Raw genomic sequence first — 68,242 nt, 5'->3', positions numbered from 1 at the left:
GTCCATTTCATCGTAAAACAATAATAAATATTTATTTATTTAACATGCAGGTCAAAACTTTTGAGTTGATTTAACAAATTTAATTATTTATCGTTTGTTGAACAAGGCATTTGATATTTCCTTTTAAAAATGTATTGTATATAAAGAGAGGAGGTAAAAAGAGTAGTACATCCCGATTTTCTTCTTCTAATCAGAACCAAGACCAGCACTCAGGGTAAGTAGCTTCAATATACTAGTAAATCATAAAAAAAAAAACGATTGAATGCTATGCATTTTTCATATATAATGAAATTGGATACACGGTACCAAATTTTTAAATAAAAGCCCAGTTGGTGTATTGTTTAGATGAGTTGCTTTCTTATAAAAAATCATTTCCTCAAATCTAAAACGAGAAACTTTTGATGGCAATGGCGTTCAGATAAAAATGAATACCTTCGTAATTAATTGAATGCATAAATCTCATCTTCAAAATTCCTTTCTTTTTCACTATTTTCTGTCATCATTTTCCGCAGTAAAGAACTTCACAACACCTCTTTGTTCAATAATATGATATTTTTATTACTTTCCTATTGGGTGAGGTTTTCAGAATCGTATGCATTTGCTTTGCAACGAAAGTATTTCATATGACAGTTTAACAGTTTTCCTTATTTATTACAATTTTAGATAAAGAAGAGTTCAAGTTTGATTATGAGCCTAATGTTACTTTTGTTGACTAGAATCGTTGTCGGCCATGGAATATTTCAATTGGTTCGATTTTTTTACTGTACATTCCAAATAGCATTTTTTTTATTCCCAGGGTATCAATTTAGTACCTAACCTTCGCGTTTTTGTTTATGTTTTTCAACAATCGTTTGTCTTTTTACTTATGATATCTGTATCTTTTTTTTTTTAAAAGATGTCCAGTTACTCATTAGCATATTGACCACTAGTTCTTTTGGATTTTTCTCCGTTGCTGGTTTTTTATTCTCGTTGGCTTACGCGCATACCTGCTGTGTTTACGTATTTGACTTTTCAACAAAAACTAAGAATACAAAACAAAATAACATATCATATCATATTATATTCCCCAAAAAAATGTCAAATTCATGAAACCTCGTAGAATTGTGAATGTTAAGTTGTTTTTATAAAAGTAATGATATAATTATACTAAAACAATTTTAAATCAATTCGTTAAAATCTATACAAACTTCTAGGTAAAATGCAATGGAAATCGGTCCAACATCTTGTAAAATAATTTGTATACCTGTTAATTTGTAGATAAAAATGAATCGCCTTCAATGTATGTCTATGGTAATGGCCGTTATGGTTGTTGCTTCTAATGCCAATGGATATGGCAGACGTGGAGGCTGGGGTGGTGGAGCAGGTGGTATTAGTGGCAGTATCGGAGGTGGTATTAGTGGCAGCATCGGAGGTAAGCAGACGATATAACATAACCATTATATGGTTACTGTGCATACACTTTTGGAATACTAGTACTAGTATGGAGAAAATTACATCGCTGCATCGACGTATTATATGATGTCAATATAATACTTCCATGATCCGAGGAACTCGACATCGACGTATTATATGATGTCTATATAGTACTTCCATGATCCGAGGAACTCGACATTGCATCTAATATTCTACATGGGACAATATTTACATTGCAAATATGCCTATGCCAGGCGACAAACTACAAACGTTGTAATCAACCGCCTCGATGGTCTCGTGGTAGGCGTGCTTCTCTTGATTTTTAATCGCTGTCGGCCAAACAAACAAGTAAAAAACCCAGTATATTGAATAGTCGAACAAAGAGAAAAAGATTGACCGGCTCGGAATTCGAATAAGATATTTGGACAGGGTCGTTACGATATTTCGACACCCGGATATATCGTCATCCAATAAGTCCGAACAACCATTATAAATAGTTCCACATATTGTTTTTCTCTGTTTTTGCTGACAAAAATCTGGCCCGTTGAATTTTCGATTCAAAATGCTGGTATAGTAAAAAGTATTATGAAAGTATTAAAAGTATTATTAAAAATAGTAGATATATTTATGGGACTTTAAGGGGGAATACTAGTCTACTGAATGTATAATACAACTGCGTTTTATAGCTTGTGAAACGAAAGTATAGGTTGGTTGCACGAATAACAAGCTTTAAAAATAAAATCTACACAAAACAAACGCACATGTGCAAAAGAACAAAGAAGAAAAACGAAAAGAAAAAAAGCAATACCTAACAAACACACACACAGTCGATAAATAACTTTAAAAAACCGGGTTGTCATTTATATACAGCTTTACTGACTAAAATATCACGTGGTGAAAACGTCTACTAGTATCTAAGGATAATTGAAAACGCAAAATGTCAAGCAAACAAAGATCTTTTATTTTCTTCGTTAACATTACAGGGGGTGGCCTAGGCGGCGGTCTTGGTGGGTTTGGCGGAGGACTAGGCGGTGGCGGATTTGGCGGTGGACTAGGAGGAGGATTCGGAGGTGGATTAGGCGGATTAGGTGGAGGTTTAGGTGGTGGATTAGGAAGCAGTGCATCCCTCAGTGCCAGTCTTGCTGCTCGTCTAGCCCTTTCAAGTGGTGGTCGTGGTGGTGGATTTAGCGGCGGTCTCGGTGGTGGATTCCGTGGAGGTCTTGGAGGTGGATTCGGAGGAAGAATCGGCGGAGGAGTTGGTGTTGATGCTGGATTTGGCAAAAGGAGTAAGTGGATTTTTGGCATAATACATCATTTTGCTTTTTCGGATTTGAAAGAAGTATAAGTCGTTGGCTGTTTATCTGTGAACTTTCAAATATTTATTCCTATTGGATTACCAATATGTAAATCTTCTAAAAATTATATGAAATTGAAGTTGAAGCTATTTGAAATATCCTACTAGTATTCCGGAAAGTTTGTTACTCGTCGATAGTATGTAACTTATTAATAACCAGTCTCCGTACTATACCGAAACCAGAGTTCTAAATTTCAAGTAAACTGTATCTTAACAAATGGAGAGAGAAGACACATTTTGCTACTTTTTTATCATGAAAAACGGATTGTATTATATGTTCAAAATGTCAATGCATGCTTTGCAAATAACATATCAACTTTCTATAGTGGACAATATATAAAATTTTCTACAGTGGACAATTAATAATGGTTTACTGTTGTTTTTCTTTCTCAGGATACAGAAGAAGTGCAAGTAAGTTTATCTTTAAAATATATATATTCCTCGTCCGACTGATATAAATAATCTCATGAAAATAACAACTCTCCCACTAGAATTCCATGACTTATGTTGTATCCCAGCAGGTTTTAACTTAACACTCGGGCTTCAGACATGTGCGTGACTTCCCTGTTATCTCTTATTTTCCAACAATTTCCAAATAAACTTTCGTTTTTTATATTAAAATTTACATCTTGTGTCTTCTTTTTTTCATACAGAAACCAAGGACGGCCAAACATGAAGAAGGAAAAAAAACATATCGCGTTATAACATTCTAAAGGAGTAGGTCCAGTAAGACCCCTTTTTGGCCCCAAAATATAGCAGTTTTACAAAATTGTTAAAATGTAAACTTTTAGTCAGTTATTGGATAGTAGAAAGGTTCTGCTACATAAATATGGGCTCTTTTTGACAATACAATGCACATATATTGAGAACTAGCACCATTAATTCAAGCTAAATTACTGAAATCTTCACAATTCCAGCATTTTAGTTAAATTTTAGACGGTTTCCGTGTCAAACGAAAGTGGCCGCATTCGTGTTCATCCAAAATATTGAAATGGAAGTTGTATTTGATGATAATACATAACATATATAAAGATTGAGGATGAACACGGATGCGGCCACTTTCGTTTTTGACAAAAACCATCTGAAAAGTGACATTTTTTCGCATATTTGGTAGATTTCTCATATTTGAGCCTGAATCGGATCGTTCTTAATGACTAAATAGGTTAAAATCTTTCACATAAATTAATTGCATCATGTGAAATAGACACTTCAGTGTTTAAAAAGTGGTCAAAATCTTTCGCCAGATGAAACTGAAATTTGAAGCCAAAATCGGTCCTTACCGGACCTACTCCTTTATAAAAGACAGATGTTTATAAATAAAGCAATAGCAGTCTGTAAAATCGCTCACGAAATCAAATTCTATCTATTGTAATGTTACATTTAGTCTTTTAAGTAACCCTTTGTATTGATGACATAAAGCAAATTGGTGTGATTTTTATATTAATCTTTTTCTTTCTTTTTTTAGGCTTCAACTACAACTACTAAACCACTGTGGTGTTTAGTTATATGTGTGATGTTTCGGTGTGTGTTGTCCCTGTCTCCGTATATTTTGAAACAGTTCCAAAATAAATTATTTTGTTCTGAAATTGTCTTCTTGTTTTATTAGTGAAATAAAATTCACATTCAGAGTATTACTGATTATCACTGAATCCAAATTACACTGAACAGACAAAACTACATATCGTTATATCAACCCATATTTTGGACTATTATTTAGATGGTAGTCTCAATCCATATTTATATTCCCGTATATGTAGCCCTTCTGGTCTCTCTTATCTGCGTGGATGGTAGTTCACCCTTTGTAAGTGTCAATCACTATGGGATTAAATTAGGTTTGGTAATATTTGTACACTTAAAAGATATAATAAATACCTGTACAGCAACATCATAAACAAAGAAACTTGAAAAATACTCTAAAGAACAGATTGAGTATTTTTAGCTTGCCTTCGGTGACAGCCACCAATATTAGAGAGTGGGACGGTACGAATGCACAGCAAAAGATTGGGTATTTTGAGTTTGCTGTCAGATTTAGCGACCAATATTAGAGAGGACAGAGTTAATTCATAAAAAAGATTGACTATTTTGTGGTAGCCTTTAGTTACAGTAGCAGATATTAGAGAGTATGACAGTATGATTTCATAACAAAATAATGAGTTTTTCGTGATTGTCTTCAGTTATTATAGTCAAAGATATTAGGTAATAGGAAAGTATGATTACATAACAAAACATTGAGTATTTTGAGCTTGCCTTCAGTTACAGCCACATATATATGAGAGTAGGACATAATACATTCATATCAACTTATTAAATGTTAAATTTGAGGTCGTTTCAAAGTATACAGTTACCAATATTAGAGAATAGGAAAGTATGATTTCATAACAAAACATTGAGTATTTTGAGCTTGCCTTCAGTTACAGCCACATATATATGAGAGTAGGACATAATACATTCATATCAACTTATTGAATGCTAAACTTGAGGTCGCTTCAAATTATACAGTTACCAATATTAGAGAATAGGACAGTATGATTTCATAACAAAAGATTGAGTATTATGTGGTTGCCTTCAGTTACAGCCACATATATATGAGAGTAGGACATAATACATTCATATCAACTTATTGAATACTAAACTTGAGGTCGCTTCAAATTATACAGTTACCAATATTAGAGAATAGGACAGTATAATTTCTTAACAAAAGATTGAGTATTATGTGGTTGCCTTCAGTTACAGCCACATATATATGAGAGTAGGACATAATACATTCATATCAACTTAATAAATGATAAACTTGAGGTCGCTTCAAAGTATACAGTTACCAATATTAGAGAATAGGACAGTATGATTTCATAACAAAAGATTGAGTATTATGTGGTTGCCTTCAGTTACAGCCACATATATATGAGAGTAGGACATAATACATTCATATCAACTTAATAAATGATAAACTTGAGGTCGCTTCAAAGTATACAGTTACCAATATTAGAGAATAGGACAGTATGATTTCATAACAAAAGATTGAGTATTATGTGGTTGCCTTCAGTTACAGCCACATATATATGAGAGTAGGACATAATACATTCATATCAACTTATTAAATGATAAACTTGAGGTCGCTTCAAAGTATACAGTTACCAATATTAGAGAATAGGACAGTATAATTTCATAACAAAAGATTGAGTATTATGTGGTTGCCTTCAGTTACAGCCACATGAATTAGAGAGTAGGACAGAATACATTCATATCAACTTAATAAATGATAAACTTGAGGTCGCTTCAAAGTATGTGTACAGTTATCAATATTAGAGAATAGGACAGTTTTATAACAAAAAATTGAGTATTATGTGGTTGTCTTCAGTTTCAGCTACATATATTAGAGAGTAGGACAGAATTAATTCTGAACAACCTATTGAATGCTAAATTTGAGGTTTACTTCAAGTACAGCTAACAATATTTGAGAATAGGACTATGATTACAAAAGGGTTTAGTACTTAATCTGAGTTGCCTTCAGTAACAGTCACCGAGTAGATAGTATGACTATTGTTTGCGATTTTGAACTTCCTGTTAGTTGCAGCCACCAATATTAGAAAGATCCTAGTATATACGATTTACAAGCGATTAAATACTATGAACTTCCTGTATGAGAGTATGACAGTATGAATTCATATCAAAAGATAAGAGTATTTTGAGATCGCTTCAGTTACAGCCATAACTATTTGAGAGAACAGTGAATTCATAGCAAAAGCTTGAATGTTGAACTTGAGGTTACTTTCAAGAACATCTTTTTTGTGGTTGCCCTCAGTAACAGTCACCAATATTAGATAAAGTATGAACGATTGCATAACAAAATGTAATAGCATTTTGAGTTTGCCTTCAGTTACAGTCACAAATATTAGAAAGAACATAATGATTACATAACCGCAGAATCATTATGTTGAGTTTGCATCCTGTTACAGCCACATATATTAGAGAGTAGGCCTATATGATTTCATAATAAATGGGGAATGTGTCCATAGGGACACAGACGATGCCCCTCCTAGAATATAACGCTATAAAGGGACATAACTCAAGAACTGTAAAAGTGATGCTTCCAAAAATTGAGCTTATACTGAGTTTTGTATTAAAAAGCATTATATCAATATTTCATTATATTTAGTTAAGACAAACTCAAGTAAGAGAACTGAAACGAAAAATTATTTTTTTCATTTGTAAAGGGGCATAACCCTAGAACGATAATCAAAGTCCTTGTAAGCACTGAATTGTAAAGATTGCTTCAATTTATCAGTAGGAAGTAAAATTGGATATTGCATTGAATAAAGCATTGGTTGTAGTTGATTCAACTACCATTCTGGACAAAGGAAGATAACTCCAGTTTTCAAAGAAGACTCATTTTTAGAAATGAAGGGGAAATTGCTTTAATTTATCAGTGGGAGGAAAAATATAACATAGCATTGTAAAAAGCTTTTGATTGTAGTTGATTCCACTATAATCATGGACACAGGAAGATACCATAAATTTAAAAAATTACCCGATTGATATTTTAAGAAAAAAATGAAAATTTAGCATTTTTTCCATTTGTGAAGAGCATCACTCTAGAACAGTAAAAGTGACGGCACTAAAATTCAAAATTGATCTGTATATTGTGGTAATAAGCATTGTGTATAAGTTTCATAACATTTGGTTGAGGCAAACTTAAGTTAGAGAATGGAAACCAAAATTGGGACGTACTTACGTACGTACGAACAAGGTTAAAACTTAATGCCCCCTCGGTTATGGTGGGTCATAATAAAAGCTTGGATATTTTGGCTTGCCTAACATTACAGCCACAGCTATTAAGAGTAGTTACAACTGATTGATTGCTTAATTTGAGGTTACCTACATGTTCAGCTACCGATATTAGAGAGTTGGAATATAAGATTTCATAATAAAAGATTGATTATTTTGAGCTTATCTTCAGTAACTGTGACCGTCTTTGGATATAGCATTGTTTATTATTGTTTTGTTTTAAAAGTATCATAAACTGTTATCACAGACATATGTCTCGCCTTTTTGTTATGTTGATTATGCAAATGTTGAAATCAAAATAGCAATACTTTAACATCTTACATAAGTTATGAAAATATTCAAGTCAATGAACCATGACTCAGTTACATGGCTAAACAATAGCCATGTACATGAAATGTGCCAATGCTTATACAACTGCATGCCAAATACCATCATAACCATTGACTTATTATAAGTCGTTCCCAAATCTAAATACAAACATTTAACAAGTAAACTATAGAAAAGTTTCAAAATCAATAAGAGGGCGTGTGGCTATATTATCTCCATGGAAACGATACTTGCAAATGCCAATAAATTTGCATACCAAATATCATTGACTTAACATTAGCAGTTCATCCTAAACTGATCTAATCACAAACTAATATATTTAAACTAAGATAAGTTTCAGTCATTAGACTGTCACTGAGGGGCGAGGCCAAATATTCTCCATGGAAATGAGATGTGCCAATGCTTATACAACTGAATACCAATTAACATTGGCCTAGCACTAATTGTTGCCCTTGAATTGACCTAATCACAAACAAATACATAAGAACTCAGAATTTTTTTCAAAGTCAATGGACCATGACTAAGGGGCGGAGCCAAATGATCTCCATGGAAATAAGATATAGACTCTACCAATGCTTACACAACTACATACCAAATATCATTGACCAACCACTTGTGGTTCCCCATAAATCTGACCTAATCACGAACTAATACATGTAAAATAAGCAAAAGTTTCGAAGTCATTAGACCATGACTGAGGGGGTTGGGCCATATAATCTCCATGGAAATGAGATGTGCCAATGATGATACAACTGCATACCAAATATGATTGACCTACCACTTGTGGTTCACCATAAACTAGACCTAATCACAAACTAATACATTCGCCTACGCCGGAAACAGCATACCTATGTCTCGCTATTTGACTCCGTGAAGGTGAGACAAAATAATCTTTTAAATTAGATTTGAAATAAACATCTTGTATAATCATGCTAATAACTGAGGTATGAGGAATTTGTTGCACTGACAAGATCTGCAACCTTCAGGGTATTTCTTGTATAATTGATATACTTTTTCCATGTAATTTCATCTCGTTTTTTCATACATATTGTCTGTCAACTCTGAAGTTGTGAGAGTGAAGCACACAGATGGTAGGTGCCCTAGACTCCAATCCTAATCAGCTAGGATTGTCAGTTTTTCTACTGAAGCTCATGGTTCTCTCTTGGAACTCTGACTACCTCAACCAATGATAATCTGTTAACACAGAGATATGTCTGGTCTATTTGATATTTTGATAATGCAAATGTTGAAATTAAAATAGCATTACTTTAATACAAGTATGTAAGTTTTGCAAATATTTTAAGCCAATGAACCATGATTGAAAGTACAGGGCCAAACAATCTCCACGCAAATGATATGTGCCAATACTAATACTATGTCTCATTCAAAATCATACCACATCTTCTTTTTTTTAATATATAATACAGCTGTATACCAAATACCACTGAAATCTCATAGGTCAATCCCTTTAAACCAATCTAAACACAAACATTAACTTGTAAACTATGTAAAAAGTCAATGAACCATAATTAGGGTGTGGGGTTATAAAATCTATTTGGAAATATCAGACCTACCACTAGTGGTTCCCTTATAAACTGAACTAATTACAAACTTATACAAGCAATCTTAGCAAAATTTCAAAGTCAATATACCATGACTGAGGGAACCATGCCAAATAATCTCCATGGTAATAAGATGTGACAATGTTAATACAACTGCATACCAGATATCATTGACCTACCACTAGTGGTTCATCATAAACTAGAAATAATCACAACACTAATACATTGTTGACGCTGTAGACATTGGAAACAGCATACCTATGTCTCGCTATTTTACTCTGTCAAGGCGAAACAAAAACTGACAATCAGGGAATGGCACAATAGTGCTGAAGTGGAGTTAAACACTTATCAATCTAATAAAAGTCAAACATTTCCTTTCTGTGTATACAGATGCTATAATAAAAACAGAACCTGAAATAATGTTAAGCATAATAATAAACAAAACAATTGACAATGTTATGAATTAGTTTTAATTAAGGAATGATATTGACATTTCTTTCTGAACAATAATAATAATAATAAATACAAAATTATATCACAGATATCTATATAAACATCTAAAGAAACAACATGTCTGATAAACAAGGACACACAAATGTCAACAATCTGATGTGGACAGAAATAAACACAGAAGGTAAAGAACACACAATTATATCACCGATTATAAAAACACAACATTTTAGCAACCAACCTCTATATAATATTTAACATTTTGTAGTCATTTATTTTGTACAAATCATCATATTCAATTATTTCACCTTCACAATATATTTACGGAGGGTACAGTCTGAGGTCAATATAGGTTTTTATGGATTTTATTAACTTTATCATAACCACATCATTAAAAGTTACAAAAGTTTTGTTATGTTTTAATAAAATTCTAATGTTTTTCAATCGAGATGGGATTCCAAAGTTACGATTCTTGTTTCTGTAATTTATAAGAATTTCAACAATTTTATCAATATTGTAAAGTTAATCTATTAACCAATGTAGTTACAAAACTCACATGTGGTATGAAATGCCATGTAACATCGCCATAAACAGTACAAATACTTTATATTCAAAGCATCATTATTGAAGATTTCTTGGTAAATAATGAAATCAAGTTTGCATGATAATAACCTATTAATTTGGTTGGCAATAAACAATATCTAAATTTATTGGTGGACAATTATTTTCAAACATTTAAAATACTTTGCCATCTCTAAGCAAATTTAGACTCTCTAAAATTGATACATACTTGAAAAAAAATATGTCACTAAAAATTTTTGAAATAAATATATCATTTTTAAATCCTTACATGAATGTGTGCCTTTTACACAACAAAACTTAATAAAACTAAAAATGAATATCAGTAAACCTCCTGAAAACTTTTATAAACCTTTAATGTGTATTTAAGGTTATTTTGATAAGAACATACTTTATAGTACTCTCAAATAGCACATGAGTTATCTCAATGTACTGCCAGTCCATAAAACTATAGTGTGGTATCATTATTATCATACACCTTATCACTATTTGTCCGCCATTACTGGACATCACAAAGGTTCCAGTAAAATTTTGACATCATAATTCAAAATATTTGAAGCCAAAACTGGAAAGTGATTTGTTTTATGATGTCAATAGTTCAAGCAGAACAGATTCTCAGGTCAACAGGCACAGATTTCCAAATGGCTATAAGGTGTATATGGATACCAACTTTTGTGTCGATTTCGTTAGTAAAGGTGAAAACAAACAAATAAACTTCAAGCATAACAGCCACTTCTATTATTTTCAACAATGACATAAAAAAAATTATTAAAAATTAAATGATAGCACTCTGATTAAACACTATTATTTTACATAGTAATGATATATAAGTTTAAAACTTATATTCAATCAAATATTTTTTTTAAAAGTCTAAATGGGGAAGGAAAATACATCGTTTTTAAGTGCGAAGTGAAGCAGTCCTATATTTTTCTTTTGTCCAAATAAATTAACTCTTTGTATATGTTTATGATATGTGATAAGAAAAAGATAAATCCTTTAATATCATGGTTAAGTGACCACATAACCAGCAATAATGAGAATAAATAACAAATAATTAACAAAGCAGGTGAGTTTATATACCAAAACCTTTCTGTAACCTGAGAAATAACTGTCTATAATATTCTATGTCCTGAATATTTTACAGAAGCTGAAAAGGAATAAAATACTTTATGAACTAATACAAATTGTTAACCTCTTTTAAGAACCTGTGAACAACTTTTCAGCATTATACAACCAGATTTGAGAATCTTATAAAATACTATCGAGTCTTTATACCCAATATTATTATGTGGTTATCATGGGGAAAAGTCTTCGATAAGTAATAACCAATTATCAAGGTTCAAAGTTAAATTTCTTGAAAACAATTTTTCACTCCAAATACATGAAATTTGGTATCCAGAAAAATGAGTGAAAAATCTGCAGTAATTGTTTTTTTTTTAGCTTTTCATTATTGTAAATAGGTGTCAAATTTTAAGTGATAATAATTTTTCATGTTTAAAGATGAAATAATATATCCTAATAAGTTGTAATAAAAATATTTCGTGATTAAATGCAGTCATATTGCTTGACAGCTTAAGAAAAAGATTGATATTCATATAAATACAATATCACTTCAATCCAAAACATAAAGTATTTCAGTTAAGTACAAAATTCAACTTGAACCAACACATAATAAGAGCTCTGTTTAAAAATCTTTATAATATACTTCACATCACTGGTTATAATGTTTCTAATCTACAACAGAATTATATAAGGGACATTTCAAAAGTTTACTTAGTTTAACCAGGGGATGTCTCAAAATGTAAAAAGAGCCTCCCACTCTTCACTTGAGATGGAAAGATAATGAAATTTTGTCACATAATGAAATTTCCTGCAAATATAAAACGATTTGTTCAATGTGTACTTTAACTATCTGTACCTTAAGTAAGAAGGAATGAATGGACATTTGGTAAATGAGGACTAAGTAGGGATTAATTTCAACTCCTAACATTGCCTTGGTGTCCCCCCCTTTTTTTTCTAGATCAGCAACTGTAAAATCACATACTTTATGTTCTAAGGCTTAATAAAGTAAATACAAATATGTTTAAAAAAAGCTACTGTTAAGATGAGTTTTCGTTTTTTGTTTTTGTTTATCATTAATCACAATTACTTTTGAAAAGTACTAAATCGAGATAAAATCATTTGTTACTCTTGATTTTATGCTGCACTTAATCTTTCAGTTTCTCTTAATAGTAATTGTATCCCTCCCAATTAAAACTTAATAAGCAATAAATCGAAAAGATTCATTCCCAGGCTGTAAGAACTTTCTGATCTGAGGTAGTATATATTATGGACATAAATAAACAAAACTGATACACTAACATATACTTTAACTATTCTAAAAATAACACAATTCTCACAATCCATATACATATCATGCAGATGAGCGTGTCTTAATAGAGGAGATGGTTGCTCCATTTTTCTGTATTCTTTGTTTATTTTGCCCTATATTCTCTATCCTTCATATTTTAACACCACAGTTTGATCTTTTCTGAGGGGGGTTTGGAGGCCTCCTGATTCGAAATACCGGGCTTAAAAACATGAAATCCGGAGGTCCCAAATTCAAAGAAATTTAAATCCAGACATCCCGAAATTTGAAAAAAGAATTCCCAGATCCCGAAAGGATCAATTCCAAAATCCTCAGCTTAAAAACACCTGATACCAGAGTCCTGCTAAAGGTCCTCCCCCCCCCCCCTATTTTCTGTAAGTTTTATTTTGAATGGAGTAGAATTTTGTTTTGTTTTGTACACCCAATTCAGACATAAGCAGTAGTTTTATGGTTTTATATATTAAAATGCAAATAGCATTATGGAATGAAGTTAATTTTAGCAGTTATATAGAAATGAGCTCACACTTTTTTCAGCTTTAAGTAAACATTGATAGCACTAACATTAGAATTAACCTGAATCCAAATTAAACAGCATGGATGCATTACAGGAAATATTTTTATATCATATCTACACAAAAAATGGCAAATAAGCCATATTTTCATTTGATAAACAGAGATGTGAGTGATATGTTTTATGATCTATGGATAAAAGGTAATGTGGGATATTTGGCACACTTAAGTTCAAGGTACTGCTTACTAAAAAGTAAATTCATAATTTTTGGATTTTTCCAGGCTTATCTCCCTTAGTATTATATAACTTTACTAATTAAATTCAGTTTAATGATTTTTCATCATTGAATATACCAGGTACTGTGATATGTGTTGGAGATCTTAAATGCTAATTTAAAAAGAAATTTCTATTCAGAGTCTAGATGATGCCATGAGAAAAATCATCAAAAATAGTAGTGACCACTTCAAAATATTTATCAATTATCAACATTCAAAACATTTTCATTGCTTCTATGTCAGTAACAAAATCTATTTATATCTTCCAAAGTATAAATACATAAAAAGGGGTCAGAGGGCAGTTAAATCTAATTTGATGGGTAATGCATATTTTGAGTACTGTAAATTAAGAAATTATTGCTAGGTTTTTATTACTGCGAATAATGCGATTGTGAAAGTATCACAATAAAAAAAACTTGCATTTTGTTATCTGTATAGAAATTTTCCTGAAAGCGCATAATTAATCTCGTACTTTTGTTAATTCTTCAAAAATTGCATTAGCAAATACAAGCAATAATTTCTAAATCTAAATAGCCTAAAGAATAAAAGAATTATAAAATGCAATTTGTGAATGGTGGGATAAAGTATGAGATGCCCTTTGACCTCCTTTTGACCACATTTCTAGAACAACAGTAATTAATACATTAATAATTAGACTAGATTGTCTTTCTTTTCAACTGATAACAAGTGTCTATAATTATTTACTACTAAGTCATGGTAATAAACTGTATCATGCTCTAACAATAACATTTTCTTATAAAGACAAAAACAACCTTAAAACATCATTCAGTGTCAATAACATACAATGTAGTACAAAAGAAACTCTGTTATTCTTAGTTTATCTGAAGGTCTCAAGAGTTTTACAATACATATGGTTCAGAAAATAGTCAAAACTAATTGGATTAGAAAATAATTAGTACAAACTGGATAAGAAAATAATTAGTACAAATTGGGATTTAAAAGTACTAACATACTAACAAAATATTTTTTATAGGTACTGTGAATTTATTTTTCAATGCACTAATTTTTTGTTGAATGAGAAACGCTTGTCTTTTTGTCGATCTTTGATTTTTTGTTTTAAAAAATCTGCATTTTAAACTATAGGTGTTATGTATTTTGTTCAACACTTAAATTTGTGGATAAAGTTTACTAAGGAAATCAAAGAAATAGCACCGACACAAATAAAAGAAGTCTACAGCATTCTTATATTGTTTAAAACTTGACCCCGGTAAAGAGCGGATTATCACTAATCTAAACTTACTTTGACTGTGATTTGCAAAATGTTCGAAGTCCATCAGGGTTTGAAAACTGGTTAGAAAAAGACAGGGGTTCAATTACATGCTGTTTCAAGTTTCAAGATTGAGGGTTAAATTTCATACAACATATTACTCTTTTATGATTTCAAAAAATGTAGCAGAGATAAGAATTTATCCAAATTCCTAATTTTATAGTGAAATAGACAACAGAGAAATTATAGCTCTGTAACAAATTTATTTATTGTTTTATGCCAATGACTACTAATAACTTAAGGCACTATCATACTTAAAAGAATTCAGCTCTATGGAATTTCTCAAGCTTCAGTTTAGATCAGCAGTTTATCTTTCAAAGCCTTAATGTCAGCTGCATAATTTTTACCGGGAAACATTCAAGGCATTTTATTTCCGAAGCAGGTTATACTTAAAAATCTAACTGTGCAAAATTAAACAAGTCTATATATTAGCACACAAAATATAAGAGAAAAGTATGAAATGAAAACCATGTGCACAGAGATTTTTTAACATGAAGCAAAAAATGAAGATGTATATTTATTATGTTAAAGTTATACAGTGTTTAAAGTAGGTAGACCTAGGTGAAAGGAAATAACTCTTAAAATCATCAGAACGTTTGTGTCAACCATTTTCGTAAATATATTCTAAGCTTTAGGTTACATAGATTATTTCCAATCTGTTTCAGGTAAATGCTTAAAATATATTGATGAAATTCAACTTTTACAAACGCATAACTGATGTAAAGAGTATTTCCCTGAACCAAGGTCTATCCCCTTTAATGTTCTTGGTGTTCAACTTTACAACAAAGCTAGAATTTGTAAAATTTCAAACTCAGAAACTTAAAGAAATAAATTGAACCCCCAATGGTTGAGCAGAAGTTAAAAAAAAGTTTCAAAAAGTTGTTTGGAATGAACTTAAAGGTTTCCAATTTGTTCCATTATTGTATAACACAAGCTTTCTTAAAATCCGATTCGAATTCATCTTCAATCTCTGACAAGTCTGGTTCTTTTCCTTCCAAATCTGGCATAAATTTACTGAAGTCTACGTTTTGTTGTTCGTAAAATAATATATAAGCAGAATTGGTGTCCACTTGGTCATTAGATATCTCCTGTAAAATAGAAATTGAGAAATTAATAAGTGTTATAATACTGTGGATTCATTTATTTTTTTAGTAGGTACCAATTCTTGTAGAATGTGGAAAATTTGCCTTTAAGTGGATATCTAATTTCATTATATTTGCTAAGTTTACATACATTCTTTTTGAAAAATTCTTATTCATTGAACTTTTGAATTTAATTTAGTTGTTCCCCTTTACCCATGAAATCCACAAATATAATATATTTCCAATACAATTCTCACCTTACAACTACTGTCATTGTACAAATACCATTTGTGGTTTGGATTTTTAGCATAGCAAACATAATGTCCTCCACCAAGAATTCCTGTGTGACACTGTAATATAAAATAAAAACATAGTCATGATTATTTTTCATATCGCTGTAAACATGTGAGTTAAATTTTTATCCCATCATTGTGAACCTTGAAATAATGCCTGGGAGGAACAAATTGACAATTTCAATCATATTGACTTTTATTAGGTGTGGTTGTAAACCGTTTACTGTGGGTTTGGTTATTTCCATGGATTATTTGTGGGTCTTACCTTTCTGATAAATTTTGCATGTATTGTATGTCATCATTATACATATATCAAAATAGGGTGGTATTCATTATAATTTCATATCTAAGTTCTATACTTCAACTATATGACTTACTGACATAGAGTTGAGGTGGTATCGTACATCTGTGTAATCTAATTCATCTATATTTAGTTTATATTACTTACTGACATAGAGTTGAGGTGGTATCGTACATCTGTGTAATCTAATTCATCTATATTTAGTTTATATTACTTACTGACATAGAGTTGAGGTGGTATCGTACATCTGTGTAATCTAATTCATCTATATTTAGTTTATATTACTTACTGACATAGAGTTGAGGTGGTATCGTACATCTGTGTAATCTAATTCATCTATATTTAGTTTATATTACTTACTGACATAGAGTTGAGGTGGTATCGTACATCTGTGTAATCTAATTCATCTATATTTAGTTTATATTACTTACTGACATAGAGTTGAGGTGGTATCGTACATCTGTGTAATCTAATTCATCTATATTTAGTTTATATTACTTACTGACATAGAGTTGAGGTGGTATCGTACATCTGTGTAATCTAATTCATCTATATTTAGTTTATATTACTTACTGACATAGAGTAGAGGTGGTATCGTACATCTGTGTAATCTAATTCATCTATATTTAGTTTATATTACTTACTGACATAGAGTTGAGGTGGTATCGTACATCTGTGTAATCTAATTCATCTATATTTAGTTTATATTACTTACTGACATAGAGTTGAGGTGGTATCGTACATCTGTGTAATCTAATTCATCTATATTTAGTTTATATTACTTACTGACATAGAGTTGAGGTGGTATCGTACATCTGTGTAATCTAATTCATCTATATTTAGTTTATATTACTTACTGACATAGAGTTGAGGTGGTATCGTACATCTGTATAATCTAATTCATCTATATTTCGGTTGTTGTTACAACTTTTGCAGTCATCTGTGCTTATTTGTTTCTCTAAAAAACACCATAAAGACTAATCATTAACAAATCATTTAAACAATTTTTTAAGTATTCATAATATCATGAACTTAGATCATACTCTGAAGAAAAAAAACACATTGAAAATGCAATGGTCTGAGGGCAAATAAGTGCAAATTCATTAATGTTTACAATGTCTATCAGTATCAGCTACCATATAATAAATACTCCCATTCATTATTTTAGTAGTGATTTACTTGCATATAACTTTCACAATGGCATTATTTAGATTTCACATTGCAAAATTTTATTTTGGCATACATTTTTTAAAGTTCACATCATTAAGAAACTATGAATTTCAAGTTAAACCTTCTGCAAATTCAGGATAAACCAAAACGTGTAGCTGTTAAGGAACTGAACAATAAAGGATGGACAGATTGGAAAACAAAATGCCTGTCCCAAGTCAGTAACATGACAGTTGTTTTCCATTCTTTGATGTATATATGAGTTTTTGCTGTCTGTTAAGGGATTTTCCTTTTTGAATTTTCCTTGGATTTCAGTATCTTTTTAGCAATCATATGTATATGCTGATATTGTATTTCAAACACCTACCTGAATCTGATTTGTCTTTATCACACAAGGTTGGAATATTACCATTTGGCACAATAGAATCACTAGTTTGTAAAGTGTCTTTTGATTGGTTACAATTTGCATCATAAATGTTTTTATGTTTTTCACACGATCTGGGCACAACATATCTTGATGGATCAAATTCCTCATATGGAAAATTAACAATTTTATGTGACTTCACCCATCGACCATTCAAGAACTGGAATCTTTTTAAATTAATAATCTGAAATAAAATTGATAATAAATGTCATTTATAGGGGAAAAATTTATGCCAAAAAAAAAAAGTCAGAAGAAAAAAATCTTTAAACTTAAAGAGGCACTTGCTGTCAAATTCATGTTCTTTGATTTTAATCAAGTTCTCATATTTGATTTATAACAATGTAAAAAAATTATCCAAACTATTAAAAGTCTAAAATGAACAATAAACAGGGCATGAAAATGCATAAATTCGTTTCAAGTGTATTTTAGTTTAGACACCATCTAATTAACCATCGAGTTGACCTCTAAAGTCATCTGATGACCATATAAGTGATATAAACATAAATATAGATATAAATAGATTAAGCTAACTCTTGCTGTTGGATTTTTCAAGGTCTATATAATTTTATTCATGTATTATAGATAAAAATTAAATGTTTATCATTGTTTTTACCTTATATCATGTATATGAATGATTTTATTTGGAATGAATCAGTCAAATAATTTACCATTGTTTCATTTTCAATTTTAACATTCTTTTCCTTTAAATAATTTTACACATACAATTCACGTGTTATCCATCTCAAGTTAACGGATAAATTAAAGTTCACATGAATACGGATTCAACGAGGTTGAATTATTCACTTGCAAGTTAATAATTCATAATCAATGGGTTTTTTTTAGCTTATTTTGACAAAATTGAACCATACTGGCTGCTAAAAGTGAATTAGTATTTCACTATTTGCATTTCAGTAATGATGGAGCCAAAAAAATAATAATTATATAAGATTTTTTATATATCTTGTAGCTAATGTCCCTATAAATGTATCTGGTCTCTTATAAAATTCTGTAAATTACATTTACTAAGTACAGGAATTCAAAATATTTTGTATCAATAACTTCACCTTTTTACTTATAAAACTTGCATTTTTGAAGGCAACAAAACAACTGAAAACTTATCACATCATCAGAGCAGTATAGGTATTTTTGTTTTATTTAAAATTTAATTATATCATAAGGATTTTATTGAAACTAACACCACAAGCACAGATGTATCAAACAGGAAAAATCAAAATGAACATTCCTTGTATAACTTTACTCTCAAACATAAAATCTGTTCTAAATAAGGTAAATACAGGTTTAATATTAAGTAAGTTTCCAATGAAACAAGTTTGTAATAGAGATACATGTAAATTTGTTTGATTTTCACAAGAAATATGCAGTTTAAAATTTCATGGGAAAGACAGACAGAAGTTAAACAGTATTCCTCCACCTCCCTCCTTCTAAAATGTAGAATTACTAGTCTAACTCAAACACTCTATGCCATTTACTTCACAACAAATAGTTTCTAACATGACTTAATTTAAGTTAATTAGATAAAAACTTACCAGTATTGGTGGTAGCCTCCATATGTCCAGTTTTTTAGAGGCCAGACAATGTTTTTTACATTTTGAGCAATAGTACAGTTCATCCTCTCCTAACTCCTCCTCTTTAGTGAAGGCCTGTAGACAGGTATCCAGGTTAATTGGTTCCTTCTGTTTCCGCCGACTATCTTCTACACTTTCATGTTCTTCACACAACTGAAAAATACAATATGAATAAATTCCCTTTGTTAAATATGTTTTAAAATTGAAGACTAAAAAGTCTTTCTATAAATATGGAGTTCAAAGTTTGACATAAAAATTTGTTTCATATTTTTACAAAAAAAACTTCCCACACGGAATTAAATCAAAGCGCTGTAAGCACTGAAGGCAGTTAACCAAAAACCAAGGCAACCGTAATTATGAAAACTGTGGCAATGTTGCCTCAACATTAAACATTCATATATAGTACATTCATGTTTATCTAATGATTTATTTATTAAGGCAAATAATTTATATGTTATCATGGTTTCAAAAGCAATGCATATATCAATGTATATAACATGGAACTAAGTTGAAAAACTTGTGTCTAATCCATTTGTTTTGAACAATAAAATATGTTTAAACTAATGTATATTTTTTATGGTAAGTCTGCAGTGGTGGAAGTTCCCAATGATTGCAGTTGTTCTACTTGGTAGTTAACCTTGGTTTTATTTGACTGCTAGAAGTTCAATTTGACGTAGTATGAACATGTAATAGTATGAATGGACTGGTTTCCCTGGAAAGAAAACTGAGTGTGTGTTCTATAGAACAAAAGTTATGAGACACGAATCAGACAAATGTTCACTACAACAGGGATCAAAGATGAGGTCTGACTGACTTGCCCATAGTAAATGTAAATGATTTGCTATTTTGTCCCATACAAATGAATATATAATTTAGGGGTAGGGATCTCAACGGTTTTCAAGTTCTCAAACAGGTAGGGGTAGGCAGAGGATTTAGGGGGCAGGGGGCCCGCCCCCCCTTTTGGGGAAAAAATTTGGTTGCTTATATAGGTAATCACTGAAGCATGACTGGAGCGGGCCCCTCTTAGGTCAGTCAGTGGGCCCCACTTATGAATATTTCTGGATCCGCCACTGGGGGTAGGGTGACCCTAGGGACTTCCCCTACATTTCATTTTATTTGTTATATTGTCCCATACATGAATATATATGGTTTAGGGGTGGGGATCTCATTGGTTTCCAAGTTCTCAAACAGGAAGGGTAGGGTGACCCAAGGCACTCCCCCTATATTTCATTTAATTAGTTATATTGATCCATACATGAATATATATTGTTTTGGTGTGGGGATCTCGACCGTTTCCAAGTTCTCAAACAGAAGGGTTTGGATAACCACAGGGACTTCCCTTATATTTCATTTGATTTGTTATATTGTCCCATACATGAGTATATATGGTTTAGGGGTATGGATCTTGACCATTTCCAAGTTCTCAAACAGGAGCGTGAACAGTGACCTCAGGGACTCCCCCTATCTTTCATCTGATTTGTTATATTGTTATACATGAATATATATGGTTTAGGGATGGGGATCTCGACCATTTTTAAATTCTAAAACAGGAGGGGTGGGGTGACCCCTAGCGACTCTTCCTATATTTCATTTGATTTTTCATATTGTCACAAACACTGATGAATATATATGGTTAAGGGGTGTGGATCTCGACCGTTTCCAAGTTCTCAAACAGGGAGGGTGGGGTAACTCCAGGGACTCCCCCTATATTTCATTTTTTGTTTATTATATTTTCCTATACTTGAATATATGCAGGGGTGGATTTAGACGGGGGAGGGTTGCGGGCTTGCACCCCCCCCCCCCCCCCCCTTAAATTTGCAAAGCATGGGTTGTTTCTCAGCTTAATAAAGAAAATTCCGATAATTTTACCTCAATTTTTTTTTAGCCTCGCTCTGCTCAGCAAAAATTTAAGTTTGCACCCCTCCTAACCTAAAATCCTGGATCTGCCCCACATATGGTTTAGGGGTAGGGAGCTCGACCGTTTCCACAGTGGCGGATCCAGGGGGGTTCCGGGGGTTGGAACCCCTCCCTTTTTTTGGCCGATCAATGCATTTGAATGGGAGCATATAGTTGGAACCACCCCCCCTTTACTCTGGGTTGGGAACCCCCCCTTTTTAAAATGGCTGGATCCGCCATTGTTCCAAATTATCAAACAGGAGGGGGTAGAGTGGCCTAAAGAATGCCATCATATGATTTACTTACATTAAGGTATATATAATATAGTTGCATTATTTGTGAAACTAAAGAATGAAACTTTCAGCTACCTTAATTGACCCTTCAAAATTGAGAAAAAAACAAATAGCCCCTCGAAATTGCAGTAATATATTTACACTTTAAAAGCATCTCACATGCATTATCATGATTTATCATTTATAAAGAAAAGGAGTAAGTTCGGTAAGGGCCATATTTGGCCCCAATTATAAAGTTCATAGTTACAAGACAATACATGTTTTAAGTTGCCTGAAAGTCATGTGAGAAAAATAAACAGAACTGTTTTTGTCAAAGTTTAATTCTAACACGTTGATTTTTACATCCCAAACAGGTCAAGATAAGGGATTTTGGTGAAATTTGACAAAATCAGCTGCATTTCAACCAAATTAAGGACCAGGAAACAAAGAGCGCAGTTGTCGACAAACTTAATATGCAAACAAGATATGTAAAATGTCTTCACAAACATTATTTCAAAAGATTTTTGTTGTCGATGTATGCGCTCTATGTTTCCTGTCCAATAATCTATGAAAAATTTCCCATTTTTATTGATTTTTTGGTGAAAAATCAATATGAGTACAACTTGTGACGTCATAATGAAACGCAGAATCGTAAAATTTTCATCAAAATGGTGTATTTCCTATCTAGTCACTGTCTTAGCTATAATTTATTGTGATATTGGTCAATAAATCCGAATTTGAAATTTACGCAAAAAAAGGGGGCCATTTTAGGATCTTACCGAACATACTCCTTTAGACTGTGACCATGAACATGTATATTGTTAGATATACTGTTCCCAGCTGTCACGTTGTATTGGATTTTTAAATTAAAATTTATCAAAAAGTAATTTTTAGTTTTTGAATAAAATATGTTTCTGCTGTTTCTTTCTTTTACATATATCTTTTGGTTTACAATACTAGTGTTTATATTCATTTACCATGCATAGATGTATTTTTTCACCTGCTTGGATTTATTTTGTAAATGATCGTCAAACCCGGAATTACCCTTATCCGCTTCCGGAATCGGATCCGATTTTGTAAAATTTTGTCTTCACGGCCGCCATTGTTATGTGTTTACAATGTTGTTTTTGTCAATCAGATACGATTTTACTCGAATTTATACAATATTTGTCGGTAATTTTCTGTATAAAGCTAGCGGTTGAACAAAATAAACATCACCGTCATGAATAATAATGATAAAAATAAGTTTTTAGCTCGTTTAATTGGAGACTTTGGTGAACATGGTGAAAAGGTTTGCAAAGTAATTTCTTATTTTCTTTCAAATGTAAGGCGACTACGTCGGACGTAGCTAGAAACCAACTATCCTAGTCGAAATTCCGCTTGCAAAAGTGGAAGGTCTCGGACCACTGCTAATTTGCACACCTGCCTCCAAATTGAAAAGCTACGAAAATTTCTTTTTCTAAATTGAAATTGCCGCCAACAGCATGAACAGTTGAATTATATAATAGACTACTGACGTAGTTGTACTACGTATTGATGACAAACAATATTCCTACGACTTTTGTCATTTAGGAAATCTAATTAAACTGCTTGTCTTAAGAAATTTTCGGCGATTAAATAAATATTTCATACAATTGTTCTTTGACATCTTAGCTAAAAGCACAAGTCATAATGAACTACACAAGGATTTTTAATAAGCACTACTTCCTATGTGTAACTTTAAAACTTTTGGATAAATCGACGATCATTTAAGGTTTTTCTGGTCATTTTTTTTGTAATCCAGAATAAAAAGTATTAAAAAAGTGTTCAATTAGTTATATATAACATAGTAACAAGCTAGATAATAACAATGGCCAGTATTTCAGGATTTATTGGGTAGAACACAAATCTAGGGTGCTCGCATAATGCAGCTTAACTGCATAAAAACAACTTGTTTCCACTTACAATACCTACCAAAAGAAATAATAGGTTTATTGTTAAATGGAAGGCAAACACGTATTAAGCGGTTTAAAATTGTCTATGAATAATGATAAAAATAGTGAATTATTGACATATCTTGTTAACTTACCCGTTCTAGAGATGTCTGATACCTGAGATGTAATGCTGTAGGATCCCAGTCAATAGCAATGAAAGACGAACCAAAGTTAAAACTGTCACCGTTACAGCTTAACTTGCATCCTCGACAGAACCTTCAAAACAAAAAATAAGTCTATTAATAGCTATAAAAAAAAAATAAGGTTAAAACCCACAAAATGTAAGTCTATTACAGTGACTTGACTGTTAGTGGTGCTCTCCACTAATTGCAATTCATTCAAAATTTTGACCAAATTGCAATTTGTTTTATAAAATCAAATTGTTCAACTGGTCAGAAATTTGAACCAACTGCTGTAGAAAACCACAGCCAAGTCATGAAAGTGCAAGGTGATAAAATAAAACATACTTACAATCCTATAAGACTTTAACTCCACTTAAATGATGTTGTGACACAATTAGTTTATCAGTTTGTATAGTTATATTATATTCATTTCCATGCTGAAGGGGAACTGTTTATTTTGAATTGCTATTAAATTGTCCAAACTAAGCTTTCATATAGTTTTTCTTTCTAAAAGTATTCTATATTTATAAGAATCAGACATTATGTGAATTAAAACATTTCATATTCAGTAAAATATGTGTAAAATTGCAATATATGTTTGTAGGAAGTTTCCATGGGGGAGATAATAACTTTTCTTTCAAAAAGTCTTTATTCAAAAGAATAATATTTTAGGTTACCTCCCCTGAAAACTTATTAATAGCATATTGTTATTTCACACATATTTTACTGAATATATGATGTTTTATTTAAAATGATATCTGATTCTTATAAATATAGAATACTTTTAGAAAGAAAAACTATATGAAAGCTTAGTTTGGACAATTTATAGCAATTCAAAATAAACAGTTCCTCTTCAGCATGGAAATGACTATAATATAACTATACAAACTGATAAACTAATTTTGACACAACATCATTAAAGTGGAGTTAAAAGTCATATAGGATTGTAAGTATATTATATTTTATCACCTTGCACTTTCACATTTTGACTGAACAATTTGTTCAATATTCTGACCAGTTGAACAATTTGGTTTAATAAAACAAATTGCAATTTGGTCAAAATTTTGAATGAGTTGCAATTGGTGGAGAGCAACACTAACAGTCAAGTCACTGTAATAGCTGCTGTGATCTTGACCTTCAACTTATTGAACCAAAATGCCAAAAAAAATAGATTGTCTACAAGTAACAAATGTCCAAAACTATCGACACTTTGTTAAAGAATTGATGTATAATCTGAAAACTAAACACTTGCACATAATTTCAGTTTAAAAATTGACCTTGACCTTTGACCAATTAAACAAAATTAATACACATTTTTGACACCTCATGGCACTAAAAGATTAAGAAATATCTAGTTAATTATATCACTATAAAAGATATTGTCCAGAAACAAAATCAAGTAAAATATTTAGCCTATTTATAGATGCTGCTGATCTTGACTTTTGAACTTCTGATTAAAAAAAACAGGGGTCATGTCCTTTTTTTGTTGACCTGGTGACCTTTCTTGTACACATTTCACGTACCTGTGCCAAGGACACCATGCACATGATAAGCCATCTTTTTGTACAACTTTTAATGTAAAGGGATACTCATAACCAAGACTATCATCACTGAAACAAACAAAATAGATTAATAATATAGAGAAAACATACAGTTTATACATAACTTAAATATGACAAACATCTTGTTTTAAATATGATTCATACTCATAACCACACATATTGTATATGGATAATTTCTGAACAGTTTTATTTTATGATCAAAATTACACCTATCATAAAATACTACTTATGTAGACCACAATCAGAAAAAACGTGGAAGGATGAGGTCTCAAAAAACTAGTTTAAACCTGCCCCATTTTCATGTGCTGTCCCAAGTCAGGAACCTTTTCAGTCTTGTTCTATGTCATATTGCAATGTTTTAATTTATTCATAGAGCAGGGTGTTTATTTTCTGTTAAATTTATTCATAACTTTTATAGACCGATACACATTTAGACCTAAACATATTGAACAATAAATGGAGAATGTGTCCATGGGACACAATGATGCCCCACTTATATATAAAGGGGAATAACTCTCAAATAGTAAAATTGACTCCGGCAAAATTCGAACTAGATCTGTGTTTTGCCGTAATAAGCATTGTGTATTCGTTTTTAAGAGACTAAGGTTCATATTAAGCCTCACTCACCAATCTTGTGCATGGTTTGTAGTTTTGGCTTCTGAGGGAGGTAGAGGGCTGACAAGTCTGGAGACCTGGGTCCACACAAACTGGTATACACACTGATTGGTTGTGGTATCCACACAAGGTAGAATGATTGGTGTACCAAATAAACATGGCCTGGTCTTTTGTACAGATAGAAAATACACATCCATCAATGTCTGAAAAGTAAGAAAAAATATTGCCATTAGTTTGGTTTTCTAATGTGAAGTAAATTTTAAGCTAATTCTTGACCTTTGGCAAAAATGTGAAATCTAACTGTTCTTAATTTTTAATCAGTAATAGAGCAAGATTTCACATGGAATAATGTGTTTATCAATAACAGAAAATAGTAATATGTGAACAATGACAAAATGATAAAAACACAGTAGCAATTTTATTATAACAATATAAAATATCCCCGATATGCTCTAGTTACTCTACCAAGGTAGTAAGGCCATATAAAACCAAATTGTTTTATCCTAGTCATTTTAGGGCCCTTTATAGCTTGTTGTCTTGAAGGCCATACTTTGACATATAATTGTTTACTTTTAATACATTGTTACTTGGATGGAGAGTTGTTTCATTGGCACTCATACCACATCTTCTTATCTATATAAACATCATACCATTTTCCGATGGACTGCAATAACAAAACCATTGAAGACATCGCCCACAGATTTTGACATAGAATCAGGACTAGCTAGGCTGCCCATGGTTGTCAGATCACTAGGATTTCTGGAATGTGTTGGAGTACTACTGTTAGAACTGGAACCATTGTCTGAGGACTTCTGACCATTCTCTATACTACCATTCTCTTGAGGAATTTTTCCTGTTTATGAAAAAAAAATTAGATTATTTAAATAAAGATCACAAACAATAATATTTAAATACAATTGAAACATTTTGTGAAAAGGATATGTAAAATCATTTCCAATTCATAAGCTACCACAATTTCAAAGACTTACTACTGTACTGTAAATTCGTATTAGTCTTGTATGTTTTTTTATTTTTGTTTATTCATATATATGATTTGGAGTTTAGTGTACTACTAGCAGTACTCATTTTGTTTAGAGGCTTGTTGAAACCCGCCTCTATGTGGGGTATTTTATCACTGTGATGAAGACCCATGGTGGCTTTGTTTTATGTCCTTGATAGGGTTGTAGTCTCTTTGACACATTTCCAATTTCCATTCTAAATTTTATTTCATTTCTTCTTGCTGTAAGATTTAAAATGTATAGCAATGTCCAAAAAGGAAGCTACAGGTTAAATGATTTTATCAAATAAGATGAAGTGTTAGGATTGCAAACGAGAAACAATCCACCAGAGACCAAATGAAGTAGATATACGCAACTATAGGGTCACCCTACAGCCTTCTGAAATAAGCAAAACCAATACAGCTTACTAAGCTATGATAAAAGGCCTTACCATGGCAATATATAAAGCAATTCAAATAGGAAAACCAATCAATGAGTAATTATGAGTTCATTATGTACAAAACAACAAACAAAAAACATATATAATATACAGCAACAAGCAACAACCCCTGGTTCCTGACCTGGGACAGGCACATATAGTAACGTTAAAACATTTTTGTTGATCCCTTTCTCCTGAGTATAGACATACACTTACTTGCTGCTAGTCCTCTCTGTATATCACTTAGGCCTAAACTTCCCTTGGACCCTTTTTCTTCCTCCAATGACAGTGGTTTGATGTCTTCAGGGGGAGGTAACTCATATGCATATAAAGTTCCACCAAGTAAAGTCCGTACCTTCTGGCCATCCTGAGGTAATGTCTGAAATAAAATTAATTAAGTCTTTAATAGGCAACAGAAGAATCATCAGGACAACTGTAATCTTGTTCAACCTGTAAACTTTGTAAATAGACCAATAATGAGGGGCAAAACATGTTGCATGAAAATAACCCTTTACCACCCTCATTAACGTGGGTTTGGCATATAAAATAATTTCCATTAAAAGGTTTTGATGCCATTTGATGTGTTTCAATGCAACTTTTAGCACAGATTTTGAGCTTTTTTTGTTGAGAGCAGTTTTTATTAGTGGACAAAGCCAGAGTGCACTGAGAAAACAACCTAGGAACAATAGGTAAACTGACAACCCTAGTCAATTAAGATTGGAATCGAGTGCACACACAAAAGCGGGGTTCAAACTCACAATCTCAGTGTTGACTGGCTAGTGATTACAGTAATAACTTCTCAAACCACTCTGTCACCGAGGCCAATATATGAAAAGGAAAATGTGCTACAGGAAATACATTTGAATACCAATTATCACTGAATTACCATAAGTGGTAAACCAGACCTAATCACAAACTTAAACATTTGTTGGCCTGGCTGACTGATCAAGAAACAGCATACTGTGGAGCCATTTATTTGTTTGACACAGCATTTTTTTTTCAATTTTCAAGATAAAGGATAAGTTGATTTTCATGAATCAAAGGGCAACAGATGAAGTATTGAAATTTTTTTTAACTTACAGTATCAGATCTTGTTAACCAAGAGTTGAATAATTAAAAAATAATGGAAATTTTTTCAAACCATAGAAGTGCTCAAACACTATTATAGTGAACTTCAGGTCATTCAACTTTGATAAAAATAAATTCAGGATTAAATTTATCAGTATTATCAATAAATTTGAAGAGGCTTGTTTAAAACACACAGGTATGTACCATTACACAATGTATACACTTACCATGCTTACAGATGGTTATTGATAAAAATCTAATAAGTAAACAATTAACAACAACAACAACATACATATACATATTGACATCAGACAGAGAAAAAGAAATGGCAGGCAGTAATGACTGACAGAAAATTACAAGAAAATCACTTAAAATTCAGGATACAGGTAACCAAGATATTCATTTCAAAATCCCCCCCTTTTTTTTATTCAAGAAAATCAAATGGTCATCCCCATTGCAGAAAGATCCCTGCACCTGAATTCAGTCATGGTGTGATAAAAATATATAAGTTTACTGAGTATTATTATTTGTGACATACTTATTTTCAAGGTACCCCAACAAAGAAAATTAGTCCTAGACAAGATACATATTTCAAACTTTTAAAAGGCAACAAATTCAAATCCTTACAATTTTTTTCTTTTTTTTCACACAAATCTATAAAGTGATATTCAGGAACTACATAACTTCCACAGTATTTTTAAAACTGAATTTTCATCATTTGTTAGAAAAGTATCTAAACATGCTAAATGTTCTGTTAGAAAATATATTTTCTTTCATATTTCTACTGAATGTCAAAATGTTCATATATTCTATTGAATGTACTAGACCTTCATAAGATATAATTACTTAATTCAAACTAAAATAATTCCACTAACTCTAAATGTTATCAGAGTCTTAATATTGCCTGCAACATTCGAAATGAAAGGCCACAGACTTGGAAAAATCACATTAGCTGATCATGAACAGCTTTCCAGGGGCCTTTTCTGTAACATATTGTTATATTTACCAAGGTGTCATTCCTAATACACAATTGTGGAAACTTTATTTATTCTTGTACAAATACGTCAGATTTAAGAACAGCAAGAAGACAACATAGATTTAAGCGCCATTAAATAGACTTATTCTTCATCATGATATCAGTATTAAAGACTTAATGGCATGTTTAGTGAAAGTCAGCTGTCAGAAGCTGTAGATTACAGTTGTTATTGGGTAATCCACAGTTCCACAATACCATATGGTTTCTGAAGTGTTTATAATATCTATGTAAATATCAGGAGCGATATGTCATATAAAAACAAATTGTAGAGTCTGTTACCATTTTCATGATTTTGTTGGTTCTACATGAGGAAAAAATGGATAACTGTGAAATTATAAGATTTTCAGGTAAATATGTTTAGAATTAAGTGTTGAAATTGCAATATTTTTCTTTATTTTATGTTCATTTACAATAACTTGTAATATTAATGAATTGATTTTTTTTTAAATTTAATTTTCAAATCAAAACATTTTGATAATAAACTGGACACCTATTTTTCAAATAAAATATACCATTCATTGAATAAAATTTCAAGACATTAAATCTGACATTCAGTTGTAATACATTGGTGTTTTCTATACACCGTCTAAAAACAAAACACAAGGCTATAATGCAGTGAATTTAAAAATGATATATATATTTTTATGAACCTACTTTCATTTATGATGGCATATTGAAATTGACAAAATAAAGTTTGGTTTCCTTTATATATCACTTTAAATAATTCTTGTTTAATTTAGATCTAAATATATCTGTAATATTGACCATACATTGTAACTATTTTTAATTTTTTTTTTATTAATATTACCTTTTATTTTTGTTTTTGGTGATCCCCTCATGTATACTTAACTAAATACAGAATTAAAAATGTTCAGTTCACTTAGTAAGAAGCTTTTCCTAGCAATATGATGATGGAACCTGCTTGGGATATACAGCCCTTGCACTGTTAGTAAAGCTGTCCTTGCAATAAAGCAACTTTAAGTGATTTAATTTGAAATTTTTCATAAACTTGACAAGTAATTAAAATAGTATTTATTTTTTCTTACACAGATACTGAAAAACACATTCTCCAATTCAAGCTATCTAGGAGAATTGTGAAAGACAGTTATACAGAAAGAAATTAAGTAGAAATAGTTCCATTAATTAAGGACCATCTTTAGAAATGACAACAAAGAGTTAAATTTTTAGTGGAAAAGAACCAAGTATGAAGTTTGTGTCAAAACAATTTGCTTTCTTCAGTTTGTGAAACTGGACGTCAAATTTGAATCGTACACCAATTCATCATCAACTTCATCTATATAACAGCTACACCATGAATGGGACAAATATGACTTTCCCAATGAACTGGACGAGTCCTAAACCAAATCAAACCCACCATCACCACCATTCATATCATTACTTTGGGATGGACGAGAACTCTTGTGAGACATTGGACTGCATCATGGTCAAGAGATATCGCCATGACAACTACAATGAACTGTTCAATATGTCACTGATGCTTGGCTTTATCAGTTTTATCGGAGCAATCGGCAATATAATCGTAATAATGGTTTTTATCAGGAACCGAATCAAGAAAAGTTCTACGTATTTCATGTTGACCCTTGCCATTATAGATTTCATGGTCTGTACGATAGTCATACCTGGCATTGTCGCCAGAGAATGGATGATGAAATACTATTACGATGGTTTGTGTAAAGTCATTGAGTTTATGCGATCTCTTATGATTCCAGTGTCAGCGCTGATCCTGATTGCGATAGCATTCGATAGATTCTTTCTGATTTGCATGAGTACTAAGGAAATCATGACCCCCTTTGTGACAAAAATGGTCATATTAGTGATTATGCTACTCGGAATGGGTTTAGGGGTACCACCTTTACTTTTCATAAGTGTTTACGTCCCTGAAGATGATGGTACCTATTATAACTGGGAGTACTGTGTGAAAACAGAACAATTTATTGGTATAAACGGTCAGTATCATTACTGGTATTTTGTCACAACTTTATTTGGAACCATGATTGTTATTATTTTTATTCTGTATCTTCTCATTTTAAAGAAGGTCATTCAGCGCTCTAGAATGTGGATAAACCGAAGACCAAAAATTTTCCCTGAAAGGCGAAACACTGCAGGAACACTGCATGGGAAAATACATATTGAATCGACCATGAGTAACCATAGAACATCAGTAACAAAGATATTACATATTTCAACTATCTCATCAATATCAGAGCAATCTGAAAATCAACCATCAACTTCAGGAATCAACAGCAATCAACCACCAACCTCTGGAATCAACAACAATCAACCAACAACCTCAGGAGCCAACAGCAAAAATATTCAACCACTACCTTCAGAAACTAGTACCAAAACTCTCACAACCCGTAACTCCAAACAGCAAATGGACGTTAAATCTAGCAGTCCTAATATCAAAACTTTGTCAGACATACGTAAAAGATCCGTCCATGTTAAAACCACACAAGTTCTTTTCATCGTAACTCTTGTTTACATATTCTCGTTCCTGCCAACTTTTCTGGAGACCAATGAAGTCCTTGAAAGCAACAAATACCTGACCTACATCTATTTTGTAAACAACGCTGCTAATCCTATCATCTATTCATTCATGAATGCCAGGTTCCGTGAAGAGGCTAGAAGACTGTATTGCAAATGTATGAAAACTTAAACTTTGTATTGAAATGTGTACATACTGTATAACATGTATAAGTAATCTGTTAAAAGTGAATCTTACTATCATTTCATAATGTAGGCTATTTCAATAAAACTTTCAACCCCTCATATTATACTTGTTATAGAGTATTTTCATTCGCCAAAACAATTTGGACATGGATAGTTTACAGTTTATTTTTTTCTTTATGAAGATATTCTTAACCACATAAAATTAAGATGTGGTATGATAGCCAATGAAACTGACACTATCCACAAGAGTCAAAATGAAATAGAAGTTAACAACTAGAGGTCACCGTACAGCCTTCAACAAATCATACCTGTCAACTTTGAAAATCTTCATGAAGGTTTTAGTGTGCGACAACAATTTCCAAGGTTACAATTTTTTGCTGCATTTTTGGGAATGCTGTTTTGTGGTCTATATAAAGTGTCATATTTGTATGATGAGCTTACAAGCCTTTTTCTTCTGTTTATTCCCATGAGTCTAGTTATTATATAGTAAATGAACATGTAGCTAGATTACCAGGATTTATTTTCTTGTGTAAGAATAATAAATGATTGTCATGATTGTTGACTTTTCCAATTCAAAATTATGCACAAAAAAAGACATTGGTCCTTGTGAAAAATAAAGAATCGTCAATTGTAATTTAAATGATTTGGTAATTTGATTTAATACAAAAATGACAACTGTTGTGTATGATATGTTACAGCATTGAGTGTAATGTCAAAATTAGTGAATAAACTACTATTTATTATCTATATGGTTAAGTACTGCATTATAGAATTTTGCCAATCAGCCATGCTTTTATTCTTAAGCTATGTAAGAACCTCCTTGCAGATGAAAACTCACCTCTTTTATTAAAACTTTTACAATTCTGACTAATACACAGAGGCATACAATGCATGTCCCAATAATCATGAGAGAAAAAGTAATGGAAATGGTTTTGAGATTCTTATAACGACATGGACAATCATAATACTGTGGATTCAGTTATTGTCTTGGATACCAATTTTCATGGATTGAGGAAAACTTGCATATTCGTGGATTTAATTTTGTTGGTTTTGGCAAATTCTTCATACATTCCTTTAGAAAATTGGTAATTCGTTGAAAATTTAAATTCATAGTTCCTCTGTACTCACAAAATCCATGAAAATTAGTATCCAAGGAATGTTAATGCATCCACAGTATATCTTCATATGTTTACACTACAGAATCGAAACACCCAATTTATTTATTTAGGAGAAAAAAAAACTGGCAACCAAAAATTTTTTAAGTCTACCCTTCCACACACACACTCAACACATATACTTATAATTAAGTACATTTTGAATTTTACGATGTCAGTCACTGATGCTAAGCTTTATCTATCACTAACAGGACTGACCATCTAAACAAGAAAACAACAGACAATATGCTATGAATCTAATATCAATACAAAACTAGAATGGGATTTGACACCAATATTTCTATTTGCTTTGTGTCAAATGTCAGATGCTTTACAAACAAACATGAAAGTCACGTTTTGGAAAATCGTGATTTGATTTGGAAATGACCTAATTGTAACATACATCTATTCCAATGGGTCATCAGATAATAAAATCTTAAATTTGCAAGAGTGGAATACCAACAAATCTACATTTCCATTTTAAAGCCTTTTATTGATTCTTTTTTTTCAATTATTCAATGTGTAAATTGATTAAAAAGAGGCATGATAAAATAGGGTATGAATAAATTCACAGCCCTTAGGAAATATGTGAAATTATACAAACAATAGTGTAACAACCATGACATTCAATTAAGTATAAAATTAATTGATTGGTTAATTGTGCTTAGCACCACTGTTAAAACATTTGGCTAGGTATTATCACATGATTATGGCAGTCAGGTTTTACTGGTGGAGGAAGTTGGAATGCCAGGAGAAAACCACCAACCTCAGGCTGAGGCAAGAAGTGGCCCTTATCATACCTTGTCCTTTATCATCTTTATCATGTTACTTAATGATCCAGTTTCAGGCTGCATCTACTCAATCAAGAAAATATTTCAGTGAATGATGTGTATAATTTATTTGAGTCTTTAAGTGTTGGACACATACATTGGTATGTTACTTTAAAATTAAAGACAAGAACCATTTTAAACCAATGCTGTGGATTCCTTTATTTTCCTGGGCAACATTTGTTTTGATGGAACAAAAACTGTATTTTTGTGGTTATATGATTTTGGTTTTGCCATAGTTAGTATATAACCCTATAGATCATTTGTACTTTTGTAGAAAATTTAAATTAGTGATTATACTAACAAAATGCATTGAAATTTGATATTTCACATCAGTGTAACCCAAAGTCTGCCTGACTGACAAAATGTCGGACAAAACTTCCTTTCAGACAGACAGAAATATTTAGATTTTTTATAGAAGTAAAGGTCAAATTTCTTTTTCCAATCAAACAAACTCAAAAACAGTTTTACACAAAGTGCCCCATATAAATTCACATCTCTTCCATAAATATTTCTAATAAAATTCACTTACAGAATACCTAGTTTCATGTACACTTATCCCAAACATGGCCTAAATTGCCTATCCACTCCATGTAACCTGATTTAAATTATATTGCTTTATTTTTGTTGGTACAAATCATTTGGATTTTGAGGATAAATGATATTTATTTTTTTATATTTAATTTTGTACTTTTTCAACATTGAAATTCCTGGTTCACCTTTACCCACCAAATCCTCAAACATTATAATGAATGCACAATATATGTGTAATATATTAATCTATATCAATATTAGGGTAGTAAGGCAGAGTTTATGTGTTGATGACACCAACACCACACCAAGTTTATGTGAACATAGCCAGAACTACAAATGATGATAACATATCTTCAAAAGTATTAAACAAGAGTGGACACACTGAAATGTCTTGCTTACTTTACTGATTATTAATGATTTTATTTTGAAATTTTGAAATAATGGTTTTACTACAAGTATCTAATAAACTCAACATTATCAACAAGTATAACTGTGAGTTATAGCTCACGTAATGATATCCCCACTTCAAGTATTCAGCAAACAGAAAATTGAAGAAGCATGAATCTGAAAACATATAACATATTAAAACATGCTAACATGATAACAAATTTCAGGAAGCTGCTAATTAAATAGGAAGTTGATAAGCAATGAATCTAAAACTGTGTCTAAAAGTGACCATGAAAATGATCCCCGCCAGACAGACAAGTGTAGTTCAAATAATCACTTGCACCAAATATAGTTGAACTTTTGTTCATACTATCTAAAAACCACACTTAACCAGGAAAATCTTCACTCTGACCAATGAAACATGAAAATGAGGTCAAGGTCAGATAATCTCTACCAAAGAGACATGTATGATAAGGTTTGACTTACTTTGACTATGGGGCCATTGACTTCCACAAATAAAATCTGGTTACTAGGGATGCTTGTTAGGTTTTCTAATTCCTTCTTCAGTGCTCTGTACTTCTCGTCCATGTTGAGACGTAATCCATACTTCACTGGTACAGAACCATCTAATCTTATCACTGGAAACAAAAACAAAAACTTCCTGAAAATCATGTCATCCTGTTGAAGGATTGCTTTATGTGTTTTACTCTTAGCAATAAGACACATGGTCTAGATAAATAAAGGGGGAGGGGGTTCTGGTTTAATTTTTGCAGGTGAAATCAATTAAACTTCAATTTAGCAAATGTTTTGACTTCTATGTTCAATAAGTTTTATTTTATTTCTGATTTTATCTTTCCCGTTTTTATTCCATTTTTTACAAGCCTTTAACCAGATGTCTCTTCTCATTAGCTTTGTAATATGGATTTGACAATTATAAAGTTGAAGTTGAAATAAGAAGACCAACAGTTACACCTACTTTTTACAGTTTAGATAAGATAACTCACTGCAACAAAATAAGGAATATATTTTTTTTTACATGCATTGTATTATTGAGTTGAACACCACACATCTTTTAATTCATTTTTATTTATTGCTTTAGTTAAAAGAATTTTTCCAGCATTGATTTTGAATACAATGAAGAGTTTCCAAATTTCAGAAAGCTCTGAGTTGTAGTTCCAATAAATATTTCATTGGACAGATACATGGACAAACAAACAGCTAAACTAATTACCCCCACAACCCTTTTTTATTTCCTTTCTTTCTTTTCAGAGCAGGGGTTTTACTAATAAAATCTATACATACCAGTTAATTCAAGGTGTATACAACTATCCATTGGTAATGGTAAGGATAAATAATTAAAGGGGTCAAATCGTACACTAGTATGACCACATTCTTGGCACTTGACCTGTGACTTCAGCTGACCATGGAACAAATCAACAATAATTGACTGGTTTCTTAGGAGATGATTTTCCCATGCCTGGAATTTAAAAGTACTATATGTATATATGTTGATCAGATATAGATAGATGTAAGAAGATTAGCATATAGTGGCAAGTTTTTTTTATGTATATTTGCAAATGAGTACAAATTTACAAAAAAAACAATTTACTGAAAATGAGTTTGCCTGAGAGCATGGAGAGAAGGATTTGACATTTTTTTTTAATTAATCTTTTAATTACAGACTCATTGACAGCACATATAGTCTGATATTTCCCTCTAAAGTATAAGAATGTTATTGACAACCTCTCATCTTAAAAAACATTTAACATACCATAAAGGGGAGAGGAATGTTTTAAACCTTTTTAGTGAACTAATTTTTATAGCGATTATTTCTGGGTTTTTTCAAAAGAGCCATTTAAGGGAAGATAACTCTTTTACAAAAAAAAATTACACTGGACTGATAGCAAATTTTTAAATTTTTACTTGTAGCAAAAAAATAAGTTCGGTGACACCCTTTTTTCTTTTTATTTTCTTGAAACATATTACAAAACCTATCTTTTCACAATTTATTTCAAAATTATATCTCATAGATTTTTTTTATGCACACAAATGTGTTTTTCCATGAACAATCTAACCAAATTTAGGCAATTTTCAATGACTCATAGCTTGAAAAATAGCAAATTGACCCGTATCATTTTTTTATTTTTGAAAATAGCATAGTAAAATCTTCATTTTGGCTAAGTATAAGAAAATTCTGTCTCAAAAAATATATACTTATGATCTACCTAAAATGAACAAGTTTGTTCAACAGATGCACAGTAAAGATATTATAGTTACACAGTCATTGCTGAAAGCAGTTATCTCATGGCTCATGATGAAAAAAATCTAGATGCAGAGTGAAAATGTTTTAAAAAAAATTGACATCAGGTTGATTGCAACTTAACTTTTGATGATAAAAAGGTATAAATAATCTAAAATGTCTCCTACCTCTTCAGCAACCACATCATCAGGTCGACCATCACTATCCTTTAGCTCTACATACGGTTTGTCATGGACTCTGAAAATACACAATTATAAACCAGTCATATTTTTCTTTAAAGTTTCCCAACAGTTTTGCTCATGACTTACCATTTGCATTTTCAAGTTAACGAGTGCAAAATTTAATGGTTTACCAGGTTTAGTGATTTGATCAATAACTTCAATCTGTTATGCAACAGAAAAAATAGGCAAGACAGACAAGACAGACCAATAAGCATAATGCACTCCTACTATTGCAAGTGGGACTAAAAATATTCAAAAGTGGCATGTTGTTCCCAGATTTTCATCATAGAAAAAAATAAATCACAAATATACTTAAACACCAAAGAAAATTCAAAATGGAGAGCCCATAATCAAAGAAATGGATAACAACTGTCATATTCTTGACTTGGTACAGGCATTTTCTTATGTAGATATTTATTATTACAGAGGCTCTATGTACATAATTATTATAGACCTTACATATAACTTTTACTGTCTCTTATTTTATGGTTCTGTGAATGAAGTGTATGGGATTTGATTAATCAAAAGTCCAATTTAACCTTTTAAGTATGAAGTTGAATTATCCAAAATGACATTTTATCTGTCACTGAATAATTTTCTGATGCCTGTACTTTTAGATTATGACATCAAATGTTTTAAATATGATGAAATATTTTGCAGGAACTTGTGCAGTTGTAAGTATGTATGAACAGTTTATAATTGTGTAGGTTCATTAATAAAATATATTGCAATATCTGTTTACATCAGACTGTCAATCAAAAACATTGAAAGGAGAGCAAAAATTATTCTACGGACACTTAATTAGGGCAGTAAATATTCTAGGGTCACTTAATTAAAGCAATAAATATTCCAATGACACTTTATTAAAGCAATAACAATTCTAAGCTCTAAATTCTAAAAAATTAAATATTTTATTACCTATTCAGATCTTCGTGAAGGCCATCTAAAAGAAAACTAAGTAATTCTTGGGAGTCATGCTGCTGAAATCCATTAAATCTAGGAGCATACTTTCCTATAGTCCACTGAAAAGAGATAACATAAAAATTCCAATTTGCACATGTTGCAAACTCTCAATAATAAATGTTAGCAATAATTTCTAAATTCACAGGATGAAAGTAATATAAATATTGATGCTGCTTTGTACAACCTGACAAAATTTTACCTGCAGTGCTAGTTCACAAGGTAACAACAGTTCGCAGGAAGACTCGTCACCTTCATTAACACATTATGACTCCCTGCCAACCAGTCTTGGCTCTTACTCCTTAATGCTTAGGGGAGAAGTAGAAAATAACAATTTTAAGTCTTTGGTTTGACTAAATTGGGTTACAACCCACAACAACTTGCACTTAAAGGCAAACACACTTCCACGAGACAACAGAGGAGGTGGTTTCCATTGCCACGAGACAACAGAGGAGGTGGTTTCCATTGCCACGAGACAACAGAGGAGGTGGTTTCCATATAAACACACTTCCACGAGACAACAGAGGAGGTGGTTTCCACACAAACACACTTCCACGAGACAACAGAGGAGGTGGTTTCCACACAAACACACTTCCACGAGACAACAGGGGAGGTGGTTTCCATACAAGGACACACTTCCACGAGACAACAGAGGAGGTGGTTACCATACAAGGACACACTTCCACCAGACAACAGAGGAGGTGGTTTCCATACAAGGACACACTTCCACGAGACAACAGAGGAGGTGGTTTCCACACAAACACACTTCCACGAGACAACAGAGGAGGTGGTTTCCACACAAACACACTTCCACGAGACAACAGAGGAGGTGGTTTCCATACAAGGACACACTTCCACGAGACAACAGAGGAGGTGGTTTCCATACAAGGACACAAACCAAGATCTGTAGTACTTACCCTTAATCTAAGAGGGGCTAAAGTTCTTGATGTTCCACTCCATAAATCTTTGACTAGTTCTCCATATCTCTGAGCAATATGGCCTCTCATGCCTAAAGGATTGGATCTTAAAACAAAAGGTTATATATTCATATTATTAAAATTAGTACAAATAGCATATTCCTATTTCCCTTTTATAATATCAATTTTTAAAATGAACAGAATTATTTTTCATCTTCCACTTTAAGAAATAATCATTCTAAAGTTTTTTAGAAAAATTAAATTCACATACTAATATTCTTTCAATAAATATATTAATCAATTAACTTCTACTCAATTTCATCTTACTCACATTCAGGTTTTTTTTTTTCTTCTTTTGTTTTTTTTGGAATACTGCATAAGTATTATGGTCTTTGGGATTGTAGACTTTACATTGATTACCAATTATTGCAAGTATATGTTAATCTGATTAAATAACTGTATGTCCTGTCAGAGTGAAAAGGTTTATTTTTAACAGCTTTCACAAGTTGCCAATCCAGGGTCTACTGGAAAAGCGCGGGAAATGTTCCAAATGGTAAAAAGCATACTTTATCTGCACCCATCCCCCTGAATCAACCACTGCAGTTTCAAAAAGTTTCTCTGCATTTTGTATATACTGACCTATTTAATTCAAATCTATACAGTCCTCCAATGAAATATTGAGTAAGTGGCCATGTGTTAGACACACACTGTACTGCAGCGTTCATAAAACATGTATTACCAAGATTGTTTAATCCTGTAGCACCTTTGTGTGTTTGACCTGAATTATAATTATCATAATAATAAATTGATTGATTGTTGGTTGCTTAAATTCGAGTCTCAAATATCTAATGCATGTTCCAGAAAATCATAATAATCGTTGTTATAAATTTAATGAAAACCATATCATATATTACTTATTTGGTACATTTTTGTTGGAGATTATAAAAAAAACCAATTTATATATTGTATTGCATTTAAAACTTTGGTCTGACTTATTTTTCAAAGGTATCAACACAAAATTTTCCATTCATTTTATGTTTTTCTGACTAACTTTAACCTACAAATTCTTTTTTGATATATACTTATTCTTCCAAACATTTTATTGGAAGCAATACCTATGCAGAGTAGGGACTGATTAAAGTTCAACAATTTATAAGAATCAGACAGTGTTAAAGAGCAAACATAACAGCATTTTCAATCTCATTTCCACATAAAAAAAAATCAGCTGTGTTGAGAAATACCAATATAAAAATGTTTAAAATTAGAATTAAAAACTTGTGATTAATATTGTATTGCTTTTTCTAAATAACAGATATAGCTTTCTCTCTTTCTAGATATAAGAAAATGGAGTATGAGTGCCAATGAGACAACTATCCATCCAAGTTACAATTTATAAAAGTAAACCATTACTGCCCATCTATTGTTTATACCTACCTGAACCTGCCTCCTTCCTGAGAGTTTTATTTTTAGCCAACTGAGACATTTCTTCTGGCCATGTCAAATCCTTATTCCGTACTGTAAAAATAAAGTGTAATAAATCGTTCCATTGTTCCATTCATACAAAATGATGGTTTAGTTACATTAATAAATTAAATAAAAGTCTTGTGGTTTCCCTAGCTAGACAATAAGTTGTTGAATGGAGTTTAACTTCAGCTTCAAAACATTTGAAAACTTCAGTGTTAGTTATATATTATGTAGAACAAACTTGTGGGGGAAAGACAATATTCTTCAACAATAAATTGTCAGGTTAAAATAGATTAAGAAAAATAGTCACTTTCTTTTTAAATTATCACATTGAAAAAAAATCAATAACAATTCTTTATAAATTATATGCATCTGAATAGCGTTTCTTGATTTACCTTAATCAGTAAAGTTCAAAGTTGTCCTTCTCAATAAAGAAATTCTTTGGATTAAAAAAGATGTTGAATTCAAGTTTATATATCCTCATTTGATAAAATAATATGAATAAATTGAACTTACTTTCAATAAGCATTTGTTGATTTTCTTCAACACTGCAATCTTCTAAAGTCTGATTTTCATCCTCTAGTAATGTCATACACTGTTAAAAAATATAATTATAAATATTTGTATAGTAGCGAATTTCGTCCTATTGCCATTTTGATATATATATCGAGGGAGGAATGAATTCCTGAAGTTCTCGCATGTACTCTTATCTCAGGCTTTAATAGGGTCATCAAAATTTAGAAGTATTGCCAATCATGAAACAAGAAGTAACACTCTGATAGATCTTAAATAAAAAATAACCTGGAAATTTCACAATTATGAAAGTTTAAGAAAAATATTATCATTCATGATTTCGTTACATATTGCTCAGACTTTCAGAACAGGAGCTGTAAATGAGTAATGAAAATTATTTATGGACAAGTCATTGAAGTTTACAGCCAACTCCATCAATGAGAATATTGCATGTTAAATCTTGAATGTTATTTGAAGCAATGAACACTTTTAAAATCTGTTGTACTTACATCTTCTTTAGAACCTATTTTCCATAGTCTGGTGTCTTCTCTGGAAAATCTGAGCTTAGTACAAAGGAATTCATAGATCTGTTGTACTGTGTGTTGCCGACTGAATGTGGCTGTGTACGCAACATAACGTCTTGGTGTCTGTGTATTGCTAGCAACCATGTTTGACATTGCTGTAAAAAAAAAACATTGAAAAGGTTAATTCTTTTTTTTTTAAGTACGAAAAAACATGCGGAAAACTGAATATTTTAGTGAGTTCTCGAAGTCAGCACAAAATTAAATATTAAAAACTGTTTTGCTGGACTGACGGATGGAAAGACAGACAGAGTGTAAATCTTAAGTCCCCTTCAACTTCATTAGTAGGGGGACTAAAAAAATACCCTTGTACCACAATAACTGCATTAAATGCAAAGGGAATTTTCAGTAACTACCATATTAGACATTATTGAAAATAAGCTTGATTTTCAACTCAATGACACTAAAATCAAATACTGGAATCAGAACATCTGTTTTTTTTTTTCTATCGTGGGATATTTCAGAGTAAGTGTGACCATATGACCTTCAACTTTTAAAACATTCTCAAAATAAAGATTTTTTTCCTTATGGGCATAATTCAATAAAGGTCCAGCATTATACAACAAAAATCCCATTTTAAGACTAGGTTTCTAAATGAAAAAAAATCATTTAACATCAAATTATGCATAACAAGCTGTAATGAATATAAAAAGCAGTTCTATTCAATCAAATTTCAAGTGTTAATTTTTTTTTCTTGCAGCCTGTAAATTCTTTCAATTATTTTAAAAGCATGTAAATCTAAGGGCAAGGCATTTGAAACAGACAAGTGACAACCGCTCTAGGTAAAACAAGGGTTTTTAAGTGACCAGTTGTAGCACAATTAGCTGACAACTATTTTAGTTCGGGTATGCTGTGAATGTGCTATTAGATATATATATATTTGATGTGAAATGTAGTTTGCGAATTTAATTTTTTTTATTATATATATACATGTATATGGAATACTTTGTGCTCATTATAAATGTGAAAACTTGATTTCCAAAAAAAATATGAAAAGTTTATCTAATGTGTGTTTTGAATTTGTAAGTCTGATCATAAAAATAAAGAGCAATAGATTAACAAGTTATCTTGACTCTAACATTTTCTAGACGGGTGTAATTTATCTAACAAAGAGATGGTAAAACATTAACTGTGTTAAGCCTTCCAAAATGCTGAAATAAGACACTTAATTAAGCTTAAAGCATCCATATGAAGCAAAAACAAGCAGACTAAATATCTTAACCTAGCATTGTTTAAGAAGTTAAATATCTTACACAGAGCCATTCCACCAATACCTGACATCATTCCTGTAAAAGTTGTCATGGGAACTGGTCTATTGGTTACAAACTGGTGCCTTAACAACTTGACAGTAATAGGATACAGTTCTAGTTCTGGTTGTCCATCGTTTGTAGATGAAGATATCACCTTAAATATATGAAGGCTTTCCATTGTTTCTCATTAAAAATATTCTAAACATCTTTTGTTGTCAGACAAATATATGAAAAAATATTATCATAGGTTATAAATGTCTTGATATCTCAAATATTTTTATCCTAAATTCCACAATAACTAGCGCAGTTTAATAAAAATAATGTAAGGGTAAACTTATTACTCTTTTCTAGTCTTAATAGATTTTTATTCTTCACTGTATTATAGAAACAAATTGCTTCAGGTTATGTCAAGGCTTTAAAAAGGTCCAGTTAAAGTAATTCAACTGTCATTCAAAACAAATTCTATTTTATTGCGATGATTTTGTCTCTGCATATGTCTGTTATTTTAATGGTTGACTTTAGAAGTTACAGATTAAACTGAATATTATCTAATGAGTAAACATATAAGTTATGTAAGAAATTGATGAACACAACCTTTCAGAAAGTGAAAATAATTGGTGTACTAATGCTTCATGTTTTTCATGAGTTTTCAATGACTTACAGTTCTTGGGAGTGCTGTGTTGGCCCCATACCAGGTAGACAGAGCTCTCCATATAGCCTCAGGAACTATCTCAAAATCTTTCCCTCTGACCAACATTATATCTCTCTTTAATCTACCACCTTCATTTGTTAATGAGATCACCTACAAATTATAAAATATAAAAAAATATCAAGAAGGCAAATACTTTGTTTACTTTCCAAGACATCTGTTTACTAAATGATAAATATGAGTGAAATAAGAGAATAAATCTGTTTGTCTTACCTGCAAAATTATAGATATAAATTATCATAATATTCTATATTAAACATTGAGTTTCGCTCAGTTGAGGGCAAATACATTCTTACATACTTTAGATTAACTAGAAACCAACATAGGACTATTGTCTACTGCAGCAGGTTTTAAAGGGGGAGAATTATTGTTATTGGACTACATTATACTTACTTTAGATTGACTAGATACCAACAAAGGACTATTGTCTACTGCAGCAGGTTTTAAAGGGAGAGAATTATTCATCTGAAGAGTTTTCTTCCTGAACTTAGGCGATGGGCTTGGACTGCGGTTCACTAAAGTCTGGTCTGGCGTATTAAGGCATGTTTTCAGAGGACTTGCACAGTTCTGTGTTTTGATTGCACTGTTTGAGTGGTTATGTGTTAGACTAGCTCCACTGTAGGACTGAGACATGTTGTAACTAGATGTCTTGGCGTTGACCATGATAACGCTGTCGTCCTCCCACGGTACGGCTTTCCCAGGATGTTTATTTTTAGTTATTCTATGTTGTGTTTCCTCATTGATAACTTTGTCATTTATAGATACTGCACCATTGATGTCTCCATTCATTTCTGTCACATTCTACAAAATAAAATCATTCTTTTATTCTTTGATTGATTGATTAACACTACAGTGTAATTTGCCTAATCCGACACACTGAAAGACCAGAAAAAAATGTCAGATTAAGCAGGGTGTAGGAATACTCAGGTTTTTTCTGCAAGGATAGTATAAAAAAAGAAGATGTGGTATGATTGCCAATGAGACAACTATCCACAAAAGACCAAAATGACACAGACATTAACAACTATAGGTCACCGTACGGCCTTCAACAATGAGCAAAGCCCATACCGCATAGTCAGCTATAAAAGGCCCCGATAAGACAATGTAAAACAATTCAAACGAGAAAACTAACGGCCTTATTTATGTAAAAAAATGAACGAAAAACAAATATGTAACACATAAACACACAGCATATTTTAGACCATGAAAATGTGTTGCTTAAAGCAGGATGTTGGAATACTCAGCTGTCAGATTACACAGGTTACACTGTACTTTTAGCACAGATGAACAGACATCCATATGCAGGCAAACAAATTGAAGACAGACAAACTGACAGAAAAGGTAATTACAACATAAAATCCTCTATGACAGCAAGGATATAACAAAGGTACATGTATTTGTTCTATCAAGTTTTGATTCTTTTTTCAACCTTAGAAAAATATTTACCAAACAGACCAAAAATTGCTGGACACCTTTGTTCTACTTTGGATTCATTATTATTCGTTGGATACCAATTTTTCTGGTTTTTATGGGTAGAGGTGAACCACAAATTAAAATATTCAAGGTTTTACAAATTTTCTATCAGATTGTATGCTGACTATGGAAAAAAATCAAAATCACTTAACCATGAAAAGGCAAGTTTTCAGCATTTCCCAAATTGGTATCCATGAAAATAAATGAATCCACAATATACAAGAAGACTCAAAGATACATGAGTTTTGAGTGTAACCATGTCTTTATACATGTAGCTGATAACATACCTTTGACCTAAAATCTATGCTTAACTTAGAATATATGAAAGAAAGCTTTAAACCTACATAACTCCACGACATTATCTGAGGGTCATGGAAACAGAAATTGATGAAATCATGAATAGTAAATATTTAACACAATGACATTCTCAGGTTATGATTCATTGAATATTGCTTCCTTAACACCCTTTCAGTGTATGATCTTACCTTAAAACTGACATATTCATTCCAACAGTTCCACCATTGCATAGAAATAAGATACCAAATCTGTCCTACTTGGAATGATTTCCTCGACTCTCTACTTAACCACTGGCTGTCAAATTAAATATAAATGTTACTTTTTGAGCTTTCACTTCGTAGAAAAATGTTGTACTTTCCAATAACTAGAGGCTCTAAAGAGCCTGTGTCGCTCACCTTGGTCTATGTGCATATTAAACAAAGGACACAAATGGATTCATGACAAAATTGTATTTTGGTGATGATGTGTTTGAAGTTCTTACTTTACTGAACATTCTTGCTTCTTACAATTATATCTATAATGAACTTTGCCCATTAGTAACAGAGAAAAATATTTGGTAAAAATTTACATAAATTTACCAAATTAATGAAAATTGTTAAAAATTGACTATAAAGGGCAATAACTCCTTAAGGGGTCAATTGACCATTTAGGTCATGTGGACTTATTTGTAGATCTTACTTTGATGAACATTATCGCTGTTTACAGTTTATCGCTATCTATAATAGTATTCAAGATAATAACCAAAAACAGCAAAATTTCTTTAAAAATTACCAATTGGAGGGCAGCAACCCAACAACCGGTTGTCCAATTCATTTGAATATTTCAGGGCAGATATATATTGACTTGCTTAACAATTTAACTCCTTGTCAGATTTCCTCTAAATGATTTGGTTTCAGAGTTATAAGCAAAAAACTACATTTTACCCTTATGTTCTATTTTTAGCCGTGGTGGCCATCTTGGTTGGATGGCCAGGTCACGCCACACATTTTTCAAACAAGGTACCTCAAAGATGATTGTGATTAAGTTTGAATTAATTTGGCCCAGTAGTTTCAGAGGAGAAGATTTTTGTAAAAGATAACTAAGATTTACGAAAAATGGTTAAAAATTGACTATAAAGGGCAATAACTCCTAAAGCGGTCAACTGACCATTTCGGTCATGTTGACTTATTTGTAAATCTTACTTTGATGAACATTATTGCTGTTTACAGTTTATCTCTATCTATAATAATATTCAAGATAATAACCAAAAACAGCAAAATTTCCTCAAAATGACCAATTCAGGGGCAGCAACCCAACAACGGGTTGACCGATTCATCTGAAAATTTCAGGGCAGATAGATCTTGACCTGATAAACATATTTACCCCATGTCAGATTTCCTCTAAATGCTTTGGTTTTTGAGTTATAAGCCAAAAACTGCATTTTACCCCTATGTTCTATTTTTAGCCGTGGCGGCCATCTTGGTTAGTTGACTGGGTCACGCCACACATTTTTTAAACTAGATACCCCAAAGATGATTGTGGCCAACTTTGGATTAATTTGGCCCATTAGTTTCAGAGGAGAAGATTTTTGTAAAAGATTACTTAGATTTATGAAAAATGGTTAAAAATTGACTATAAAGGGCAATAACTCCTTAAGGGGTCAACTGACCATTTCGGTCATGTTGACTTATTTGTAAATCTAACTTTGCTGAACATTATTGCTGTTTACAGTTTATCTCTATCTATAATAATATTCAAGATAATAACCAAAAACGGCAAAATTTCCTCAAAATTACCAATTCAGGGTCAGCAACCCAACAACAGGTTGACCGATTCATCTGAAAATTTCAGGGCAGATAGATCTTGACCTGATAAACATTTTTACCCCACATCAGATTTCCTCTAAATGCTTTGGTTTTTGAGTTATAAGCCAAAAACTGCATTTTACCCCTATGTTCTATTTTTAGCCGTGGCGGCCATCTTAGTTGATTGACCGGGTCACGCCACACATTTTTTAAACTAGATACCCCAAAGATGATTGTGGCCAAGTTTGGATTAGTTTGGCCCAGTAGTTTCAGAGGAGAAGATTTTTGTAAAAGATTACTTGGATTTATGAAAAATGGTTAAAAATTGACTATAAAGGGCAATAACTCCTAAAGGGGTCAACTGACCATTTCGGTCATGTTGACTTATTTGTAAATTTAACTTTGCCGAACATTATTGCTGTTTACAGTTTATCTCTATCTATAATAATATTCAAGATAATAACCAAAAACAGCAAAATTTCCTCAAAATGACCAATTCAGGGGCAGCAACCCAACAACCGGTTGACCGATTCATCTGAAAATTTCAGGGCAGATAGATCTTGACCTGATAAACATATTTACCCCATGTCAGATTTCCTCTAAATGCTTTGGTTTTTGAGTTATAAGCCAAAAACTGCATTTTACCCTTATGTTCTATTTTTAGCCGTGGCGGCCATCTTGGTTGGTTGACCAGGTCACGCCACACATTTTTTAAACTAGATACCCCAATGATGATTGTGGCCAAGTTTGGTTCAATTTGTCCCAGTAGTTTCAGAGGAGAAGATTTTTGTAAAAGTTAACGACGACGGACGACGGACGACGACGGACGACGCCGGACGCCGGACGCAAAGTGATGGGAAAAGCTCACTTGGCCCTTCGGGCCAGGTGAGCTAAAAATGTAAACAGGCAATAACAATTAAAATAAACATTATTTTGACATTGACTTTGAAACAACAGTTCTCCCCTGTAGACGTTTAAATATGTATATATAACATTTCAACTGTTGAAAATTGATAATTAATGAATACAAAATAAAGCAAAACTTTATCTCAACTTTCTATGTTCATTCTTTGAGATGTCAAACTTCACATTTTTTGTGATATTACAATTAAACAAGAGGCTCTCAAGAGCCTGAATCGCTCACCTTAATTCTTTTGGTTAAATCTGTCATCAATGATTATTTTGGCTTTTCAATTTATTTAAATGTTTTTTGGATCGTCCTATTTTCTTCAAAAGCCAAAAAAAATAATCATTTTCTCCAATAGATGTTCTATTTTAGCCATAGGAGCTATGTTTCTTGACATACAAGGAAATAAAATATAAAATTTATACTAGATACTCTGAAACTCATTTAGCCTAAGTTTGGCTGAAATTGATACAGCAGTTTCAAAGGAGAAGATTTTTTAAAGTAAGTCAACATACTGAACAAATTGTGAAAAAAGTCTTTAAAGGGCAATAACTCCTTAAGGGGTCAATTGACAATTTTGGTCAAATTGACTTAATTGAAGATCTTACTTTGCTGAACATTATTGCTGTTTACAGTTTATTTCTATCTATAATTATATTCAAGATAATAAACAAAAACAGCAAAATTTCCTTAAAATTATCAATTCAGGGGCAGCAACCCAACAACGGGTTGTCTGATTCATCTGAAAATTTCAGGGCAGATAGATCTTGACCTGATAAACAATATTACCCAACGTCAGATTTGCTCTAAATGCTTTGGTTTTTGAGTTATAAGCCAAAAACTGCATTTGACCCCTATGTTCTATTTTTAGCAATGGCGACCATGTTTGTTGATAGATTATAACTTCGGATACAATTTACAAACTAGATACCCTAAGGAACATTCAGTTAAAGTTTGGAAGTATTTGGCCCAGTAGTTTCAGAGGAGAAGATTTTTGTAAAAGATTACTAAGATTTACGAAAAATGGTTAAAAATTGACTATAAAGGGCTATAACTCCTAAAGGGGTCAACTGACCATTTCCGTCATGTTGACTTATTTGTAAATCTTACTTTGATGAACATTATTCCTGTTTACAGTTTATCTCTATCTATAATAATATTCAAGATAATAACCAAAAACAGCAAAATTTCCTTAAAATTACCAATTCAGGGGCAGCAACCCAACAACGGGTTGTCTGATTCATCTGAAAATTTCAGGGCAGATAGATCTTGACCTGATAAACAATATTACCCAACGTCAGATTTGCTCTAAATGCTTTGGTTTTTGAGTTATAAGCCAAAAACTGCATTTGACCCCTATGTTCTATTTTTAGCAATGGCGACCATGTTTGTTGATAGATCACAACTTCTGATACAATTTACAAACTAGATACCCTAAGGAACATTCAGTTAAAGTTTGGAAGTATTTGGCCTAGTAGTTTAAGAGGAGAAGATTTTTGTAAAAGATTACTAAGATTTACGAAAAATGGTTAAAAATTGACTATAAAGGGCAATAACTCCTAAAGGGGTCAACTGACCATTTCTGTCATGTTGACTTATTTGTAAATCTTACTTTGCTGAACATTATTCCCGTTTACAGTTTATCTCTATCTATAATAATATTCAAGATAATAACCAAAAACAGCAAAATTTCCTTAAAATTACCAATTCAGGGGCAGCAACCCAACAACAGGTTGTCTGATTCATCTGAAAATTTCAGGGCAGATAGATCTTGACCTGATAAACAATATTACCCCATGTCAGATTTGCTCTTAATGCTTTGGTTTTTGAGTTATAAGCCAAAAACTGCATTTGACCCCTATGTTCTATTTTTAGCAATGGCGACCATGTTTGTTGATAGATCACAACTTCTGATACAATTTACAAACTAGATACCCTAAGGACCATTCATTTAAGTTTGGAAGTATTTGGCCCAGTAGTTTCAGAGGAGAAGATTTTTGTAAAAGATTACTAAGATTTACGAAAAATGGTTAAAAATTGACTATAAAGGGCAATAACTCCTAAAGGGGTCAACTGACCATTTCCGTCATGCTGACTTATTTGTAAATCTTACTTTGCTGAATTTCCTTAAAATTACTAATTCAGGGGCAGCAACCCAACAACGGGTTGTCTGATTCATCTGAAAATTTCAGGGCAGATAGATCTTGACCTGATAAACAATATTACCCCAAGTCAGATTTGCTCTAAATGCTTTGGTTTTTGAGTTATAAGCCAAAAACTGCATTTGACCCCTATGTTCTATTTTTAGCAATGGCGACCATGTTTGTTGACAGATCAAAACTTCGGATACAATTTATAAATAAGATACCCTAAGGAACATTCAGTTAAAGTTTGAAAGTATTTGGCCCAGTAGTTTCAGAGGAGAAGATTCTTGAAATAGTTTACGACGACAGACGACGACAGACGACGGACGACAGACGACGACTGACGCCAAGTGATGGCATAAGCTCACTTGTCCCTTCGGGACAGGTGAGCTAAAAATCTGATGAAAGCATGATAGTTTGATGTCATAATTGAATGTTGATCAATGAAGAACTGAGATAAGGCAAAACCCAATTTGATTTTCAAACGTTTTCGAGTATTTACTTCCAATTGTCTTAAACTTATTTTCAAACTTACTTTACAATGTTACCTTCTTCTTCAGTTGACTGAGGTTTCAGTCCTAACACAATATGGCAAATCTACAAAATAGTGGCTATCATAGTATATCAACAACATATTTCATTCAGAGTGTAAGTATAGATTATCGGGTTTTCTACACATTGATATCGTAAAATATCAGCTGTGAGCCACATTGTGAACCTTTTTGCGATTGAGCGCAGCGAATGAGCTTTAAAGTTTTACATTGTGTTGAGCGGCTGATATTTTACGATATCTATACATTTGTACTAAGAAAACCTGATTATCTGTTTATCGTTCTAATACTGGTCTTTTCCCTCTCCCAATGAGTTTTCATTGAAAAAACAAGCATGATAACTTCTCCTTTCACATTGTGACGTCGCTGATAACTTCTCCTTTCACATTGTGACGTCGCTGATAACTTCTCCTCTCACATTGTGATGTCGCTGATAATGCCTGGTCTCGTTTTGAAGCCTTGATCCAAGAATTACAGAGCACCAGAGTAGGGTGATATAGGTGTAGGGAAGGACGATGAACAAAAGATAGCATGCAAAAATATTTCATATTGCACTAGTGAAAATAAAGCTTCAAAAATATGTTTTAACAGTTTTTCGAGCTTGCTACACAATAAAGAATTTTCCCTTGTAGAAAATGTATTGCACTTGCAATCCTGTGTAGTATAAAAAAATCTACTCAAGACAATTTTTTAAATATTCATTCAGTAACTCTATATCATTTATGTAATGCAACTGTGGCAACTATAATGACCCCACAGTAATTCAAAACTTAACATTGTTTTTAAGATGTGGAAAGACAAATAGACAACTTTTAAGTTTGATGCATTTCCGTTAAAAACTCTGGTTTTAGTGAACGTCATTTGTGCGTTTAGGGGCGTCGTCACTTCCATTCTAATGTTGAGCGAGTGGTTGGAAAACTATTATTCTATATTGTACGAATTATTCGGCAAATTGAATTATCAAAATTGACAATCAGCACTGCTGTCATTAGGGAATTATCATTAAGTACCTACAGAACAACCATTATTTCTAGTTTATCCTGCACAACGACGATCACTAAGACGCTTGATGAACATTAATAGTGCAGGGATACAGGCTAGCCCCTCTATCTGGTAAATGACGTCATAAAGGCGCCCATAATTGACGAGTTTTTCCCGGTGATGGATGAACTCAAAAGTGGTTTATTGCAATAAACATTTACACTTTTTTGTACTTTTCCCATAACTCTTAATAGCTCTATTCAGAAAGTTTTACAATGGTTAGGTCATTGCAAAAATCACTGAAGGTTAATATCTATTTTAAATTTTGAAAGCAATATCTGTAGACAGCCTATCCTTAAATGGTAATAAATAATCTTTCACTTTTTGTCAATAGTTCAACAATCTCAATTTAAATGCAGGCAAATATTTCTGAACAAACAGAATAGGTTTTCATATGTATAGAGTTAAGTTTTTTTCAATGTTTGTATAATTCCTACCTGACTTAGTAGATTAAGAAAGTCATCAGCCAAAGTGTTGTTAACAGTCCATACTAAATATTCTTCTTGTGTAATACTGTCATCCTAAAGTGTTAATATAAAAAAAAATAATAATACAAGAAATAAAATTTTATTTATTCTGTATAATAACTTAATAAGCAGATAAAACAAGCATTCTATAGATATTGCATATATGCAATACATTGTTCTCCGTGGGTTGAAATGCTTACAAATGGATGTGTTTATAATCATATGGAACAAGATCTAAGAGTTTTTTTGATCCGTGTTGAAGGGCTCACTGTGACTTTGAGATGAAGAACAGCAATAAAAGCTCTGTTCCTTTGCTTCATCTTTCTTTGGTTGTTGCTGTGCTTGTATTTATTTTATTTTTCCAAACAATATTCTTTGTATATACAACAGATATGTTCAGAAAGGGTTGGTGCTTACATAGGGAAATGCTACAATATGTATCATTTAGCTACGATATGTATCATTTAGCTACGATATGTATCATTTAGCTGTTGATTTTTTCAAATGTAAATACAGTAAACTATAAAACACATTATTATATAAGAACAAATTATTTACCTTATCAGCATCATGGCATGCTAAAATTTCCATTGCAACTGTTTCTGGATATAAATTGTGGAACACATCAGATTCCTGTAAATCAAAACAATAAAACTAGTCATTGAAATATGGAAGCCACCATGTCGAAATTACCAATACATGTATACAATACACTCAAGAACATTCTGATATATTTTTTTTTCAGAGAATGCTGGTCGTAATAGTTATTACACTTTGAAACAATATTGAATATTTTGTTGTGCTATGCTATGGTTTTTTCTGTACAGTAAAATTGTATGTGAAATTCTAAAATTGCATCTATATGTGGTACCCCAATATCATTGTGTTCCCTGGTTGTTATGTATGTTCAAAAGGAACAGCACTAATTAGTTTTAAAAGGTCAACATGATCATAACAGGTCTGTTGTTAGTCAAACTATATTTCAAAACTATAGAACAAAGAAATCATTCAATTAATATTTAAATTCTGTATCCCTTTTCCGAATTGCCTTGACTTACATGCATAAAACATGACATAACTACAAGACACATATAAAGATTGACAAAGTAATATTACAATTCTATGTGAAAGGTACTTACTAATTCATGGCTTGCTCTATTCTCTGACCGTACAGCTAACATGGCAGTCAGCATCTGTATCAAATCTTCTTTACTCAACTTTCCATCTTTCTTTTTACAAAATACTTTAAAACAAACTGAAAAATACAAAAATGTCACACTTCTACATGATAAATTGGTTCATTGTGTAAGAGAGTCACACTTCTACATGATAAATTGGTTCATTGTGTAAGAGAGTCACACTTCTACATGATAAATTGGTTCATTGTGTAAGAGATAAGGCCATAATAAATAAGAAAAAAGCTGCCTACTCAAATTCTTTTATTGTCCTGATTTGAAGAAGTTTTTTTAATCAAATAGGCATGAAGACTAATAAACATCTGATACTTCAATTTCTTTTTTTGAAAAAAAAAAAAAGAAAATGCCTACCTACCTATCCACTGTCTCAATCTTTCGGTAGGGTTTGGGCAAACCAAAATATTTTAAAGTGTGGCCTAAACAGTAATGGTGGTAGCTATCTCTTAAACTTATATATTCAGATCTTTGGTCAGCACTTAAATGTTTGACATATTGAAAAGACGGGCATATTTCCATCTACATGTCTCTCTCATTGTCCTATATCACACATCTCTTTATATGCAAGAACATATTCACATGAAAGTCATCTTGAAAATTATTCAATAACAAGAATGTGTCCAAAGTACACGGATGCCCCACTCGCACTATCATTTTCCATGTTCAATGGACCGTGAAAATGGGTTGAAAATATAATTAGGCATTAAAATTAGAAAGATCATATCATAGGGAACATTTGTACTAAGTTTCAAGTTGATTGGACTTCAACTTCATCAAAAACTACCTTGACCAAAAACTTTAACCTGAAGCGGGACAGACGGACGAACGAACGGACGGACGGACGGACGAACGAACGGACGCACAGACCAGAAAACATAATGCCCCTCTACTATCGTAGGTGGGGCATAAAAAGTAAACAAAGGTATTTATATTACTTGTATTTACAAATGCAATACAAAAATTTCAAGTAAGTAAAAAATCATATCTCACAAACAAAATACATTGGAGTAATTTTGGTTAATTTCCCTATATTAAACTGTCTAAGCAATTTAAACTTTTAAAGGTTAAAACTATATCAACCTAAAATTATGTAAAAGTAAATAGTATACTTACATTTTTGTCTTTCCATACTAGGACCTCTACAACACGCTGATATTCCACAAGCCATTTCCTTAAAGTCTATGTGGTTATCACAGTTCTCATCAAAAGCTTTAAATAATCCTGAAACACATACAATTATCTACAGTAAGCAGAGTTTCCATGAATTTCTGAGTGTGATTATCATAACTGTGCTCAAAATATTTATGACCACAAGGATTTGTCAATTGAGAATTGAGCCAAAAACTTTATTGAAGATCCATAAAAACATATATAGTAAGAATGCGGTAAATATATATATGCACAGTCACACTTACGGCAGATTCACATGTTTGAAAACAAACATAACATACATTTAGTTTTACTGTATTATCTCTTTTCTTTAGTACTCCTGCTTCAAATATTTTATTTATTTCAATTCATGCTCGAAATATATCTAATGCTTGTATTTCATGTATTTTTTTATAAATATAAGTTGATGTATAAAATGTGCTGTACATGTTTCATATGCTACAGACTCATGCCCAAAATTTAATATGATCGTGTTGGTGCCCCATAATTATTATATGGAAAATATTGAAGCTCCTAATGATTTATCTTGATTGAATTCATGCTACAAATATTTTATATTATTTTTCTTAATGACCAAAAGATTTTTATTTGTTAGTATTGGTGCTCTAAATCTTTTATTTTTCAAACATTTGCCCTTGAAAAATGTCATGTATGCTAAAAACTGTTATACACAACAGAATTATGAAAAATGTGGGGGGATTGAAAGGACACTTAAAATTATTCCTACATTGGAATGGTGAATGGTTATTAGAGCAACTTTTCACATTTTAACTGCACTAAAATTCTCAAATACAATTAATTGGGTGGCAGGCATTTCAACAAACTGCCTCCAACCAACAACATCACCCCCATACATATTTGTTCTGGCATAATCCTTATATCTTTCTTTCTTTTTTTTACAACCATAACAAACCTTCTGATATATCCTGTGGTATCGGTGGACACACCATACTCTGAAATGTTTCTAGATCAAACTTCCCCGACTTGGACTGGGATTTCAACATCCAGTATCGCTTCTCTAGCTCACTGATGTCAGTTTCTTCCACTGAAATATACAGAATATATATTGTAAAATGGAAAGCATAGATTTAGTGGCCTTTTTAATAAAACTCTTAATATAAAACATGATAAAATCGCGACAATGAAAAATAAATCAAAACTCTGATTTCATACATTACTGTAGATTCATTATTTTCGTAGGTACCAATTTTCATTGATTTTGTGGCTACAGGTGAACAACAAATTTAATGTTTATGTTAAAAGTACAACTTTCTATAGGCTTGTATGCAGACATCAATGAAACCAAGAAATCAATATCCACAAATATACAAAGTTTCCTCAATCCAAGAAAATTAATGAATCCTAGGTAAACAACAAAAACAAGTTTATGTATATCATAAAAGTATCCCATCTTTCTGTTTATAAAAATATTTCTTAATATATATACTATATGTATTCAGAAAATATTTTTATAAACAGATAGATGGGATTCTTTAACATCTGGTTTAGTTCATCATGTTCATTGCTTGGTCATTAAAAGGGCCATTTAATGTAAGCTAAGATCATTTTTTGCCATTCAAAACTTTGAACTTGATTAGATTGGACAGTAAAATATTTCAGCCTATTTTGTAGTCAAACGTTTTCTGCCAAAAATACGAAATCTCTCTACATATCTAATTACGCTGATGTTGAAACTTACAGTGAGTTACACCAGCTAGTGTCTGGTAGAATGTGGGCGTGTCTGTATCATTTGACAGACTGATTGTAATGTCCTCCATCAGAAGCCATTTTGTAATAATTGTTGCACCAGGGTGCTGAAAAATCCATAATCTGAACTGTTCAAAGGTAACTTGGTCTCTCTGAAATCAGAAAAAGATTATTATTTGAAAAATTTATTATCTATCATTAAAAATCTTTATTTCCACAATTGTTTATTTGTTCCATAAAAAAATGTATACTGATGATTCTTTGAGAAAATAAACCACATTTTTTACAAAATGGAAGTAGGAATCTAAAAAATCTAAAAGTGCACACACATTTTTTACAAAATGGAAGTAGGAATCTAAAAAATCTAAAAGTGCACACAAGTTACAACTAACAAGAATGTGTCCATAGTACATGAATGCCCCACTCGCACTATCATTTTCTATGTTCAGTGGACCGTGAAATTGGGTTCAAACTTTAATTTGGAATTAAAATTAGAAAGACCAGATGCTCCGCAGGGCGTAGCTTTATACGACCGCAGAGGTTGAACCCTGAACGGTTGGGGCAAGTATGGACACAACATTCAAGCTGGATTCAGCTCTAAATTTGGATTGTGATTAAATAGTTGACACAGCATAGGTTTCTGACACAGAATGAATGTGTTCTAATGAACTTAAAATTTTTGTTTTCTCTTAGAGCAATTCACTATGCTGTTGAATATTAACCCTTTCGCCGATGAGTCCCGGTTTACCGGGATTCACGCTTCAGACAACTGACGATGAGTCCCGTTTTACCAGGATCGGAATACATCTTTTATGTTTCCCGCTCAAAACAGTGCAAACATGAGTTATCTTTCTTTGATGAATACCCGGATGAAAGTCAAAACATGGCGCTTCCGTTTGTTGAAAACCGTGTCAAAATCAGACGAAATTTACGGAATTTACGAGAATTTGAAATGAGGGAACATTTTTTTTGAAAGAATATGGAAGAATTGAAGCCAAACTAGTATACTTTTTTGACATAAAATGTCGTTTTATGTACAAAACACTTGGAATGGACATCGTTCAGTGTGAGGAATTTGTACAGCCTCATAAAATTTTTCAAAAGTTTGCCGTTTTGGGTTAAAAAATTACGATTTGGGGTCAAAGAGCAGAATTTTGAGAATTTCACCTAGATAATGCCGAAAATTTGAAAATTTGAATATTTTATGAGGAAAAAATTATCAAAACATGAATAAAACTGTTAACATGGTGTTAGTGAATGAAATAAATACACAAATAACTACAAACAAGTTTTTATTGACATTTATTATGAAGATCTCCCACTTGAGCAATAGTAGCCAGGGAAGCCATCGTCTCAGAGTAGCTTCTGTCTGGGCAGCAATCGGTGAAAGGGTTAATCCTCTCAAAAAAATGTTTGAAGAAATTTTCTTTTTTATTTATGAAATTTCAAATGAGAAAAATTGAACCCAATTTTTTTAATCACATCCCCCTTTCCCTTATTCCAAAACTAATCTCAATTAAAATTTCTAATGGAGTTTGCAACAATAACTACTCATTTAAATACATCATAAAATATTAAGATGTAAAAAAACTGCTTGTTATCACTGAATGGTAAAGATTATTTTAATTTATCAGTTGGTAGTAAAAAGTGAATATACATTGTATATTGTATATAACAAAGATTTAAGTTGATTCTGGACAAAGAAAGATAACTCCAATTAAAAAAAAATCTTGCTATTGCACAATATTTTGCAATTAGATATTTCTTGCTTACTATTCTGGACAAAGAAAGATAACTCTAATTAAAAAAAAATTTGCTATTTCACAATATTGTGCAATTAGATATTTCTTGCCATTGCGCAATACTGTGCAATTGAAAAGACTTGCTATTGCACAATACTTAATATAATAATTTTAGATCCTGATTTGGACCAACTTGAAAACTGGGCCCATAATAAAAAATATAAGTACATTTTTGGATTCAGCATATCAAAGAACCCCAAGATTTCAATTTTTGTTAAAATCAGACTAAGTTTAATTTTGGACCCTTTGGACTTTAGTGTAGACCAATTTGAAAACAGGACCAAAAATGAAGAATCTACATACACAGTTAGATTTGGTATATCAAAGAACCCCATTTATTCAATTTTTGATGAAATCAAACAAAGTTTAATTTTGGACCCCGATTTGGACCAACTTGAAAACTGGGCCAATAATCAAGAATCTAAGTACATTTTTAGATTCAGCATATCAAAGAACCTAACTGATTCATTTTTTGTCAAAATCAAACTAAGTTTAATTTTGGACCCTTTGGACCTTAATGTAGACCAATTTGAAAACGGGACCAAAAGTTAAGAATCTACATACACAGTCATGATAGTTAGATTCGGCATATCAAAGAACCCCAATTATTCAATTTTGATGAAATCAAACAAAGTTTAATTTTGGACCCTTTGGGCCCCTTATTCTGTTGGGACCAAAACTCCCAAAATCAATACCAACCTTCCTTTTATGGTCATAAACCTTGTGTTTAAATTTCATAGATTTCTATTTACTTAAACTAAAGTTATTGTGCGAAAACCAAGAATAATGCTTATTTGGGCCCTTTTTTGGCCCCTAATTCCTAAACTGTTGAAACCAAAACTCCCAAAATCAATCCCAACCGTTCTTTTGTGGTCATAAACCTTGTGTCAAAATTTCATAGATTTCTATTAAATTAAACTAAAGTTATAGTGCGAAAACCAAGAAAATGCTTATTTGGGCCCTGTTTGGCCCCTAATTCCTAAAATGTTGGAACCAAAACTCCCAAAATCAATACCAACCTTCCTTTTGTGGTCATAAACCTTGTGTTAAAATTTCATAGATTTCCATTCACTTTTACTAAAGTTAGAGTGCGAAAACTAAAAGTATTCGGACGACGACGACAACGACGACTGACGCAGACGACGACGCCAACATGATAGCAATATACGACGAAAAATTTTTCAAATTTTGCGGTCGTATAATAATATCATAGGGAACATGTGTACTAAGTTTCAAGTTGATTGGACTTCAACTTCATCAAAAACTACCTTGACCAAAAACTTTAACCTGAAACATGCATTTTCATTTTCTATGTTCAGTGGACCGTGAAATTGGGGTCAAAAGTTTAATTTGGCTTTAAAATTAGAAAAATCATATCATAAGGAACATATGTACTAAGTTTCAAGTGGATTGGACTTCAACTTCATCAAAAACTACCTTGACCAAAAACTTTAACCTGAAGCGGGACAGACGGACGAACAGACAGACAGACAGATGGACGAACGGACGCACAGACCAGAAAACATAATGCCCCTCTACTATCGTAGGTGGGGCATAAAAACCATGCAGTTGAGTGTGGGACGGAATGATGAATAGATGGACAATGGGATATTACAATTAGAGACTGGAATGATGAATAGACGGACAATAGGAAATTACAATTAGAGACTGAGTAGAAGTAAATTACATACATCTGAGAATAATTCTGATACAGCATGAGAGACCTGGCCCTCTGTTTCAATAATACGTCGATCCATCTCATCCTTCTGTACCATAGTATAACTGTCATCGGCATACATTCCAAATATCACTGAAAAAAGTTAAAAAAATATAATTACATACTGTAGATTTATTAATTTTGGTTGGATACAAATTTTTGTTGGTTTTGTGAGCAGGGTGAACAACGAAAACAAATGTTCAACGAATTTCAAATTTTCTATAAGCTTTAAATGCAGAGATTGGCAAAACCATGTATAAACAAGAATGTGTCCACAGTACACGGATGCCCCACTCACACTATCATTTTCTATGTTTAAAGGACTGTGAAATTGGAATAAATTCTCTAATTTGGCATTAAAATTAGAATGATCTTATCAAAGGGAACATGTATACTAAGTTTCAAGTTGATTGGACTTCTACTTTATTAAAAACTACCTTGACCAAAAACTTTAACCTGAAATTTGCACTATCATTTTCTATGTTCAGTGAACCGTAAAATTGGGGTCAAAACTCTAATTTGGCATTTAAATTAGAAAGATCATATCATAGGGCACATGTATACTAAGTTTCAAGTTGATTGGACTTCAACTTCATCAAAAACTACCTTGACCAAAAACTTTAACCTGAAGCCAAAAACTTTAACCTGAAATTTGCACTATCATTTTCTATGTTCAGTGAACCGTAAAATTGGGGTCAAAACTCTAATTTGGCATTTAAATTAGAAAGATCATATCATAGGGCACATGTATACTAAGTTTCAAGTTGATTGGACTTCAACTTCATCAAAAACTACCTTGACCAAAAACTTTAACCTGAAGCCAAAAACTTTAACCTGAAATTTGCACTATCATTTTCTATGTTCAGTGAACCGTAAAATTGGGGTCAAAACTCTAATTTGGCATTTAAATTAGAAAGATCATATCATAGGGGACATGTGTACTAAGTTTGAAGTCGATTGGACTTAAACTTCATCAAAAACTACCTTGACCAAAAACTTTAACCTGAAGCGGGACAGACGGACGGACGAACGAACAGACGGACGGACGAACAGACAGTCGGACGCACAGACCAGAAAACATAATGCCCCTCTACTATCGTAGGTGGGGCATAAAAATCCACGAAAATGCCCAAACATGATATAGAAACAAGTCAGATTTTTTTCCTAGCTGACAAGAAAAGCTGTAACATGTGTAAGGAGACCTATAGTTGGTAACTGCTTTGTCATTTGGTCTTTAGCCATGTTAGTGGAGAGTTGTCTCATTGGCAATCATACCACATATCTTCTTATTTTTATATTGACCTATTCCTAATTTTTTGTACTTTTAGTATATCACTAAGAGTTGTTTCCTTTTAATGGGCCAATTATTTTCAATCGATGTTGATCTATTTTTGTAAATGCTCCTCACGTCGTAACTTAAATGAATCAAGTTAAAAATTATTTGTTTTTAATATTTTACATTTTTTAACCTGATAGAAGCCTAAAAATCAATTTATGACCAAAATTATAGGTGTAACACCACTAATTTGGGCCCGGCCAGAAAGCACATACCAGAAAGTAGTACATATTTAACACAAAATAGTTCCTACGCATCAGTGTAACTTTCAAAATATATAGAATATTTAGGTATTTTTGGTATCAAATGAAAGCTGAAGGACTGGTGATCATTGTAGAACACTTTTGGACTTTTGATTTTGAATATTAAAATAAATGCACCAAATTTTAAAAGAGGGTACATTTTGTCTGTTTGTCAATTCTGAATTACCTGTTTTGGTACATCCGAAGTTCTGGGAACCAGTTCTTTCTTATATGTCATTAAAAGTATGTCGATTTTTTCAGTACAAGACACCATAAAGTGTTGCTTTGAAATGCAAAAATTGCCACTTTATTTGAACTTAAAATGGAAGAGGTGTGCCTGCTTGAAATTGAGGAATTTAACATAGAAAGCAATGGGACCATGAATTAGTGGTGTACTTTCAAAAGATCTTGGCAGGGTCTCTTGTGGAGAGTTGTCTCATTGGCAATCATACCACATCTTCTTTTTTTATATTTTCTATTATATATATCATATTCTTCAAAATCTTCAATCTTTTTCATATGATTTTTAAGGCATGTAATATAAAGGAAAACACAATTGTAAGCTACATGTAACTGTAGAGTTATTAAAAAATACTAAAATAATTTGAACAGTGTAAAATTTACTTTAAAAAAATTCTGTCTACTAACATTTAATTCTCTCTTCTTTAGTTCCCTTGGTCAGAACTACAAGTCCACTTATTAAATCCTTGTAATTGAGTCCTTTAGATGAGCCACCAAAGCCTTTAAATATCAGCTGTAAAAATCAACAAATTTATATTATACTGAGTCACCAAAGCCTCTAGATATAGCTATAGGCTGTAAAAATCAACAAATTTATATTATACTGAGCCACCAAAGCCTTTAAATATTAGCTGTAAAAATCAACAAATTTATATTATACTGAGGCCACATTTAAAAAAATGTCTGTTTCCCCTCCCCCGGGTCTTCCCTTTGTAAACAGACCAGGAAGGCAAGTTCTTTTTTTTTTTTTAACTGGATGTGATTGTCATAGCATGGTCACATGAATGGTTTGATTTGTCCAGTCCAGGCCACTCATCAGTTGTTTGTGCTCAATTTCAGTGTATTTATTTAGATTATCAATCCTTCTGCTTTCAAGCACTTTCCAAAAATGGAAACAAATTATTTTCAGGAAAAAAATAATTTCTATTTTTTTGTGGAAAATAATTTTTTGACCCGGGGGCTTATTTTTGACCCGGATGGGGGGAGGGGAAACAAACATATTTTTAATTTTGGCCTGAGTCACCAAAGCCTCTAGATATAGCTATAGGCTGTGTAAGTAATAACATATGAGCTGTGTCGAATATCAACCTAATGCAAATGAATATAAATGCACCTGTTAACCTATTTCTGGTTAAAATTGATATAAAAATTCCCTGGGCTTCTTCAAATTCTAAAAATTAGATGAAAACACTTTTGCCCATTTGTGTCAAATATTTGTTGCCTAAAAATCTATACTAGAACTGCATGCACATACTAAATATTATTTTGGAAATTCTTTTTTTAAATTAAAAGTATCATGAGTATTGTCAATTCAACATGGTCAATGAAGATAAAGAATGTAACTTATAAACCAAGGACAGACAGGTACTGTTTGTAGTATGAAAATTTTAAGTATTATTAATTACATTGTACATGTTATATACTATTGAGTTACAAAACGTCTATGTAATATTAATTATACATGTAGATTTGAGTTACAAAATTTCAGGTATTCAATTTTACTAATTTAAAATCTAAAGCTCTGCATTAGAATACCAGACATACATGACATGAAACTGAATTTTCCATTAAAAAAATCCAGTCATAAATCAGAAAAAATCAATGGTCCAACAAAAAACATAAGCTTGACTTTATATTTAGGTATAACAGTTAAGGGAGATAACTCTTTAAAATCAGTTGAACGTTTTAATTACATTCTATTGTTAAGAAAGTATTAAGCTTCTCAATAATCAAAATTAGTGTTTGTCAAACAGCTATAAATCCAACCATTTTTTTCTGATAATGTCATGAATGTGTTTGATTCAAGTTTTTTTTTAATTTTTATATTTTTGTCAAAGAGTCAAACATTAACATATTTTGTCAAAATTTTATGAAAATTAAACTAGCCAAATTAATTTTAGTCAAGGTGTTTGGTACCACCATAAGACCATGGAAAAATAATTGATGGTTTCCCCTAACCCGAATGGGTCATTTTTTTACCGCTGGGTCATTTAATTTTTCTGTAAAAAAAAAAGTTTGGCAGAGACAATTTAAAGTGTTGAAAATATGCAAGATTATAGTTCCACTATAGAAACAAAACATATATATAGATATAAAATTACGCATGGTTACCAATAAAAAAAAAAAGCCTGCCTGCCGGGTCTTTAAAGTTTTCCCATGTTAGGGGAAACCAACAATTAATTTTCCATGGCCTAAATAGACAAACATTTCCCAAATAGTTGCCCAATCTTCCACAATACTAAAATAAGGATAAGCACTATGGGTATTTTCATGAAAGTTTTAGGGGCCCAACCAAAATTTCAGTGGCATTGCCTACTGGTTCCCTGCTCATCTTTTCCCCTGAACTCAGTACTTACAGGGATCTCCATGGATGAAAAATGAACGATGGAGGAACTTTCACCATTACAAACCGTGTCTACGCTGTACAGTGTAGCGCGATCGGAAGTATTTTATCCCTCCATACAAGGAATGGTGAACATGCTAATTCATTGCTTATTTAAATTATATTTATTTGAATTTTCATTATAGAATTAGAAGTATCAACATTTTCATTTATTGCCATTTTTAACCATTCAAATGCCAAGTCTTCATGGTCCCCCCTTAGTCGAGAATGACCAAAAGCTGTCATGAAGGTCCCCATGTAGATTTCTTGTATTTTTGGTAATTGTTATGGGGGTTAAAAATCATATGATGTGGAGCTTATTTTTCATGGACACTATCAAATTCAGAACCCATTACCGGTATGGCTGATTTGCAGCAACAACAAAACGATTCGTACGGGTTATGTAAAAGGTTAACATGCACATGGTTAAAGAGATTTGTAAAGCAAACTTTGACAAATGAAAAGGTTTTTAATGACTTTATCTGGCAAATTGATGCTGTGCAACATGCATCTTTCAAGTCTGAATAGAAACCGGAAACGCGGATGTATCAATTTGATTGTAATATACGAAATGAATTCGGAATTAGGATACGATATTTCTTCACAGGAAATATTTAAGTTTTTACTTTAAACTTTTAAAGTAATTCTAAATTATTGTTACAGCAGTACTCGAGTTATTTCCGATGAAATAATATTTACTGTTTTGCGTCTTATTTTGTACTTTTTAAGAAAAGGGGGATGCTGATTGCGTAAGTCAAAATAAAGCACGTGTTCGACTTGTTAAACTGTTTTCTTTGTAACTGGATTAAATTTATTTATTTATTTAATCTAAATTATCATAATCATTTGCTGAAACTTAGTTGATTAATTCGACAAATGGATCGTCTATCCTCAGATAGTATTCTCTTGTTTGGTTTGTTGATCTACCTGTATACAAGCTCAGGTACAAGTGATTAGCGATCGTAATCCAGATATCCCTCAGGCGTTAGAACTGTATTGGATTATAACATAAAAGCCTAAGGGTTATGCAATTACATGCATTTGATTATAATTGATAAAAAAAATGGCATCTGGCTACAAAAAACGATGAAGTTTTGAACGATGGCGGAAGACAATTTAACGATGGTGCAAGACAATTTAACGATGGCGCAAGTCATTTGACAATGGCACAAGACATTTGAACGATGGCGCAAGACATCGTTAAACAGGCCATGAAGATCCCTGACTTACTTTCGAAACTGGGGCTGGTACACCATCTCCAAGAACTTCTCTTAAGAACATTGCTTCTGTCATTGAACCACCAAAGGTCGATGATCTCTTAAAAGCATCTTTCAGACGTTTCTGTTCCAAGTCCCTTACTGAAAAAATAAATCTTCAATTATTTCTTTTTGTCAATTAACTGAAGGGATATTCAAAATTTGAACACTCATATTCAACTAGCTCTATTAAATTTGTAAACTGTAGATTCATTTGTTTTCATTTGACCAATTTTCGTTGATCGAGAAACACTTATATGTTAGTGGATATTTTATATTGTGGTTTTGTCAATTGTTGCATACAACATGTTTTTTGTACAAGCCTTTATCTGAATCCTAAATTCCAATACACCTTATCGCTAAATCCTAGTTGACCAGGCCGCTTTAACTTTTGACGTCATCAATGGTCATACACAATCACTTTTCCATTGTGGGACCAGATATTTTGTTTGAAGAAGTCGAAATTATAGGGGAACCTGAGTGATATCCAGTAATGGCTGACAAAAAGCGATAACGTGTATTAATTCACTGAATGACTGAAAGAAATTTTCCTCCCTGTAAATTAATGATTCAGTTATCAAGCACATAACGTAAAATCATGTTTACTTGCAAAATATTTTCAAACTCATGTCATTTTTAATGTTGTATGTTGAGTCTGAATATGTAGACAAGTAAAAGATTGCAACTACATGTGTTTCTTGATCAACAGGATGTATTAATTTTACAGACGAAAAAATGTCAACATAAATTTGCAATATTCATAAGGTGTGTTTCAATCAAACTGTTTTCTTACATCGTCTGACAGCTTCCTCGTAAGGAATATAAGATAATTTTGATTCTTTTCCTCCCATTCTAGCGTTTGTAATTTATTAATAATCCAAAACAATCACTCTAAACTGTCAAAAGTGTCAAAATTCAGCCGATCGTCATCCATATTACATCACGCGATGTTGACACAAGTCTCGCGAGAAAAAGTAAGGGATCGGACAGGTTAAAAAAAAGTAATTTCCCGCGGATTTTTGAAAATCAGTATTTCTTAATTCTGTTTTCAACTTGTGACGCATATTGGAAACTGTACCATTGACGTGTAATTGCTAACAATTTACAATATATCTATATGATATGTACACATTTAAAGGGACACTAGCTACGAGATATCTAAAAAATCTATTTAAAATTAAAGTATGAATATTGTTTGTTCAATTATTTATAATGATGGTGAAATAGTGAAATAATAATTTGCTTTTAACAGCTAAAATGGTTAATTTTTGGTCAAATTAAGCTAACAGGCTAATAAACATTGATAATGAATTATTCACTTGCAATTGCATAATTCGACCTCGATCTGTACGGTTGTTTTTAAAAGGAAAAAATGTCAACATTGAAAGTGGAACAAAGGTAAATAATTTGATTGACTGATTCGATCCACAAAAAGAATTTCTTGTAAAGGAAAAAAAAAACACGATAAAAATACATTTTTGATTTATAACACAAAATTTAACACACCTATAAAAATCCAATTGCATGATTGCTTAATCTATTTATATCTATATGTCTAAGGGGTTAGCAAGTGAATAAAACATCATCAATGTTTCTAAATTTTGACAAAATTGAACCGTACTGGCTGCTAACAGCGAATTATTATTTCATTATTTCACTTTCATTACCGGTAATGATCGAACCAAAACAAATCATTTATTTTTTTTATATATCGTAGCTTTAACCCCTGTTTCAATAAAAAATAAAATAAGACAATGTGGTTTGATTTTCCATATTAAAGTGACAAAATCTCAAAATGAAAAAAGAAATTAACAACTATAGCTGTCACCGTAAGTCCCCACTATGATCTAGTCCCCCTCTCCGCAAAGATGCAAGGAAGCGTAACCACCCTTTTGATTCGAAAAAAAAACCATGAGTTTAAAGTAATAGAACTGACAACAACATTTGGATTGTCTTTCAACCCGTACCCTTAAGTGTAATCTTGAAAATTAACGAAAGCTCCGTTTTTACTCATGAAATCAACACCCTGATTAAAATATCGAAATGCATTTTTTTTTTTGTATTTGTAATGAGCCTGTAATCTCTGTCCTACATTTATTTTCACTCTATTCGGTCCTGCCTCTTTTATAAGTTTATCATGAATTTTTGAAATTAAATTGACATCCTGCCTTTTTTTTTTGCCAAATTTCTCATCCTGCTTTTCGTACTCAAAACTCATGTCCTGTCTTTTAAAAATTTCATCATAGCCCCCTCCCTTTTTTAAATCAAATGGTAGCTGTCTTATTGCCTGGTAGTTTGTAGTTTCCCCCGAACTGGCA

The 68,242-nt window shown here is 32.0% G+C and overlaps 3 protein-coding genes across 4 annotated transcripts; 2 read left to right on the top strand and 1 right to left on the bottom strand.

The window, feature by feature from the left end:
• Window positions 1–102: 102 nt before the first annotated feature.
• Window positions 103–4,353, top strand: LOC143074828 (uncharacterized). Its single transcript, XM_076250077.1, has 5 exons — window positions 103–214; window positions 1,258–1,411; window positions 2,397–2,699; window positions 3,161–3,178; window positions 4,233–4,353. The coding sequence occupies exons 2-5, from the start codon at window positions 1,264–1,266 to the stop codon at window positions 4,250–4,252; spliced, it is 489 nt and encodes a 162-aa protein (XP_076106192.1). The 5' UTR covers window positions 103–214; window positions 1,258–1,263; the 3' UTR covers window positions 4,253–4,353.
• Window positions 4,354–9,888: 5,535 nt separating this feature from the next.
• LOC143076663 (ubiquitin carboxyl-terminal hydrolase 32-like) lies at window positions 9,889–66,877 on the bottom strand. 2 transcript variants are annotated; one of them, XM_076252502.1, is made up of 35 exons: window positions 66,718–66,877; window positions 65,899–66,026; window positions 62,694–62,799; window positions 60,442–60,560; window positions 56,941–57,100; window positions 56,155–56,286; window positions 55,185–55,292; window positions 54,018–54,133; window positions 53,437–53,511; window positions 52,849–52,932; window positions 51,355–51,416; window positions 46,173–46,278; window positions 44,608–45,015; window positions 44,167–44,307; window positions 43,509–43,659; window positions 42,184–42,353; window positions 41,678–41,756; window positions 41,132–41,212; window positions 40,337–40,475; window positions 39,698–39,803; window positions 38,739–38,842; window positions 37,767–37,836; window positions 36,642–36,816; window positions 35,826–35,977; window positions 34,392–34,445; window positions 27,859–28,021; window positions 26,856–27,058; window positions 26,218–26,408; window positions 25,552–25,638; window positions 24,002–24,122; window positions 19,727–19,918; window positions 18,123–18,363; window positions 17,446–17,546; window positions 16,252–16,344; window positions 9,889–16,000 (listed from the first exon to the last, which is right to left on the bottom strand). In XM_076252502.1, exons 1-35 carry the CDS (start codon window positions 66,773–66,775, stop codon window positions 15,830–15,832), a joined length of 4,647 nt encoding a protein of 1,548 aa, XP_076108617.1. In that variant the 5' UTR covers window positions 66,776–66,877; the 3' UTR covers window positions 9,889–15,829. The 2 variants fall into 2 exon arrangements, with proteins under 2 accessions (XP_076108617.1, XP_076108618.1); XM_076252503.1 differs by lacking the exon at window positions 34,392–34,445.
• Window positions 30,009–32,538, top strand: LOC143076664 (uncharacterized). The gene is made up of 2 exons (XM_076252504.1): window positions 30,009–30,093; window positions 30,797–32,538. The coding sequence occupies exon 2, from the start codon at window positions 31,059–31,061 to the stop codon at window positions 32,421–32,423; it is 1,365 nt and encodes a 454-aa protein (XP_076108619.1). The 5' UTR covers window positions 30,009–30,093; window positions 30,797–31,058; the 3' UTR covers window positions 32,424–32,538.
• Window positions 66,878–68,242: the final 1,365 nt, after the last annotated feature.

The sequence above is a fragment of the Mytilus galloprovincialis genome, chromosome 5, assembly GCF_965363235.1.
Source record: "Mytilus galloprovincialis chromosome 5, xbMytGall1.hap1.1, whole genome shotgun sequence".
NCBI classification, from domain to species: Eukaryota; Metazoa; Mollusca; class Bivalvia; order Mytilida; family Mytilidae; genus Mytilus; species Mytilus galloprovincialis.
Note: the sequence above shows the minus strand (reverse complement) of the source record. Positions and strands in the feature narration are given on the sequence as shown.

Bases quoted from the DNA above. Each gene is read 5' to 3' on its own strand.
- LOC143076663 (XM_076252502.1), bottom strand. From the start codon at position 66,775: ATGGGAGGAAAAGAATCAAAATTATCTTATATTCCTTACGAGGAAGCT. The intron at 41,213-41,677 runs GTAAGTTCAATT...TTATTTTTACAG, and splicing joins TCAACAAATGCTTATTGAAA to TACGGAATAAGGATTTGACA. The intron at 28,022-34,391 runs GTATGATAAGGG...ATTTTATTTCAG, and splicing joins TAAAGATGATAAAGGACAAG to ACATTACCTCAGGATGGCCA.
- LOC143076664 (XM_076252504.1), top strand. From the start codon at position 31,059: ATGAATGGGACAAATATGACTTTCCCAATGAACTGGACGAGTCCTAAA.
- LOC143074828 (XM_076250077.1), top strand. From the start codon at position 1,264: ATGAATCGCCTTCAATGTATGTCTATGGTAATGGCCGTTATGGTTGTT. The intron at 1,412-2,396 runs GTAAGCAGACGA...TTAACATTACAG, and splicing joins TATTAGTGGCAGCATCGGAG to GGGGTGGCCTAGGCGGCGGT.